Raw genomic sequence first — 72,089 nt, 5'->3', positions numbered from 1 at the left:
ACTGCCCCCCTCTCCGTCACACACACAGTGGCCTGCAGCACTCCGTGAACTTCCTTAAAGATAAATTCTCTCAAGTTCATGAAAGGGTGAGACAATATATATGGGGTGGGGATAGCTGCACTTCTGTTAAATGAGAAGGAAAATGCAGGTTTAAACAGCAGCAGAGGTTTGAGTAATGTAGGCAGTGTTAGAAATGCAGGTTTATAAGCTACTGGTAGGTGCCAAATAGCTCCTTAAAGCAAGGTATCAGTCACCAAAACGGAATATCTGTTTGCCATTTTTGGGCAAGACGGCTCTAAAGTCTTATTTTTCAAATGATGGACTGACTGTGATTGATTCTTAGTTAAATATCTGTCTAGTTCAGATGACAACCTTGAGCTAGGTTAAGAGTTTGAGAAGTTAAGGAACAGTTGTTCGATCCAAGGACAGTCCCATATACCATATTGGCCTATTCTGACCTCTTCTTAACGGTGACTGCTCCTGCTCAGGCTGCACAGAAAAAGCAATTCGGTTCCAGAAATTCATTCCAATTCATTCCAAATATAATGGATAGCATTCTACAGGATGGGGTATTAGTGTGTGAAAACAGTCCAGATCCAATGATTCCCAGGCATACACCTCCAGATGATTGCAAAACAGAGTGATGATCAGTTGGGAATGTAAGGCTTAGACAGTCTTTTAGGTATCCTAGTTCCCAGCTTCAAGCTGAATAGGGCTTTGTATATCAATGCACCTTTGTATATCAATACCTTGCACCTAATTTAGTTGCTAATTGAGAGCTATTGCAATTCTTTCAGCAGTGATGTAACATGACGTCGATATTCCACCCCTGTGAGCTGTTAAGCCACCTTACTTTGTACTAGCTGCAACTTTAAGCAACATTATAATCTGCACATTGAACTACATTATAAAGATATCTGAGCCTAGCATTTCCTTTTCCACCCTTCCCTCTCTTTTGTGCTGGAGCACACATTTATTTACACTTTAAAATTGGGGGGGGGGGCAGAAGGTTGCAGTGAGGATAGCCCAGCCCCTGCAAGAAGCTTCCTCTGCTGCAAGGCTTCTTCTCATCCTTACCCAGGGGGAAGCAATGTGGTGCTACTATAATACAGGAGTATTTCACAGAGGTTGAAATGTGGTTGTGGTCGGTATTCCTTAGTTGTACAGAAAGGCCCTGACTCTCTCTGGTATTATAGAACTATTTTTTAAAAAAATTAAAAACCTTAGCATCTGTGTAGCGCTTCAGTGTATGGAACATGCGCTAATTTTCACGAAAACTCTAGGGTAGATCAGTGTCGTCATCCCCGTACTGCAGATTGAGGTGGGGAACATGCCTGACAGCACAAATTTTACAAATGTAGAGGTAAAGGTAAAGGGACCCCTGACCATTAGGTCCAGTCGTGACCGACTCTGGGGTTGCGGTGCTCATCTCGCTTTATTGGCTGAGGGAGCCGGCGTACAGCTTCCAGGTCATGTGGCCAGCATGAGTAAGCCGCTTCTGGCGAACCAGAGCAGTGCACCGAAACACCATTTACCTTCCCGCCGGAGCAGTACCTATTTATCTACTTGCACTTTGACGTGCTTTCGAACTGCTAGGTTGGCAGGAGCAGGGACCGAGCAACGGGAGCTCACCCCGTCGCAGGGATTCGAACCGCCAACCTTCTGATCGGCAAGTCCTAGGCTCTGTGGTTTAACCCACAGCGCCACCCGCGTTGTTCCATGTACATGGAAGTAAATCCCACTGTGTCCAGTGGAGCTTACTCTCTGGTACGTGCATTGAGAATTTCAGCTTGAAAGATATTGCCTTACCTATGGCCACCTAGAGAGTTCAGGGGAGGGGATCAAGCAAAGGCTGGCGTCAGGGTCCGCACTGATGGGGGGCTCCGAAGATCCACTCCCCACCCCCATTGTGTGGTGTCTTTCCCTCCCCCTCAGCGACCACTCTTTTTCTGACAAGTGAGCAGATTGTGACAGTGGCAGGAGAGAACAGGTGGTCCCATTGGTGGATAAAGGCCCACGGAGGATGTTTTGCCCAAGCTGTCCAAAATCTGGACACAGCACTGATTGTGAACAGAGGACTTCCTCGTTCAGAGTTTGATTTCAACACTTCACTAACCAACCACCCCTTGCTTCAGCTCTCGTTTCCAGCCTCCTTTCTTCCTTCTTTTCTTCCCGGTGTGTGGGGTGGGGAGGCTGAACACATGATTCAGTTTGTGTCCTTTACCCATCTCTGTTCCCTGTTGATTCTGGAAGTATACCTTGGCTGCACCTGACGTACACTAGAGCACCTGACTTTCCTGTACCCAAGGCGTCTCCAATGTGATACCTTCCAAATATTACTGGATTCCCAACTCCCATATTTCCTGGCCATTGGCTGTGCTGATGGGCATCGACGTCCAAAACATCATGGGTGGAGGCGGCACATGCCAGATTGGGAAAGGTTGGCTTACTGTGCCGTTTCCTCTGGCACGTACAGTGCTCCCATACCTCTGAGTATAAGCCCAGAATAAAAGCCAGGGACGCTCTCTCTGTATTGCAGTCCTTTGAGCGTTTTGTGCTGCTTCCTCTTCCAGAATATCTTGACTCCTCTGCTGTCATTGGCTGGGGAATCTCATCCGTCTCCCATCTGCGCAAACCCTGACACGCCACATCTTCTCGTGTTTTCCTTTACCTGTCCTGGTTTACCTTGTGGCTTGTCCGTCAGCCCTGCTTTCTGCAGGGGGGGCGGGGGGACTTGCATGCCTGGCTACTTTGCAGCAGTCCACTTCAACCTTCGGTACTGGTGGACTGCACAGTGGAGAGGGCAACACGGATGGCCTTAGCAACCTGTTTCTGCTGATTCACAGTGAGCCGGCTTTTCTCCCGCCCACGTTCCTGCTGTCTCTGACCTATCAGTCCTCCTCAAAGGACTCTCCCTCCCTCCCTCCCTCTCTTATGTATTTACATGGATAGCCAAGCCCGTCTGAAGGGCTTGGGGCAGATAATGATTGGCTAAAGAAGAAGAAAATACCATTCCTCTTCTGTCTTAATTAACTGTGCAAGTTGAGCCCAAAGAGGACTTTTAACGCTTCTGCAAGATTCTCCATATAGAGGGGTTGTAGGAGTTAAGTTCCTGTGGGACAGCCACCAAAAAACCTCCTCTCTGTCTGCAAAGATGGTATTGTTGTTAAAAGTGTGTCCTTAGTTTCAGATGGGATGGGATGCTGGGGAGGAGACTGGCTGTATGCTTCTTTGGGGCTTGTTCATAATTCTAAGGCTACATTCACAGACAAATGTTGGTTGGTTTCCTTTTAAAACCACTGTGTTAGCAGCACCCAAGTGGGGTGCAAGCCTGGGCAGTGTGTATGGAGGTCCTAAATGGTGGGTTTATTTATTTATTCGCTTATACCCCATTTATGCACCAGCCAAGATGAGGTTCCAAAGCGACTTAAAATTGAATTCGCCCTCAAATGGGTAATAGAAATATTAGAAGTAACTTTACATGCAGATGGGCATTCTCAAACTTTGTCGTAGTGACATTCCCTGTTTCAGGGTAAGAAAGGTCCTGGATGAGGCAAATAGAAGGCTGAGCTTTCATTATTAACTCTTGCTGAGCTTTCAGTGTTAACCCTTGCTTTTACCAAAGCAGCAAGATGTTCAGAGGGGATACATTACATGCATTTAAGCAGCGGAGGGGGAAAGCTTTGCAAAAATGCGATGGTTCATCCCCAGCATTGACAATCAACACAGTGATTGACACACATTTCCATGTGTTTATTGAAATGGGTAGAGGCAAATTTAGAAATAAGTGGTGTAATTTAAATAGAAATTTTTAAAAATGAACTTCACTGTAGTGGGGAAGACTGTTACTGAGGCGACCTGTGTGCCTGCTCAGTCTACAGTCCAGGTGCTGCCAACTGTTGAGGGGCAACTTTCAAGACCCCTGCTCTGTTGTTCTCCTTTTCATAGCTTCATAGAGTTGGAAGGGACCACGGGGGTCATCTAGTCCAACCCCCTGCAAGAATGAATCTTTTGCCCAATGGGGCTTGAGCCTATGGCCCTGAGATTAAGAGTCTCGTGCTCTACTGACTGAGCTATCTAGTGTTCTTTATCGTTTAAACTGGACTTGGGCCACGCAGCCTTTGAAAGAAAGCACTGTCCTCTCTAAAGTAGGGCACATGGCCACCCTGATCACGTTTTTTTTGTGGGAGGGAAACCCTGGGGTGCCTTGCTAACTATTTCTGTGGCCTGCTTGCCAGTTAATATTGCTCAATCCAGAGCAGTGAATCCAGAGGATTAAAGAAAATGCACCTAAGCTATAGATTGCCTCCCGAGAGAGGTCCACTTAGCTCAGTGGCGCTTGGCCTTCTGTGGAGTGGCAAAAAGTTGATTTATTTTGGCAGGGCTGTGCTTAAAGTGGGAGTGGGGTTTTCCTGTCTGTCCTTTCTTGTTCATTTTATAGAGCGAGGCCCCGATGGGTCCTGGAAAGGAAGAATCCAAAGCAAACTGCCATATCTAAAGGCCTGCTACATTGGTGTAGCCAGGGTGGGGCAACTGCCCCCTAAAGAAAAATAGGTACCAAACTGACGTTCTGCCCGCCCCCCAACAAAATTCCTGGCTACGCTCATGGCCTGCTGGGCTGTTGCTAGTGGGGTGGGTTTCATTCAATTTTTTTCAGGTTCCCCTCCTCCACTTCAGTTTTCTTCCTTCCAGGGAAAATAAATATCCCAGCTCCATAGCTGACATACATTTCAGGCCCCATTTCAGGGTGTGTTGGTGGAATGAGAGGGCTTTGGATGCAGCAGAACTCCTTCTCCACTGGTGGAGAGGAAAACCTGGTTTTCCTTTTAGCCTGTGGGACACTCTTCTCAGAACAACAGGATTGCACCCTGATTTTCTGTTGTTGGTACAGTGGTACCTCAGGTTACAGACGCTTCAGGTTACAGACTCCACTAACCCATAAAGTGTACCTTGGGTTAAGAACTTTGCTTCAGGATGAGAACAGAAATTGCGCGGCGGCAGCAGGAGGCCCCATTAGCTAAAGTGTTACCTCAGGTTAAGAACAGTTTCAGGTTAAGAACGGACCTCCAGAACAAATTAAGTTCTTAACTCGAGGTACCACTGTATTCTTTTATTTTTGCTGTGAACAGCTTTGAGAGACCCTGGGCTGGAAGGCATGGTAAAGATGCCTTTTGATTTCTCTTACAGCTGTACTCCCAGTGGAACTACTTCAACACAAAGATATAATCATAGATAAATGGAATTGTAGAGTTGAAAGGGACTCTAGTCCAGGGTTTCCCAAACTTGGGTCTCCTGTTGTTGTTGGACTACAACTCTCATCATCCCTAGCCAGCAGGACCAGTGCTCAGGGATGATGGGAACTGTAGTCCAAAAACACCTGGAAACCCTGATCTAGTCCAGCCTCCTACAATACAGGAATCTCAGCTATAGCATCCATGACAGAAAGCCATCCAACCTCTCCTTACAGACCTCCAATGAAGGAGAGTCCACCACCTTCTGAGGGAGTCCGTTCCACGGTTGAACAGCTCTTACCATCAGAAAGTTCTTTCTGATGTTTACTTGGAATCTCCTTTCTTGTAACTTGAATTCATTGGTTTGGGTCCTACACTCTGGAGCAGGAGAAAACAAGCTTGCTGCATCTTAGTGTGATGTTTTGCCCCCCACAGGTTGCTACTGAGTGGTGCAGATCCATAGTCTTGTTTTTGTTTTCTTTTAAGGTGTGTTGTGGCCTGGTTTGCATGTAGTGTTAAGCCACAAGTTTCCCCACAAACAAACAAACCAGCCTCCTTTGTAGTTTGGCAAGTGTCTGGGGTGAGATGGTGAAACGAACTCTAGTTAGGGAAGGGTGCTGGTTTCACACCTGACACCATCCCATAGTTAAAACAAACCAAGGTTCGTAATGTATGTGGGATGTATGTATATGTACTGGAGAGGATAGCTGTATTTAACAAAGGAAATTAAGTAAGAGGCTTGCAGAATGCCTGGGACTCATAGGAAGGAAGAATATTCTTCAGTATGCATGCAGCTGACTGGCACAAGAAGGGGAATGTCCAGCCCCTAAAGCGTTAAAGATGAAAAATATTTAAAGTATGACATTAGCAAGGGAGTTGTGTCACGGGGCACAAGCACCGTCCAGAAAAGGGGAAAGGTGCCTGGGACTCCAACAACAAATGAGTTACAATGTGCGATGGTTAGATGAAATGATTGCCCAAGAAGGTCTTTATAGAGTCACTTCTTTTTCGATATGCTTTTTTGAACCAGCAGCATAATCGGGCCTATTTAGCTATACCTGGATAGCTTCGTGCCTGCTGCGTGCTGGGGATACTGGCAGGAAATGTATTAGCTCATGGTTCCCCTCTGCCTCCCATCTTGAATGTCATTTGACTGTACAGACAGGTACTGTTTGTCCTTCCATGGAAACACGGCTGCCCTGAGGGTTGAAAATGGTGACTGACTAAGCTGCGGCAACAGAAGCCAAACAAAATGAGTGTATTTTCTGCTCACTGAGCTGAAGCTGCTGAGTGCATGTGTGGCTAGGTTTCTATTCCTAGAAGAAACTCTGGCCTGGTTCTGGAGGGGCAGGTTAGCAGTGCCCCAATCCAAGCTGGCATTGTGGGGCTCTTCTGCCTTCCTCAAACAGGCAGTCCTGTTTGTTCTCCAAGACTTGGGAACCTTGTTTCTCTAGCTGCTGGGCCTGTGCCCATCGCCATTGCATCTGTCCCCAGTCTCCTGTCTAGGCATGTCTCAGTATGAGCAAAACAAACAGACTTGAGTAACTTTTTCCCTCCCTTACCTCCTCCTCTCATTCTAAGGGGAATATACATCTGGCTGTTTCTCCGGCCAGGGATCTTCCACAAATACATTTGGGCCCTAACCGTGTGTGTGTGTTTGTGTGTCTGTTTTGTGTGGTGAACATGACTCTTAGGAAAATTACTGCGGATTTGAAAGAACGCCACGCCTGAACTTCTGCCTCAGGTTTCATTCCTGGGGCTTTGATGCTCCTGTGAGGGAATGTGTATAAAAATCCTGCAAAAATAAATTGCTGACCTCAGGTGCCGAAGCTGACATGACTAAATTTGACCTGACTGAATTTGCCCTTTCTTTGGGATCAAAGAAGTAGAGCTCCCATTAAGTTTTAGAAAGAGAGGCAAGGCGGATCTTACTTTGTGCTTTTCTCTTTCCACACAAACACCCAAATTATGCGCTTAGAATAAATTCAGGCTTCATTGGTCTGTTTCTGGAGTCCCCTTCCCTTTAGAAGGGAATCAACAGTACTCAGCCAGCATGTTGGAAATTGCTTGATTTTCATAGGCTTCTGGAGCAGTAGGATAAATGGGAATTTTTTTGTGGTGCCTGTTTGGATCTAATTGTCCCTATCCCCAAAGGCTCAAAATGCATGACAGTTAAAAAAGAAAATAGCCTGCTCTTAAATGAAGTCCTTGCTGATCTCTGGCACCTTTAAAAAAAATGCTTTTATTCTCTCCTCTTCAAAAAAATAGTTCAGGGCCCTGGGCATGGTTTCCTTCCATTTACCTTCCCAACAACCCTGTGAGGTTAGGTTTGCCATATAAATGTGAGGTTAGGCTGAAATATTAACTGGCCCTAGGTGAGCGAGGGCTAAGCAAAGATTATGAACTCTGGCTTCCCCAGTCCAGCATTTGTACATAGCAAGGTTTGGGCTCACATGCCTGATGGGGATAGCTTTCCAGTCTTCTGCATTGAGAATGGGAAATCTGTAGCCCCACAGATGCTTTGAACAGGCACCTTGTACCCACAGATAGCTGCTGGTGCTGTGGTACCTCGGGGCAGTGCTGAAACGTATGATCTGGCCATGCCCTATAGTGGCGCTGATTTGGATGGAAGTTGTTGTCAGTATAAACTTGGACCTGGGAAAATCCCTAAAATTCTCAGGTGCCCATGGTACACTTAGTTATATTCCAACATTGTGCGCCTTGACAGAAGGGCAGTATAGTTGGACTTTGCACGTCCTGTCGGTGGCCAAAAGGCTAGTTAGTGTTGCAGTGCTGGGAGGGAATTGCGTTTCCTCCCCTGATTGCCCAGTGGTTGGAAGACTTATCTGCTCTTGCAGCATATGCGAAAGCTACCCTCAGCAAGTGGCGCAAAGAGGAATAAACACTCCAGCATTTGGGGTCTGTACTGCTGCAGCCTGTTCCTCGCCCACCAAACTCCCTTTTAGTTTTGCTCTGGTGGCATAAACTTTTAATTGTATGATACTGCAGTACAAATTGCTATTATCCTTTTATTGTTTCTCTTGGTTGATTGTCTTGTTAAGGGGAAACAAGAACCAATAAAATATTAACAGGTGTTTTTGCTTTGCTTTTAAGGGTGAATAGATCCAGCCAATGGGCACTGCTGAGGGAGCTGGGTCTAATAATAATAATAATAATAATAATAATAATAATAATAATAATAATGGGGTCCAGGACAGACAGCAGCAGCGGGGCCTTGCCAGGGTTGTCATGGTAGCTGGTGAAGGGTGCCAACCGCCCTTTTTGCTACAAAATCTTTTAACAAGAAATTCTTCAGGCTACCGGTGCCAACGCAAAGGCGTCTGCCAGTGGATATAACTGAGATAGTCCTTTTGCCTAGTGAAACAGCTGGTCCCAAAAATGCACAGACACCTGATTGCAGGCAGAGCTGCTTAATGCCTGTTCCCCTAAGGAGAGCAGATCTGTACTTGGGGGATGTGGGGATTCTTGCTTATTAGGTACCGGCCGCCAAGCGGCCTGAATTCCTCTGCTGTGCACATAAAAAGATATTGTGTTGATTCTCTCTCCCTGGTGGCTTTCTAGGCACTGTGGCATGTCAGAGACACACCCGCCAGCTGGCTCCCCACCGTTCTGTTTCCTCCCTCTCAGGAAATGTTTGCCCTTGTGCAGTTTCCGGTAGCTGCAGGACATGCCCAGTGTAGAGACGCTATTGCGGGGTGTGTGTGTGTGTGTGTGTGTGTAGCTTTTTGGGTAGGTAGGTGGGCTAGTGTGTGAGCATCAGAAAACCAGAACAGATTTTTTAAAACACACAAACACACACACCAACAAGCATGACTCATTCTGGCACTGGGTCAGCAATCTGGTATCTCTCCTTTGCTCTACTGGACCAAAGAATTGTGGAACATTAGAAGAATCCTTCCACCCACCCACAAGGATGGTTTTCTTAGGGAAGAATCCAAGTGTCTGTTCTGTGCCTGTGCATTTGGCACGGCGGCTAGTGGAGGATGGGGTTGGGAGACCCAAGCAGGGCAAAAAGGAAGGGGTACGTTTGTGTGGCAGATGTTGCCTCTCTCCACCCACCAGAGAGCACAAAATGCAGAGGTGGATAGAGATCACAGGCTTATTTTTATTTTATTTTTCTGTTCTGCTCAATTACAGACTCTTTTCCCGGGGATCGGTGGGAGCACGACGTAAAATGTCATCTGACAGCTTGTCGAGCAAAGCCCTAAAGGTAAGAGTCACTCTGCACCGAAGAACATGCTTCTCCCAGCCCTTGTTTTCATAGATCTCTAGATCAGGACAAAGTCAGGCCTGGATGGGAGGGTGAGAGAGGCTGATCTATCCCATAACTGTGGGCCAGTGTGGGAGACTGGTCATTATGCAGGTGAGCAACTGTCCATATGTTTAAATGGAAAACCTGGCCCCATTTGGAACAATTCAGAAATATGCAAAAGCACCTTTGCCCAGCATTTCTGCTGTGTATTTTCTGTAGCTTTCCCCCACCTCCTCCTTTACTCTCCCCTGCCTTCCACTTTCCCTCTTTTCTCTGGGCCCTCCATTTCTTATTTCACAACTCTGCTTCCTCCCTCTATTATTGCCCACTTTTTCCTGTCCTACTCCCCGAATGTTCGGAGCCAGTAAATATACGTGCAGAAGTTAGTGTGTGGAATTAGACTTTCTCCCCTCCCACCAGCAAACAGGCACAGGAGGATCCTGAGAATCTGGACTTCCTTAAGCTTTTTGAGAAACGCGAGTTTCTAATCCTCATGGTGGGCAAAAATATGTTTTGGAAAGTGGCAGCAGACAGTGTCTGCAAAAGATTCCAGTCTGGGTGGAGCCGAAAGGGGAAGGATATTCTGTGCTCTTCCTCTGGTACTTTTCCTCTGAGGGTGTGATCGCACTACATTTTGTTTTGTTCAACACGATCTGCCTTTTACTACCAGTTTGTGCTGCACCTGCCTTTTACATGCAGTTTGTGCTGCATGTGCTCACCTTGCCTGTTGTATCGGAGTCCCTCTGTATTTTCTTTCTTGGTAACATCGGTCTGATGTGACACCTTGGCCCCATGTTCCTTAAACCGTGCCAGGGCCTTCCCCACCCCAGCCCCATATATAGAGTTAAAGGGCTTCCCCTTGCACACAACTTGACCCAAGTTGTACAAGAAGTTAGCTTAGGAACAGGAAGGAAAAGGAATGTCTTAACTGGAAATTATAACACTTGTTTTCCCACTTGCCGGGACTATAATGGAAGGGGAAGCTGAGCAAGCCGGTTTCCTGAGAGATTTCTCGCGAAACAGCCTGTAGGGGTGTGTGGTAGGTGAGCACACCCGTGATGTTTGAGGAAACGAAACAATAATAATAAAGCAGTGTTGAGCAATTGGTGTTATTTGTCAAGAGGCCTTGAGGCTGGCAGGTATTGAAAATAGAGACACCTGATTCCTTATCTTGTCCAGGTGTCCCTTCCTAATGGTAGCCATCAGTGGCCTGAGTTTTACTGCTTCTTGTTTTGGTACACCACTTCTCTATTCAAAACAACACTACTATAAATCTTTTTTTGGTTCACTGTAATTGCCTTGAGGTTTCGTGTGGTTTCAAGGGGTGCGGAACTGAAGCTTGTAGGTTAAGGCAGCCAGGGAGTGGGGGGCACTCTACAAGGTGATGTTCCTGTTTTAATTGTCTCACACCTCAAAGTGTGCTGGATATCAGATTATAGAAAGCCTCTGCTACACCTGTTGCACCAGTTACTGATTTGTTATGCTAATCATTTCAAAGTCACTGAGTTGAATCCAGACTAAGTTAGTCATACTTTCAATCTCATTGACTAGTCCCGCTGAAAGCAATGGGATAAATTAGTCATGAGTCACTTGTAAGTCCTATGGACTTTGATGGAACTAAAGAATAGATGTGCAGAGTCAGATCTGGACCAAGTTCAGTACTTTGAGTTAATTTTAAAAACACACCCATATTTTAGACATAATTTGTGAGCACTCTTGATTATCTGTTGGAAGTACAGTGGTGCCTCGGGTTACAGATGCATCAGGTTACAGATGCTTCAGGTTACAGACACTGCTAACCCAGAAATAAGAACTTTGCTTCAGGATGAGAATAGAAATTGTGTGGCAGCAGCGGGAGGCCCCATTAGCTAAAATGGTACCTCAGGTTAAGAACAGTTTCAGGTTAAGAATGGACCTCCAGAACGAATTAAGTTTTTAACCTGAGGTACCCACTGTATGTGTAAATTACCACAGAGCTGTGGAACCTGTGGTCCTGTCGAGGTGTGGTAGTTAAAAACGACACCTCCCATCATCCCTGACCATTGGCCATTCTGCCCGGTGCTGATGGGAGCTGTAGTCCAACAACATCTGGAGGGCCACAGGTTCGACATGCCCAAATAAACATAATGTATGCATTTTATAAAATGGGACGCGGGTGGCACTATGGACTAAACCACAGAGCCTAGGACTTGCCGATCAGAAGGTCGGCGGTTTGAATCCCCGCAATGGGGTGAGCTCCTGTTGTTTGGTCCCTGCTCCTGCTAACCTAGCAGTTCGAAAGCACGTCAAAGTGCAATTAGATAAATAGGTACCCCTCCAGCAGGAAGGTAAACAGCGTTTCCATGCACTGCTCTGGTTCACCAGAAGCGGCTTAGTCATGCTGGCCACATGACCCGGAAGCTGTACACCGGCTCCCTCGGCCAGTAAAGCGAGATGAGCGCCGCAACCCCAGAGTCGGTCACGACTGGACCTAATGTCAGGGGTCTCTTTACCTTTACCTTATGCATTTTATAATGTGCATCATGACTGTCAGAGCATTTGGGTTTCCTTGGTGCAGAACGTTACCAGACCTGCTCAGCTTCCTCCTTGGCTTCTTGCCTTTCTGAGCTGCTCTCCCTCACCTCACGTCCCTTTTTCCTGAGCTTTTCTGATGCTCGATACTCACCTGCTCCTTCTGCTCACCAACAGATCAAACGGGAAATGGGCGAGAACACGCCACACCTTTCCGACGAAGAACTAATGGGTTTGTCGGTGCGAGAACTGAACCACCACCTGCGGGGCCTGTCCAAGGAGGAGGTAGCGCGGCTGAAGCAGCGCCGGCGCACGCTGAAGAACCGTGGCTACGCGGCCAGCTGCCGGGTCAAGCGGGTGTGTCAGAAGGAGGAGCTGCAGAAGCAGAAGACGGAGCTGGAGAGGGAGGTGGATAAGCTAGCGAGGGAGAACGCCGCCATGCGCCTTGAGCTCGACGCCTTGCGCGGCAAATACGAGGCGCTGCAGGGCTTCGCCCGCACGGTCACCGCACACGGCACTACTGGCAAGGTGGCCACTGCCAGCGTCATCACCATCGTCAAATCTGGCTCCAACCAGGCCACATACTCCTAGTGTCCGTAAGCCCGTGTTGCGAACTGAGTCCTGTTGCCATGCCTCTGCCCAGCTCTCACCTAGAATGGCTGTAGCTGCACTGGCCCCTCCCCCTTCTTCCACTTTTCTTCTGCCATCCAAAGGAGACAGAATCAACTTGAAGACGAAACGGCTGAATGTTGAACTTCCTCCTCTGTCCCTTAACCTTCATGAGGAGAGGCTGGGAAGGTGGTGTCCGACTTGCGTAATTAACTGTTGATGTTTATCCGTGGATTGAAATGCAGTGGCCAGTTATCCCCTTTTTCCTCTCTCCCCCTCCCCGTTTTATGTTTGCCAGGTTTTTCTCCTCTTGCCTTTCTGCGTACCCTTGCCCCCAGCTGATGCAATGGGGTGGGCCTAGAGAGGGCTTCCCTGCTATAAGCTGGGAACACAGACTCGGAGAACCTTTCGGTTGCAAGGGTTAACAAAAGGGAAATAACCTTCCTGTGAGAGGGCAAACTAGCTAGAAGCCGCCATGTTGTCGGTGAGAGCTGCCGCTGCAGGAACCATCCAGGTTGAAGCAAGGTTCTGGAACCCTTGTCAACTCACCTTTCTCATCCTGGCCCTGTGTTTGTCTGTGTTGTCACTCTGCCTTTCCTCTTCATTGTATCTCACAGCCATGCACCCTTTGGCTCAGATCTCTTCAATTTGTGGGTGTGGTTTGAACTGGCTGTAGCAAGAGCAGCCCTAATTAGACCTGGGCCTTTGGTAAGTGGGCAGGCTCAATAACAATAAAGAGGGAACTAATTGCAGCAAGGGACAAGGAAGGAAATTATTGCCGTACGGTCGTACGAACGATCTGAGGAAGGGGTCACTGAGGTACATGCCGAGAAGACTAGGTCAGTTGCTGGTATCCCACTCTAGCATAGCATGCTAGAATACAGCGCACCGCAGTGATTTGAAAAGGCATCCACTGTCTCCAGCTGTGCAGGTGTGCGTGACGCTAGTTCATGGGACACTACGTTGTAACGGTGCTCTTGGGCTGAGGTTGCAAGATCTCTGACGTAGAGTGGAAGCAACGTCCTAAAGAGAGGGAGAGCAAGCTAGGAGAAAGTGAGGAGGGGAGTGATGGGGCGAGGCAGGAGAATGAAGGGTAAAGCACGTGAAATAGTTGAGATGGGGAAGGGGAAACAGGATTATAACTGAAATCCTGGGAAAGCCATTTGGTTCTAGTGTGAATAGTTTGCAGAGGCATCGCTTTGGTGGCCTGTTGCCCAATTTTGCGGTATTCCTGCTGAGTGAGGGGTATGATAATTAGGGGACAAAGAGGAGGCAGTCAGAAAGAAACCCCAGCATGATCTGCAAAGTGTGTCTTTATTATACTAAATCAACCTGTGTGAAAATAAATAGCAGATGAGGTATTGCGAGGAGAGAAACTTCCATATTTACTCTCCATCTTCCCTGTGTAGTGTGAAAAACTAGGCCCAGAGCATCAGGAAATAATTAAACATCATCGTTACAAAAGTTGAAAAGCATCTACTTTCAGGAGAATTTAATTATGCAGAGGACTGGCCCAGCCCCAAAGTCAGGAGGATTCTGCAGCAGGGATGGGGAACCTGTGGCCCTTCATCTCTTGTTGGGTTGCAACTCCCATTGTCCTTGCCCTTTGCTCATGTTGGCTGAAGTTGGTGGGAGAAGCAGCCGAACAACAGCTGGAGAGGCGTCAGTTCCACTTCCCCAACCTAGACTAAAAGAAAACCCTATGAACCCCTTTGTGCTCTCTGTAAACAAGTGGGGAAATGTCCATTCACTCTGGTGGAGGAAGGAGAAGAAACTGCACGTAGGAACACTCATCAAACAGGAATGAGTGTTCTCTGGCCTGCATCCCCCTTCTCTTTGCTCCATTCAGTTGTATGGAAGAGGGGAGGGGGCACTGCAACTGGTGCAGGGAGGGGAGGGTGCAGAAGAAACACAATTTCCTCAGCCCTGTGCAAGCCAGTAAATGTATATGGAAAGATTAATTTGCACACAGGGCAGTTTAAAATAGCTTAAAGCAATCCTGGCTACACAAACCAAAACTGAGAGCTCCACACCAAGAGCAATTTCTGCCCTAATAAACTACCCAGATAAAGGTTGGTTGGAGAAACTGAGGTGAAGGGGAAGCTGAGCTTTGCTCGGAGGAATTAAGAGCTGCTCAAATATTTATCCCAGCATCCTTTTAAGGGTGCAATCCTGGGGGTTGATGGGAGTTTGATTCCAAGGTTTATTTGGAGGGCATGACATTGGTTAGCCTGATACTAGATGCCCAATTCACCCGGGAGAATAAGCCCCACCAAACTCAGTAGGACTTCCTTCTGAATGGACACACATAAGGTGGCACTGTAAATAAGGCTGATTAGCAAAAGTTATGCATTGCTGACCAGTCAGCATTTGAGTGAGTTTAAATGTCCCTCTAGATTACTGCTCTTCCACTGGGAATGAGCAGTGGTGCCATAAGAAGCCCAGCAGAGGCTCAGTTTAAATGTGATGCTAAGTGGGTTTTAAAAATACATGCTGAGCCAGGCTTCAATAAAGCTGCTGTTCCCTTTAAACCAGGTTTGGGATGGAATTCGTGGGCCAGATGCGGCACAGAGATGTGCTAATGGTGCATGCAGGAACCAGCACCCGATTAAAGCATAATATTCACCTCTAATCCACCGGAGGAAATCGGTTTTGGTCCATCACCATCAACTTTATAATCGGACTAGAATTTTGGCCCAAGCTGGGAGCGTAAGAGGGGGGGAAAGGAAACGTACACCACCTACAATCTCACCAGCCCTGGAATGCTAGGTTCACCACCTCGTTGATAATGTTAAGATGTTGGCAAGGAAACAAGTCAGGGTTGGCTTGAGTGCAGGTAGCCATGAAAGGACATGGAGGGTTAGATTAGATGAGTCTTGAAGGTACCTTCCACCCTTAAATATATATGCTAATATAGGAACCAGTGAGTATTTGTGGGCAGTCACTTCCAGGCATGTACCACAGTGACTTATTTATATGGCAAACAATTGACCCTTTGATTTCTTTAGACATATGGTTGGGTTCACCCATCCTGCAGCTTACAGTGACATCACATCCCCCTCCATGATGGAATCAGCTTCCAAACCAGTGTTGTCTGTCTATCCGTCCGTCCATCCTCCCCCTCCACCCTGTGATGATGCTTATGGGGGTTCCCTATTTAGCATTTCCCCTACCCCTGTTTCCTTTTGTTCCTACCTGTGATTTATTTATTGCACGAATATAAGTTATTTTTCACGTCCTTTATGCCATTCCGCCTTGTGGCACGGCCAGGATGTTGGTACAGAGCCGTACTTTATATTTTATATATGCAAATCACATTTTATCTTCTATAGAGCAAGAAAAGTACTTATTTATTTTCTGACTTACAGTAAGTGTCCTGCCAGACTCCTCTGTATTTTGTAGACTTTACAAATAAAGCCAGATTTTTTTTTCAAAACGGAGAAACTAAAAACAAGATGTTTGTGTTTTTCTCAAAACTCTCTTCACAGCAGGGAGAGGTGCCAGGTTGAAGCTATAGGAGGCAGTTTTCGGGATCTTTTGCACTACTGAAAAATATGAACTCCAATCTTTGAGTGACAGTAACACACACCCTTGAAAGACAATAATGTGGGTGCATTTCACACCAGTTTAGAGGGAAATTGTATGCATGAGAACACACAGATGACCTCATAGAGCTAAAAAGAATTAAAAGTGAGGTCAGTGATAGGGAACCTATAATTGCTAGACTCCATCACTCATCAACCCCAGCCAGCATAGAAGGAATGATTCAAGTCCAACAGCTGGAAGACCTCAGGTTCCCCATCTTCCAGCTCACTGATGTTCTGAACATTCCTGCACTAGAGAGGTAGAGTAGAAGGAAAGTGCTCCCCCTCTATACCACGATGGGGATTGGGTAAGAGGAGCACAAAATGAAGGGGGGATGGGAGCTGGGACTGGGGCCACTCATTGCTACTCACATGACAGGCAAATAACCCATTTGGTGTCAGTGGCACCCTTACAACCACTTCATGTCAACGGTAACAACAGATATGTTGCCTGGAGTTCCCATGTGGAAGAGGCACGGGAAGCACGAGTCACTGCAATAGATTTACAACTGTAAATGGAGGTGGGGGGGGAGCAGGCTAGCAATGTTTCAACAAAACCAAGACACATTGGCCTGCTGAAAAGTATGGATTGAAGGCTACTTTAGCCAGAATTTGGCAATGTCAAGGATGCAAAGGAACTGCAAATGTAAGCGTAAGTTGTTAGACGACTATGGGTCTGGCTGAACTGTGCTGAAGACCCTTCAATTGCAAGGGGAATTATTTACGCTCATGCTTAACTCTTCTACAGTGGAGTACTAAACAACTGGCTTAGCACTCCCTTGGTACTCCAACTTTTATAGATTATAGGTTGCTGCAAGAAGCATACACATCACGATGAATTTAAAACACACTCCGGTTTCAATTGGTCTGCTCAGAGTATGACTTGGTGTGATATCACCCTAAGCTTGAGTCACGGTTTCTTATGTGTCTTATAGCTGCATATTCTTTATTAGCCTTCCATTGTTCAATTATGTTGCAAAAATTGTGGGAGTGGGGTGGCTCAGAGGAAGGGTATATGCTTTGCATGTTCCATCTCAGGCAGGGCTGGAAAAAACTTTCATCCAAAGCCGTGGAGAGCCATCAGCAATCACAGTGTTGTAGATAAGAGTTAGCTAGATGGACAAATGGTCTGACTCTGTAGAAAGCACTTCTTAAATCGATTTGTGCAGTGAAGCAATTATACAACTGCTTCATCAGGTGGCACAACTTGCACCAAGCCAACTTTGGGAAGCCTTGCAGTCACCTGATTAAAAACAAGAGCTCTGAGCTGAATTGGTGGGGAAGCAGGTACATGACCCCTTTAGCACATACTTTAAATTATTGCATATTGCACCTGTATGGATCAGGCTATAACACTTTAAAAATCTCACAAGCCACTTCAGCTACAGCATTTCCACTTATCAGCTCCTCTCTGCTGTGTGTATGTTTTCTGAATGTGAAGACTTTGGAATCCTTTCCTGATCTACAAATCTAGTTTCACTGACACAGAGCGCAGGTTGTTTTAACAGAGAGTAGACTGCTTATATACACCAACCTAAGTTCTTTAACCCCGGAGGGGGGGGGAATACAATAGCAGCTTCTCCCATCATCCCCAACACACCCTTTAGGGTCATAGGAGCAATGCTAATGGCAACGGCCATTTCCACACACATGAGGAATCCTACAATCACAACAGGGACTTTTGCCTGTAAAAGGCCAGAGAAAAACTCTCTTAAAATGAGAGTAAAATGCCAAGCAGGGCAGCTGAAGCAAGCATGTGAAAGAATCCCTGGAATGCTACCTGGAGGTCAGAGAGTTTGGCAAGTAGCCTCACCCATTCCACATTCCAGAGCATTGCCATCACTGTAACGCCAGAATTCTCTTCACACTAGAAAACAAGCAGCCATGTCAGTTACTAGGAGACTAGAGGAAAGGGGAAATTAGGTAGCAGTTCAGGATCACTAGGTCTGAAGGCAGTGCTCCATGAAAACTGATGCCATAATACATTTGTTGTCCCCAAGTCACTTTGTTGTTTATCCACTAAGACTAACACAGTCTACCTGACCACCAGCCCACTGCAAAAAGGTTTCCAAGTTAACTGAGCTTGTCCCATTTAGTTGCAACATGCCTACACTGGGGACAGGCTGCTGCCTGAAATTGGGAGCATCTTCTATCAGGGATGGGGAAACTTGTGGCTCTCCAGATGATGTTGGACTCCAATTCCCATCACTCCTACCAGCATGCCCAATAGCCAGGGATGATGGGAGCTGAAGTACCGCAACACCTGGAGGGCCACAGCTTCACCAGCCCTTGCCTAGAAAAATCTACTGTTTTGTTTTCTCTCAAAAAGCATTAGGTATTAGCTGCATTGTTGCCACTTCTTCCAACACTGGTCTGACAACATGGTTATCTTTTGCTCATGTGGTTAGGGCAAATTGCCTGGGAATATACCAAAGAAACAAAAACACAAACATACAAATCATGAGATCAAAGCCTAACTCTGCCCAAGTTTCTGCAGAGTAAGCTAGATCTTGATATTTCAAACACGTGAGTTAAACCACACAACAAAGGCAAAAGAAACATATTCAAAAATGCAGTGCCAGAATCTAAGCAATGTTATATCTAAATGTCATGCTGTTTGCTGCCAATTTTGGGAAAATCCAGAATGCACAATCTACACACAAGGTTTAAATGTAATCCTCCTCTGACATCCAGCAGTCGAGCACAAGTTAACTGCTGACACCAGGCTTTCAGGGAAGTGAAAGTGTAGTCTCACCATGAGCTGGCAGTCTCCAGAAATAGCTGTCAACCTTCTAGGACATGGGGAAGTTTATACAAAATCACTCCATTAATGTTATTGCACAGCAGGGAGGGGTACTGACTCTACCACTCCGAGGTTATGAGACATAGGATCTGGGTCTGTGCCAAAGGAGTACAGTAAAGGAGACAAGGGTCCAAGTTGAGGGGTGAGCCATGGAGGCAACAGGTGGCCCTATCTTCCTGGCAGCCAAGCTTGAAACGGAGGAGCCCAAGGCTACAGACACTGCATCCTAAAAGGCTACCTGAGCCAGGAGCAGAGACCAGTAACAAGGGCAGCTATGTTGTGGCCCTCCAAGATGTTGTTGGACTCCAGTTTTCATCCATCTTAAGCCAACATGGCCAATGATCGGGGGGCGGGGCGGGTGGCAGGAGTTGAGAGTCCTCTGACATATGGAAGGGCCACCAGTTTACCACTCTGGACTATAGCACGTCAGTATAAAGACTTTGTATAAGCAAAAGGCTTCCTGAGTATGTGAAAGTAAAGATTGAACAGGAAACAGCTGCAGCTTGGAGTGCTGCCTTTAAGAGTCAGGGGAGGGTAAAGAAGGCTGGCTCTCCTGAGGTTCCCTCCAACTCAAAGGAAGCACTCATGGCAGACTAGATGAGACGTCATAATATGCAACTAGCAATCACATGAAGGGCTCTTTGAAGTAAATTTCAGCTACATCCAGACAGGGATCCTGACATGATTAGCAAGGCGCCCCACCTGCAGAGCCAACAGCCTCCTCCTTTCCTTCCTCTTGCCCCTAACTAATTGGTCCAATCAGGAAGGAGTCCAAGAGTCCCATGGGGCAAGGTGTGCTGAAGCTCAACAACTCTCCCTTACACATGCACTTAGCCACTCTTTTCATGCAGGCCATGGCTGGTATACACAAGTATTTACAGCAGGCTTCCCCAACATGGTGGCCTCCAGATGTTTTGTACTACAACTCCCATTAGCCCCAGTCTACATGGCCAATGATCACGGATGATGCAAGTTGTAGTCCAACAACATGCAGAGGACACCTGGTTGGAAAAGGCTGATCTACATCATTTTCTGGGGGGAAATATCCCACTACTTCCAGCAAGAAAACTACTTCAGACATTAGACATATCAAAGTACACAATGGGCAGTAGTTCAATCCTACAAAATGGATACATGCCAAGTTACAATTCTACTCTCCAAGACAATTGTGCTAAACCAGTATCTCTCTCGCTAATGCTCATTTGAGCCAGTGTTATTTGCCACTGATATTACATAGCCACAGCAACCTCCTAAGCAATTATTTCCACCGCTAGAAATAATGATAAGATCAGCCTCTGTCTCAGGCCCAAGAGAAATGTGGGAGTGTGTGGAATGGAGAAATACAATTTCCTAGAATAGGAAAGGAGATAAAGATTGTTACCTATGCTCCTTGTGACTTGGATGTTGAAAGATGACACCCACAATAGAATAGACAAAGGGTGAGCAGAGTGTTATGCCAGAGAGAGAGGTGTCAATTTGAGTTTGCACTGAAAAGTTTCCATGTCCTGGTTCCATGGTAGTAAATTAGGCTTCAATGCTCCACACTATGTGGGCATTTTCATACTTACCTGTAACAAATGAGAACATTGTAGCGGGAATCACTGTGTGAGATGGAAATTGAATTCATGGCTATGGGCACCTACCCACTCTATGGTTCCCCCGTTTTTGCTCTCTATGCTCCATGGAATTCTTACTCCACCATCAAAATATATAACTGGAACATGTGTAAAATACAGAATTATACATTAACTGCATTTTATTTTAAAGCAGAGAATTCTAGACTATGAGAAGTGAAGCGGAGAATATCCATAAATCAGTAACCAGAGACACATTAAGTACAATCTAGATTATCTCTATATTTTTATTTGTCGGATTTGCTTTTTTTCCGCAAAGCAGTATAACATCACAAAGATCAAAATAGAGACAATATCTTGTCTCTGAGCTCACATCAGTTATTACACAATAGGTACAAAACTAGGTAACTCTGTCTTATCATACAGCATATATTTCCCCAGTCATTTATATACAAATAACTAAGCTACATGGAAAAATAGTAAAAACAAAATTCCAGAGGGTATGTTACTTGGTAAAAAAACAAAGTTGGGGGAGGAAAGAGAAGGCAAGGAAGGGAGCAGCACTTAGAGTATTCTGGTGGGGTTGATGTATAAGAATGCATATTAAATGATTAGCCTCTAAGAATCCCTAATCAAGGGCCTACCCAACATAGCAGCTTCCAGGAGCAGTAGTTGGTGTTGTAGGGCTGCCCTGACCTGCCAGCTTTTGAGTAGCTGCAGTTTATTGGGAGGCAGCAGGAGGGATAAGGCAGCAGCAAGATCAGCATGGTGCAAATGCACCGGCAGAAGCACCAGATTGTCTCCACTGGTGTGTTTGCACTGTGCTGACCTCACTTCTGCCTTGTCCTTCCCCCTCCCAGTAAATTGGAGGCCAGGTAAGTAGCACAGCCCCACTCTGCCAACTGTTACTGTCCCCCCAAAAGATGTTGCTAGACTTCTCAATCATCCTTGACCACTGGCCATGCTAGCTGGAGCTGTAGTCCAGCAACATCTGGAGGGGGTGATGTTGGCTACCCCGGCCCTGATGGAATGCAGGATCACTGCTGCACTGAGGGTCAAGTTCTTTGGGCCTATCACTTTCCAGTCTTGTGGGAGAGCAAAAACACCTTCCCTCTATTAACACCTTAGCACTGATGCCTTTCCATGTCTCCACTTTGAAAAAAGCCACATAGCCTGAGACCTTTTGCTATTACTGGACCTTGTACATAGCTACTTGAAACTGCTACTCATAAGAAGCTCCAAGAAAAACCAACTTCTATGCACAATATGTATTTATATATAGCTTATGTTAAAAATTATTTTTTAAAAATATAGAATTTTTCCCAACACGGAAATACCGGCAAGTCAGCAGCACAGACTTCAGCCACATCCTTCACCCAACCCATACAAAAAGGGAACTGGCCGTGAAGATTCGTTACAAATATGTGTAAATGTGTGTTGGAAGTGGTTGGAGAGTTGGGAAGTAAATGAGTCCCATAAAAACAGGCAAGAGTAAACTATTATCTCCTTCTCCAAAATTAGAAGTAAAAAACAACAAAACAAAAAAGGGTAAAAGGTCATTTCAAAGGGCTCTTTGAAATCCATTATGTTTCATGAGGAGGTATGTCATACTTCTGGATGAAGAAGTCCTACTGCAGGCACAAAGGGACAACTATTTTCTGGTGCAGGGACCTGACGCCAAATTCACAGCTGGTACAAGAGCAGCCCGTTAGTCTTTTTTGCAATAAGAGCTGCATCACTGTGAAAGTGTGGTTGTGCTGCACTGGAAAGGGGAGAAACCAGAGCCCTCTCCTGTGTTCCAGTTCTGCAAAGGTGGCGCACAGCAGCTCAACAACTGGCTACATCTAGCTCAAAAGAGGGTCAGAACGAGGGCTTACGAGCATGCTTCAGCTACGGTGGCACAACTCACTGCTACGGCTCAGTAATTGGAGTGCCATTTACAAAGAACAGCTATGTGGGTCTGAGGGTTCCTTTTAAAGCAGCAACAGGATTTTAAAAGCCAACCCACAATAATATATTGCACACGTCTAACTGCAAAGAGAGGGATGGTTTTTTTATTTACAGAAACACGTTGCTTTTAAATATCTTCTCTTCTACTTCCTTCATCAATCCCTCAGGCTATTTCAAGCAGGGGATATGAATGGAGCTGTTGTGCTCCAGCATCCCACCTCCTGTCCGGTTTCTTCTGGAACATACAGTGTGAGTGCAAACCGCAGCAGCACAACCGTCCCTCTTCCTCCAAGAAGAGTAACCACAAGTTTTAGAAAACCTGCCTAGCCCCACACAAACACTCTTGTCCAACCAAGCACAGCTTGGATGAAGGATGCTGCTGCTGTCCTTGAGCTCTGCATTAACTACGATGTGATGCATGGGTGAGATAGAATATTAAGGCACAGAGAAAAGGAACAAAAGAGTCAAACCCCAGAGATCCTCATTTCAAGACTCTTCACAGGAGGGGTTAAAATCACCGTAAAAGAGCAGGTGTCCATTAACCACAGCAAGCTGTGGGAGAGACACATATAGCAGCGTAGACCAGAACAAGCCTTACTGGTAGTGAATGGGGAAGAGGAATCGAGAGAGGTGTCAGGAAAGGAAGAAGTCTAATGTTATTCCCCTTTTTTTGCGGGCAGTATTAATGCAGGCACAATTAACCACAACGGCAGCAGAGAAGTACAACACACTGCAATTAATTCTATTGCCCTTTCCAGCTTTAAATCATCAAGCAAACCAAGGTGTCTGGTAAATTCAGTGACCGATAGGCTTTTCAGCTTGTAAAAGGGGCCTTGTGATTCTCACTTAGTGAACTTGTGCAAGTACAGGTCAGGCCTAGAGAGGTTAATGGAAAACCAATGCATTTTTTAAATCACGTGGACTGAAGGGAATGTAGTGGCAAGGTAACAAATGCGCATCACAGATATGTTTACATCTGCTGGCGAAACTGCAGCCAGGCCAGTACAAAAGCAAGGGAAGAGAAGGTGGAATGCTCACCATCCCAGGCAAGCTGTATCCCACTGGCACTTAAAATTAACTATTAACAAAAGTAAAATATTGATAACAGCAAGAAGAACTGGTAATTTACAACACATGTTCTGGAATTTTAAAACACACCAGGATGTAAATGCCTAAGGAGGAGGATAGATGTGATAAAGACATTTTAGTATTAGGAGTTGCAGAACTACTCCTCCACAAGAGAAGTTACAAAAGAGAATGAAAAGAATGATGTGTTCTGCCTCTTCAAGTGAGTGCAACTAGACATCACCCAACAGGTGGTTCCCAAGCGCCCACTCGAGAATCAGCCAGTGTGGTCCCCCACCCACAATGGATGAGGATGTGCAGCTTGACTCAACAACCTGACTGGAATGTACATCCTTATCCTATGTCCTGAACAATTGTGTGTGACTCTCTGAACGGTGGGCATTAGCTTCTAGCAAAAATGTTTCCAAAGATGGGGCAAATCCTATTTTCAGAAAATGCATTATATTCTCTTCAAGTGTTGGGCAAGGAACCCATCAGAAAAGCTACCTTCTTCCTCAACAAGCATATTTCACTTAGGCTCACTGTTTCAATCCAGAAGGTGTTTTTCTTCTTTTCCCTCTATCATACTTTTCCTACTCTAAAGCAGAAAACCAATCCCTTCTGAAGCACCCAATGCTGATCGTTAGCAGAGGCAGAACATAAATGTGACTGTATTACTATGGAATATACTGTGCCTAAGGGAATTCTGGTCACAAGCCAAAAGTTGGTCAAAAGTTAATACTGGGGCAACAATTAGAGACAGGGTTCAACCTATATACCAAATTAGGTCTAACAGGTGTCTAGAAGTGCATTTTAGTAGTGCAGTTGGGGGGGATTGTTTCTGCTACTTTCAGCCAGCCATATTTGAGACAACTTAGGTAAATGGGTAAAGATACAGCCTCATTTTTTCAAGCTTCCCTTGTCTGACCCTTCTTCCATCTGCCTTCCCCATTAACAACAGCAGAAACCCAGCATACAGAAAGTGTGGTCCCAGATCATTGTTGTATTCTATGCCAGGTGAATTTAGTGTTCCTTATTAAGTGAAATCTGCTCCAGGTTAAGCCTTTCAAGAAGAAACTAGGAAAAGACAGTCCAAACCACCTGCATTAGTCACAATGGTCCATGCTCACAATTGGCAACAGGAAGTGCCCATTCCTGACTTGAGCACCATATTAAAAAAAGGGATATGACCTGTGTTTCTGGTTCAATAAATAAAGGGAAAGTTCCAGGCTGGGCCATGCTTCACCATCTGCTTAGAACTCATCATCTGAGCTCAGGAGTAGGGTCTTCTCATTATCACGAGCACCAGAGCTGCTGTGGGAGTGGGAGATCATGTGACTGCCATTACGCCAAGGTGGTCCATGTTCTAGGGTTGACTGCTGAGTGTACTGCTGGTAGGCAGGGGAGAAATTGTGGATGGCATCCTGCACAATGTCATGGGGGTTCATGGTCTCCTTAAGGCTGCTAGAGATGCTCTTCATAGGGGCACAGCGGCCTAGAGAGAGAGAAATTAAGAATGATTGAGGATAGAAGTCTTCCTCTCCCCACCCCCACCCCCAAATATCCCATTAATGTGAGCAAAAGCTGCTTGTGGTGCAATTTTTGGCAGTTAACGGACTGCTTACACCAGCCTGGAGGCATGCTAAAGCAAAATGTGTGACATAAAACATGGTGGCAACTCTGGGGAGGCAGCAGGAGCAAGAGATCATCACCTAGGCTGCAATGGGCTGCTTTCAAGGATCAGGAAAGGTTACACAACAGAAAGGTATAACTAGAGGGACAGAAAATCCGCTCAGGAGGAAAGGTAACTTATACTAAGTGGCTTGAGCAGCTCGTGGTCTGAAACAAGGGTAGGAGAAAGATAGCAAGAGAAAGGGAAAGAGGGACTTATGTCCAAAGTAGATGTTCAGTTTCTGCTGGCAATAGGAAGCAAAGATGGAAGTCAGATCCAAGTGGAAGTCACACTTTAGGGTAGGGAATGCAGAAGATGAGCCATTGCATACACCACATACCAGTGCAGAAACTGCTTCCAGATGTTACTAACTCTGTCCCAGGAAGCAATCTGATTGTAACTGGTACCTACTTACTCCAATACTTTTACTTTTAAATTACTATAAAACATGCAGTTTGGACAATGTAATGTGGATAACTTTTCTTTTAGCAGATTGGGGGTGGATGGGGGACAAAACACAAGTATACTAATGGCCTAGTCAACAGATTGAAGACAATGAGTCAAATAACCCCCCCCCACACACACACATACACTTGAGACCCTCATGTGCAGCTGGAGGCTTCTTTAAAGTTTCTATCACAGCAATTTCCCTCTGCTGAAGAGGCAAGTCCCTTCTGCTTTAAAACCAACTGGGCTCTTTAGTAACCAGAGCAGCTGAGACAAAAACTTCAAAGCCACCTCCCCTTTCATTCATGCTTCTCCTGAAGTACACATACGTGCATTTGTTATACCTAGTGGGATGCACACAGGACAGATAATGCAGGGAGGTGAAAAGAGTCACAGTAGCAAATAGCGTCTCAACAAAGAGACAGAGAAACAAATGAAGAGAGAGCATGTCACCTACCATATGGCCCATATGATGGAACAGCTGTGCCCGACACCAGAGCCCAAAGCAAGGGAAAGAGGAAAGAGGGGGGGAAACAAGAGAGGAAGATATGGGAAACAACAGTCTGAAAAGGCATGTTATTCTCAGGCTCTCCACCAGGAAATTACCACAATATTCATCTCTATAGCAAACCAAGTACAATTACTATTAAATACAAAATTTCAGAGGAGACTGCCTGTAAAACTCTACTTGGTTCTCCCCTGCTAAATATCTACAAGTGGGTTTCCTAGTCTATTCCATCTCAACTATGCTCTGGACCTAGTCCCCTTCCCCTAGTCCAGACAGACAGAACTGATACAGTAAACTTTGTTTACCATATCTAAGAAATGGCTCACCATCCCAAATTTTAGCATTAAGAGGGGGAGAAATGTATAGGAGCATAATCATAGACTTTGTGTGCAGAAGGTCCCAGATTCAATCCCTCTAGATAGGGCTGGGAAAGAGCACAAACTCAAACTCTGGAGAGCTGCTGCCAGTCAGTGTAGGCAGCACAGAGCTAGGTAGAAGAACAATCTGACTTGGTATAAGCCAGCCTCCTGTGTTCTAAAACCATTATTTCCAAAGGGAAAACTTTTTATGCAGAAATTACTTCTATTCTTGCGTGCAGGGAAGCTCATAATAAATGCAGGGGAGTTCCTGTATAGCCATGGGAAGGACTCTCAAGAGAGTGTCTCCAATAATTCAACAGAAGATCGTCTTTCAGCCTGTACAGCTAGGGAAAACCAAATCAGAAGACGACCAGTGTGCAAATGTGGCCGATGGGAAAATGGTGTTCAGTTGCCCAGCTGAGGAATTTATACTGTGAACAAGCTCAGCTGGGAAATCTCCCTTCTTTCACCACAGGCCCAGTAGTAAGTACCCTGCCTCCATACCTTGCGCATCAAGACGCTTGTCTGCATAGACCTTGTATGTGAACGCATGGCGCAGAGCAATGGCTGCAAAGAACATTTCCACGCAGATGATGAAATCCTGGTAGCCAGCAGCCACGGTCCCCTTACCCACAGATACATTGGCTGAGTTGATCTTTGGGATTGCACCACACCTCTCCAAAATGGCCAACAGCATCCCTGAGCAAAGCAGAATCAAATTGTAAGACTTAAGGGAACCTCAGAACACTTCACAGAACAACGTACTGCAAAAAGGCCCAGAGATCAGATTGGATAAGAAGCTCTCTGTTGCCACCTCCTTGTTTTAATCTTTGTTTGTTGCAACATTTTATCATTTTACTCAGATTTTGTTTGTATTTTTCTTTCTTACTGTAACCTGTTTGGAGAATATTTGTTGAAAAGCAGGTTACAAATTGCCCGTCCAAATGATAATAATAAGTCTACACACAGGACACTTGCCTAACTAACAGTGTAATACTTTAAGACAAAAGGAGAATGGCTAAGTATGGGTATTTCAGAATACACAATATAAATAATTTTCATTTCTCGTACAAGGCAGAATCTGCATTTCACCTACAGTGAAAAGACAACACTGATGAAAAGAATCCTAAACCAAATAGAAGAAAAATGTGTCACGTATCATTAGGTTTTAATTGTCTCTCAGGCATTCCCAGTTACATCTACTTGTGGATTAAAGGCATGTGTGCTTGTCTCACCTTGCCAGAATGACAGGAAAATGACAGACTTGACCATGAAGAATTTCAAGACAGGGCTGTAGGGACTGAGAAGTTCACGTGTGGCAAAGTAAAAGAGGAAGAGGGCATAGAGGGCCAGGCTGACAGAAATATTGTAAATTATCGTCACATAGAGATACCCATTGGTGACACTGTAAGGGAAGAAAATATGAATGTTCAGTTTCTCACATACAGTGTTTCTTAGCTCATGCAGTACTATAAAGACTTCTCCCTGCTCCCAGCTCCATCACTAAACAATGACCCAATGCCAACAGGGAGATTATACCACCATTACAACCAATTACAGCAACCTCCATTTCATACAACATACAGAGCTTTTCTACATTGAGAAAACAGGGTAGTTACAGGGGAAATGTATGCAAGCCGGCACATTTGTGGAAATCAACATGCACATGCTTTACCAAAGCTTTTCCTGTGACTGCAGAGGTCAGGGGGCCATGTTAATAGGCTCTTATTTGTATTTTGTTTCCAACTTCCTCCTCCAGTGTTTTGTGGCAGCATACCATTTATTTTGAATTTATACTCACAGCAATTCTGTGAAGGTGGCCCAAAGCAACTAGCTCAAGGTTTACCCCGGGAACTTTATAGACTCTGATTTCAAGGTTCTGAAGCCAAATCAATCCACCTTTTTGCAGCCATGACATTACTGCATTCTCCCAGTTCTTATGATAGGTAAGTCCTTCCTTTTCAGTTAGACTCCTAGTCCCTCATAGGACTGTCAGATAAGTGTTTCGTGACAAAGAAAACTCTATAATTCAGAAATAAACTATTTACTTACTCAAAGTCCCCATCCTGGTACTTGCCAAATGCCTGGAGGATGACTGTAATAATTGCCATGAGGGGTTTTACCACACAGAACTGCAAGGTGGCCTGGAAGAGAGTAAAAGAAGGAGGAAAGCAAGATGGGTATTGAGAAGAACAAATGACCATAACCTTCAGGCTTTGATCTCTAACCAGTCAGTCCCATTCAACTAACGGACCAAAAAAAGCAGCACTTTCAATTTGGAATTATGACTGTCATTCTGCTTCTTGAACAGAGATGATAATCTGTTCATTAATTAGCCATGTTCAGAGTAAAAATATGTTTAAACATGGTTTCTTCTGTGTCTAAAAGCTGTCCAAGAGGCCACCCAACCAAAGGCTGGGTGAATGGACATCTGTATGCAGACTGGACACAACTCTTATTTCTCCTTTTCGTATAGTACTAAGGAAGCTGTTGGGGTTTTGAACTGATGCCTGGAAGCGGTAAAAACTGTAGGACACCTAAGCATATTGAAGCACAATCCAGTCAAGACATACGTGCTCCTGGTTGGGAGTGAGAGGGACTCAGGGTGAAGCCATGGATAATGGTAACAAGAGCGGGGGTCACCTCAGTGGCTGCAGCAATATTGTGGCACACAGCACAAGAATTGTGGTGACCCTATTTCTGGTGGGTCAGTAAAGACTTTTTTAATTCCAGGAGACTTTTCCCTAAGTATCTGCTGTTGAGAGAGAGAGAGAGAGAGAGAGAGAGAGAGAGAGAGAGAGTATTCTGCAGTCTGTGCCTTTCTTACATATTTATTGTAGCATTTTAATGTATTTTTACTGGGTTGTGCCCAATTAAGTCCTACTCAGAGTAGATCCATTGAAATCAGTGTACTTAAGTTAGTAAAGTCCACTGATTCCAATGGGTCTACTCTGAGTATGAGTTAGATACAACCTACTGTATTTTAAGCATATATTCATTGTCTTGATGATTGTGATATTATACTTTTGTAAGCCACCCTGAACAGTATACAGTCACTAAAAATATGGGATAGAAATCTCTAAATAAATAAATAAATAAATAAATAAATAAATAAATAAATAAATGTGTAATTGAAGCTCCCTCTTGGCAAAGGAAATGGCACATTTGCTTTCATAGACAGATTGTGAACTAGGCATCATGTTCAGAGGAGGAAAAGCTAGTGGAAGATTCTGGGATTTCAGCAGGAATCTCCTGCTTTGTAAAAAGCACTCAAGCAGGAAGAACCAGCCTTGCGGCCATATGAAAGAGAAAGCCAAAAGAGGGGGAAAGATTGCTTGTGATAAGATGCTCTTGGGTGGTGACCATAAAACTTCAATGAGATTAAAAAATCCCAGCACAATCCAGTTGATGAGTCACTGCCATGATGTGAACTGGAAAAGGTCAAGCTAATTGTTAAACTTGCTTCTAAGCTTCCTCTTCTCCATTCTGGGGGTTGTTTAATCATTTTCCTGCAGCCCAATCCCACAAACTTTTATTTTTAGACACTTCCTGGTGAAGAAAGTGTTAAGACATTACAGGGACAGCATGTGGGTGATGTGACCCAGACAGTTACTCTGTCACTGGGCAGAAGTCTAGGGGAGGACAAACAAATCATCAAAATGTGGTATGGCGCTAGCCCTCTTCTGAATCATATCTCAGACACATTTAAGCTCCTGTCCAGAGGCCTAAGAATGTCACATTTGCCCCAGGCAAACAGAATGCTAGGAGTAGGAAATGTAGCTCCTTCTTCACTGGGGTGGAACATTGGGGAGAAGGGGAGAAAGTGTTCTCTGACCCAGTCAACCCTGTTGTTTCAACTGCAATTTTCTGAGAAACATCATGTTGTGCAGATGATGATGATGATTGAATTTATATACCGCCCTATACCCGAAAGTTTCAGGGCAGCTCACAGAAAATATTAGCAATCCCGATACACTTCTTTACTATCACCTCCACAGCATTCAGAAGAGACAGCCTCCTCTGTTGTAAATATGGACAAAAGAATTCCAAAACACTTGCTCTTGGATCTCTCAAGGACATACAGCTGTACATACACAAGCACTCTAACATCGACAGTGAAATTGCTCATGCTAAACGAAGTTCCAAAGTTAACATATTTTCACCATGCACTCCCAATCCTAGGCCTGGAACCAGAAATATGATGGCCGTGGCAGAGACACCATTTACAAATCCTTCAAAATCTAAAATTCAGGCAGTCAACAACCATTTATGGTATCTAGACAGTGCTCTGTTTAATATATTTCGTACTGCTTCCATTTAAAACATTATTTGATCTTTAATATAATTTTAATAAAAATAGGAATTCATACTAAAAATAAAATGAAATTGAAAATAGCAAATATCCAAGAGGTTGTCAGGTAGCACAATGCATTAGCATTCACTGGCCAGGCTTCTGGAAGGGAGGAGAAGCTTTAATTCTTACTAAGGAATAGAGAATACACAGCCTGCTCATTTCCCCCTTACATCTCCATGGGTAAGCAAGACTAGACTAGACTAGACTAGACTAGACTAGACATTCATTCATTAATTCATTTATCTGAAAATTCAAGGAAGAGGCCCTGGACTATCCTAGTGGGAATGAACTATTCTTTGGTAATGGACATTCATTCTGATGCCAAATTTCCATGTGGAATAGATGGACCCGAGAAACAGTAGTGTCTTGAGAGAAGACCTGTCTTCTGTGAGTCCTACTGCACTACTACTATTAAGGGAAGGGGAGGGGAAAGAGGAACTTTATCAATAGGATTGTGTAGTAAAAATGTATCAAGAACCATTTTCACTTCCTCCCGACAGTTTACACAGAGCTGGCTGCAGCATATCAGGTAATTTATTCTCTACAATTAAACTGGGAGAGGTTCCCTTGGTGAAGAGTTGTGGCTCATCCTTGACTGCTTCCTCTGCAAGACCCAAGGAGGAGGACTCATATGAGGAGCATGTGACATTTAATCACTTACAAGAACCTGTTGCAACTAATGATCATCATGAGGTACAAACAAATTATCAGGACAACTGAGTCAGATATTTACACGTCTTGATGCAAACAAAAAAAAATTTGCTCATTGCCTAACACCATACAGAGACTAAAAATAACCCAGGTAGTATCAGAGTCACACCCCTACTTCCAAAAGCATTAGATCACACAATGTTCCCTCACACGAGCCAAATTTGAACCCTTGGCCACATCACCTCTTTTTCTACACTCAACTATTTCTAGACTCAGCATGAACTGAAGGAACATTCACCAGCTTTTTCTAATCTGACCCTAAGGTTATATTCTCCCTATGCCTTTTACTGAGTTTCCTTCTATAGCTTGCCATTTGTGTCACAATAACACAATTGCACACCAGTCTTCACTCACAATCTCCTTTATCATTTTTTTAAAAAGAGGTTATCAATATTTGTACAGATGAGTTTTTTCTATTGCATCTGGGTGACAATGTGCTTTAGGTGTTAACGCTGCCTTTGCTCTCAAATGAAGTTTTATAAAAATGGAATAAATCTGCCAGGGGGGAAGTAGTGGGAGAAGACAATCAGTGCATAGCTCAAAATGTGCTGGTGCCGATTTACAGGGACGTGAAGCAGAAAGGGCTTCAGTTACACAAAAAATGATGGGTACATACCTGAGGTATATAAAACCATATAAAGAACGAGACACTACAGATCACAAGGTCAGATAAACAGGTATATCCATGACAGAGCAATGCAACGTGGTTGAAATAGCCCAAATTAATAATGTAGTAAAAGTTACGAAATGTGAACAAACCATGCATACTTTCTACACTCCCAGTTAAACTGACATTGCAGCAGAGTCAATAATGCAGCTAGCTACTGATACTTTATTTGATGCTAGCATTCTTGTTGTTACTGAAACAATTCTCTCTAAATATTTTTAAACTCATACAGGTTCTTTTACTGCAGAGCTGGGCCTTGGCAGAAAAGTGAAGTGGCAAGTTACGTAAGAAGGGCAAGTGAGATTTCAGTTCAATGTTTCCTGTTCCATAGCTCACACAAAACTTCCCCAAGGCTACAAGGCTAAGTGGAACTAAATTCTTCTTTACTTCTGTCTCCAATTTTCTAAAGGTTGGCAGAACTGACAGACCTAGAAGTGATTTGTGTGTTCTGTATAGATAAATTAAAGAGAACAAGCAAAGGTTGGGGGGTGGCAGGGGGCACATACTCATCTTAACTGACATCCTCACTCACACTTTCAGCAGTGTCCTAAAACTAGTTTAAGGGAGTCCCTGCAGATTCTACTTCTGAATAATCCTATGGAGAGAAGCATCATGTGGCAGCATCTAACTCTCCAATCAAGTCCTGTCCTTCCATACCTGCTTACAAAATCTCAGAAATCCAATGGAATACGTCTTTCCCCATAAGCAACAGGTTCCATACATACAGCTGGACCTAAAAGCAAGATAGCAAAACAGCTGATCAGAAAATAATTAGACTTCATCTTTAACTTTATTATTATTATTATTATTGGGTTTTATAAACAAGAATAATGTTATACAAATAAGTATACCAAGTTTTCTCATGTCATTTGTATATCACAAAAATAGCATAATAAATGTGGAAAAATATTTACAACATATGCTTCATTATTAGTGGTCAATGTATAAATAGATTTCATTTAAGATTATTTTATCAAGGTGTATAAGTATTTATGATGTTTGACGGCAGTTTAACTGTTTTCTCATGCTGGTGTCTAGAATGGATATATAATATTAAACACTTTTTAAAAGAAAAGGATCAGACAGAGCACCTCAGGGTATGACAATATCTCTTTTAGTCTTCAGAGAAAGTGGAGTTAAACAACCCACTGACAAACAAGCAAGGAAGCAAACAAACAAACAAACAAACAAGCAGGCACACAATTTGTTCCCCACATTTTCTTCCCAAATTGCTTTCTCCACGCATTTATGTGAAATTACAGCTGCAAGATTCAACCCACCTCCCACTGATGTTAATAGGTGCTGTTGCTTCCCAAGTACTGCAGATTTCACAATGTCTTGTTGTGTGAAGAACAACTGTGGTTAATTTGAAATTAGGACAGAAATGCCTTAGGGCAACAACAAAACTATTGCCAGTATGACTAAAAGGAGCTTGGAGGAGAACAAGGAAAATAAGGCTGGAAGTGCAATTCACGTGTGACCAAATGGTCTCAATCAGACTGGTGTGGAAATTGGTAAACTAGATGAAGGGGCCTTATTCAATGTTAAGGCATACTCATCTCACTGAAGAGTTTCCAGTGGCAGAGGCAGAACAAGTGCTATGATAGATGCCAGCCTGCACTCAAGTCTTTCCCACCAAAGAGATAAAGAAGATGATAGATAGATAGATGATAGATAGATAGATAGATGATAGATAGATAGGACACACAGCATACTCACTCAATGGACTTCCCTCTAATCTCAGACATGATGGAGCTCTCTCCGCCAAGGTACTCATAGCAGAGGCTAAGGAAGTTATAGATTACAAAAGCTGCAAAAAGAGATGAAACCAGCAAAATTCACTAAATATACTCCAAGGGTTTCAAAGGATGTTGTTTAAAAGGAACCACGGGGGGTGGGTGGTTCTAGCTCAGCAATTCAAAAAGAAACCCACAATGTACTACCAGATCTGTCATTTGATTAAAGACATTTTTATTGATCGACTATTTGAGATTATTTGAATCAATTAAAATCTGCATATGAATACAACAGCAAAAAAGGGGGGACCCCACTGTTTTTAGAATGTACACAAATATGTCACAGTCAAAACCACCTCAGAAGAGGTCTTTTGTCCTATACGAGAGGAAGAATGCTGCTTCTAAGATATTCTCTGCTATCCACGATTTTTGTAAGTATCTTATCTTATCTTGAAGTACTTATTTTTGTAAGTACTTTATCTTATTTATTTTATTTAAAAAATCTGCTCCAATTCACTGGGCATAATTTTTTATTTATCAAAAGGTTCTCAGTTGAGAGAGGAATGATGGGCTGTGCCAGGATGCAGGCAAGATAATTTGCTTCATACACATAACAGGAATATTATGCAATAAATTACTTATAGTGCAATCCACTTGCAATGCTTCCACTCCAGACCACAAATATTCTTTTTACCATTCCACCTGCAAGCCATTCCGCCATGCTTATCTATGGAAGTTGTTCAGAGCATTTTATATGTCATTTCTAGACTCACAGTGCTCCCTAGTGTCATTCTGGGACATTGATAGTGTACTAGATGGGGAAGTTCCCATGACAATTCAGTCATGCAACTTGCTTGTGCTATTTCTGTTTACTTTGAAGGTCTCACATGCAAATACTGACCAGGTGCCAAACTGCTAAGCTTGACCAAGGCGATGACAAACACACACTCCCTAGTATAAACCAATGGGTTTCCAGCTCTGTAATCACATTTTTAAAAACTGAATGATAAGCTTGGTACTCAAAAGCTCTGTTCATGTGAGGATCATTACCAGATTCTTCTTGCCTACAATATCACGAACTGTGGCTGAACCTCACCCATGAGAATACACCAGGACAGCTGTGAGCGGAGTTCTTCCTGGTTCAAAATCTCAATGCAGCTGTGAATTTTAACAGCACTTGTGGAAATGAGATGACTTCATTAGGACTACAGCAGGAATCCTTTTTACTTTGAAGGTCTCCAATTCAAATACTGCCCAGGCATTAAGATCACCTAGTCCAGTTGAAAATTAAAGCCTGTGCTATTAATTTTGGTTTTTTAAAAACCCAGCATGGTTACTAAATACACATTTAGTGTCACATCTACTTTGTTACTACGAGTTACAAAGGTTCTGTTTTGGTGAGAGTAAGAGTCTTGCCTTTTGTGAACTGCTCTTCTGTTGTCCTGTGGAGGTATTCAAGATCCAAGTCAAGTGTATTCCTTTTCCCCCCCTTCTGCACTGCTTTTTGACTTTGATAAAAGTCAAATATCCTAATTCTAACCTAATTTTTTGTCTAGAATTCCATTTGGGTATTATTTACTCCCATGTTCAATGGCACAGAAGCACGCAGCAAGGCCATACAGAGTACTCCCACTCCCCAACACCCCACGCTCTTCTTTTGACATCCACATATGCAGGGAAAACACTTTCACACATACAGTTGTACATACAAAGGCTTCACTAGAATTTTGAATCCAAATTGTTCCAGATCCCAAGGATGGCTTCATACAATTACATCTGTAAGGAGGTGGTCCTTACAGATGTCTATGCAGTGTATGTGGACTCCAGGGAAGAGTGTGGCCTGCTTCTTGCTCTCATGTTGTTGAACACAAAAGTTAATAAAATCTAAACAGGGTGTTGTCGGGATTCAAGCGAGCAGAGCCTCCAGCTCTTAGGAATTTGGCCACCCTCCAGGTGCCCGGCTTGAATCCTTGACCTCCCCTGCCAGCGTCTGCCGGCAAGATCAAAGGAGGTCTCCAATCGGTGATTCTCCTCAACGTGAAGGAGAACACACCACTCCTCCCCCAGGGAGGGGGGAAAGAGACAGACAGAAATATATTTACATGTCTTTATTTCTGTCTTTCACCAGTACAGAGAAAACATGTCTGCACACTCTGATTCCCAGTGCAGAGAGAGAATAAACTCCACCCATGTACTTCCAGTACAGGGTCATGTGTCACTCTGAGGTAACATCCGGCTCTCAGAGCACTTTACAAACTGTTCCTGGTTCCCACGGTAAAATCCAATAACACCCACATCCTGTTTACCATTCCAGCCACCTGGTGCTTGCTTCTGCATTGCTCCTTTTTCGTAACAGGTATATCATGTCCCAAAAAATGGTTACTGGCATACCATTCCACTCCAGGTCACCAAAATGAAACTTGGTATGGCATAATGGTTAAAGAAGAAGCACTAACTAAGCTCATTGGGTGATCTCCAGCCAGTCACTATCTCTCAGCCTATCCTCAACCCAAACTCAGTGCCACAATCATAAGGGTTTATTTGGATAAAAGGTTCCAGAAAATATTAATTCAGTAAAAATTAGCAGACAGCTTCTTGTATCCAATTCCGTTCACAGAATTCTATAGGAACCAATCACTTATACAGTGGTGCCCCGCAAGACAAATGCCTCGCAAGACGGAAAACTTGCTAGACGAAAGGGTTTTCCGTTTTTTGAGCTGCTTCGCAAGACGAATTTCCCTATGGGCTTGCTTCGCAAGTCGAAAACGTCTTGCAAGTTTGTTTCCTTTTTCTTAACACCGTTAATACAGTTGCGACTTGACTTCGAGGAGCAACTCATAGAACGCAGTGTACATAGTAGCCTTTTTTGAGGTTTTTAAAGACTTTGGTGATTTTTGAAGCTTTTCCAAAACTTCTTTTGCAGCCATTTGGTAAGTTAAGCTTTTAAAACTTTTTTGGGGGGTTTTGGATTTTGGGTTGGGGTGTTTGGAATTCAAGGACTTGGTGTTGGGGAGGGGTTTGCAAGAATCTGGAAGCTTGTGGTTTTTTTTCTGCATTTTTCTGATTTTCTGTGACCATTGGGCCACTCTGCTGTTTTTTAAAAAAAATTCTGGGTTTGAATTTTGAAATGCTCTTTACAGTATGTGTGACTTTAAAGAACACTTAATAAACTCTTGTTGTACCAAATTTGGCTTTGTTTGGACTTTTTTTGACCATAGGAACGCATTAATTGATTTTCAATGCATTCCTATGGGATTTCGTGTTTCGCAAGATGAAAAATTCGCTAGATGAAAAAATTCGGGGAACGAATTAATTTCGTCTTGCGAGGCACCACTGTATAATGAATGTCTTATTACACAGAGTGAAGTCTTGCTCCAGTCAACAATCTTCCTGCATCTCCAGATGTCTACAAAACAAGTTCAGTGCTTTTGTGGGAGGAATAACCAAAAGCACACTGCTGTTCAAGAGGTTTCCGCCCTGCCCTCTGATACAGGAAAGGCTCATTATAGTAGGAGCTGCCTATTCTGGGACCTTGTTTAGGAGAAGATGAAATTAGGTGGAAGAGAACAAAAGCGTTTCCAACATTCCTCAAGCTCCTCATGGAAGTACATTTAGGTTGCACACGCACACCTATGCAAATTTATCTTGGAATAAATCCCATTTAACATGCAATAGCACTTTCTTCAAAGGAGACATGCATAAGATTGTGCTGAAGTCTCTGGCTAGTGCTCTACTGCCAACATTTCCAGTTGAAGATGTTATTTAAATTCTCAAATAAGACTACCAACTAAAAAAAATAATCAAACACTAAATGCCACAGATTCCAGCTGTGTATTTTCTTTAACGTTTTCCAAGGGCAGACTTTCCCAAGGGAAAAATCTCTTTTGAAATGAAAGGAGATTCCCACCCCCTCCTGTTTTCTGATTTTCCTAGACATAGTTTTAACTATAGAAAGTATGAAAGCAGGGAGGGGGACCCAAACCTATTTGCATACAGGCCATCAAGCTGGCAAACGTTAGAATGTGGGCTGACCCTCTGAGCAGATGTTGTCATGTTTGCAAACTCCCTAGGTGAGGCAAAGGGGATAATAGCTGTTGCTAGGAGATGAATTTCACAGAGCAGCAGGCTTCCTGCTACGCAGCTACGCCTTTATATACACACTCAGCAAAGGCAGAGGAAAGGGAAAGCCAGGCCAAACAAAGATGGCCTCTGGATTGTGTATGTGTGCATCTGCCATCTGTTAACACATCCCAATGTATTGTCATAGGTGTGAAAAGCCCAGTGATCCCCTAACCACAGTTGTTCATTGGCAAATATTGCACTAGTATCATATAAAGCATATTTTCATATGAAACTCAGCAGGAGACTCTCTTAGTATGGCTTGCTCAAAAAAAAAAAAATCTCACAAGATCCACAGACTAAAACATTTTAAAGTACAGCAAGTGCTGCAGTGTAATTTTTTTTCTTCATCCAAATCAGTGTGTTCTACCCAAGTAACCAGAAAAAGAATATTTTCAACTTATTTAAATAGGAATTTTGTTGAAGGTTGTTTTTCAGTTAAAGATAAAGAAACTCTGCAATGAATGTACCATGATCAGTTTAAATTTGTCACATGCTCTCTAGCATTGGAGCAGGAAATCTAGTCATGAGATCATTCACATATTTGTCCTTCTGAACAATTTCAGGAGATTGTATTAAATAAGTCATAACTGCCCTAATTTAAAAACAAAACAAAACTGTATTTACATGTTTTTATGAAAACCAGAGGAATGTAAAAGTCTTTTTTCACATGATTCCTAGAAAGCATCTTTCAGGTATCTGGGATCAGTAGCTGGACAGCTGCAGAATTCTACCAGTAGTCCAAAACTTTTGGTGGTCCCAAGTTGGCAAAGGCTATCCTAGAGCAACTGCTCAGGTTGATTTAGTAGAGAGAACTCACTCATACATTCTCTTTTCTTCTTTGATGGAAAATTACTGGCATAATCTATTGAGTGAATCACCAGAACCAAAGGAGTCATACCTATTTGCATGGTTTCTTGAGTTCTTGTATCTGGGCTTCTGAATTCTGTGCCAATATTATTTTTCATCATCTGAACCTTCTTATATGATGGGAGAATGTCCACAGATTCTAACAACATATTGCATTTATTCCATCCCTATGTATTAGTTCATATTCAAATCCCTTTTCTGCTGTAGTGAGCAATATCTATAGTCAGCAGCTTGGCCTATCATTCCATCATTGCCATTCCTGCCACTTCCCCATATTTAGGACACAACCCCATATTTAACTAAGACCCTCGTGTACGGGTACTTCCTTCAGGCTCACATACAAAGCACCACCTTCTCTCTAGCCTGTTTCCATGCCTTCCAGCACCTTACCTTCATAGCAATCCCGCACTGTGCCAAAGTAAACATAGTACTGGTCATTGGTGAAGAAAAGGAGGCTGAGCCATGAGTCGACAGCATAAATGGGCACAATGAAGAGGATCCGGACAATATAGCGTTGCTCATTGGGGCAACTGTAGCAACGAAGGTGCATATAGATCTGGATGAAAAAGATGGTGAAGAGGATAATGTCAAATTAGAACAAAAGTAAGCTAAGAGGAAGAGGAGTGATAATGGGAATTTAAGAATGCAATGCCATACACAACATATAAGCACTTTTTTGCTCTCATAAGGCTTTCTTACTGTGTTTATAGCTTAGTAGGATATATTTACTTGGTTTTTGCACTGTAAGGTCTATGTTTACCCTACATCTGCTCTTTATCCTTAAACAAGACCAAGGGATAAAATTCATTTACAAAGTAAGGTAGCTTATGAATATAAAAATTGCTATAAAATGTAATGAAATGAACATTCTGTACTATATTTACTGTAAGATAAAAAGCAATTGTCCCACAGTATTTTTTCTATCCAAATGATAAGAATAATCTTAGTTTTTTTAAAAAGTACTAGGCATCTGAATGATATACTTTTCACTTGAGATTTACTTATTTTAATTACAAACTGATTTGGTTTCTAAATGTAATGTGCTGAAGCCGTGAAATGGCTACAATACTGAAGTTATCCTATGCTATCGTTCACATTCATTATCCAGATGTCTACATTTCACAGCTTCAATATATTACTTTTAGAAACCAGATTTAAGCACAAACACATGACATATATGGCTCGTAAGTTTTCAGTGCAGTACAGTAGCAGAGCCTTCTGTAATGTCATGATCCCACACAAAAATAAAGTTTTTGGATCTATAAATATAAGACAACCAAAGTGAGGACCAGCCAAAAACACAACTTTAATCTGCAAAGACATATAAGACGTCTCTCAAATATAAACTCTATTGTGCTTTCTAATAACAGAAGTGTACACCAATAAGTTTTGCAAATGAATCAAATCTCATCTTTAAAATGTTTTGTTTTATATGGTAGCCTGCCTCTCTTACAAGTTAAAATCTTTACTGACTAGAAACAGACAGGATGGAGAGTGTATTAGAATGTTGGTTATGAACAGTAATTTTGAAATAGTGCTTTTCTTGGCCCACAGGGTGTTTCCAGATAGCAGCAACATCAGGAGTGCAAACACAGGAAATTCTTCAAAAAAGGAGGCATTTCCTAAGGTTTTTTTCTTTTGCAGAGGGAAAAGTTTTGTATGATTATGACTAGTGGGCTTCAATAGTACACCCTAGCTGCTCTTTGCCTTATAATCTAGTTTTACACAGCCAATCATATATAATTCAGCGCAAAGATATTGAGCATTTTTAGTCAGCTTCGTAACAGAGCTCAACTGATCTTTGCAAGCAGAGGATTCACTTAGCTATCGATTCTAACAGCATTTTGATAGAGTCATCCTCCATGGATTTCTCTCCTTTAAATCCATCTACACTAGTGCTCATGACTACGTTCTGTGTCCATGAATTCCATAACATCACAGATTGTAAGACTAGAACTCTCCCTTTGTACACTCTGGGGGCCAACTGTTTACACACCATGATCAGATGGCGCTATTCCTAGAGACATGCAGCAAATGACCAATTAATGTTCTAAAGAAGAAGAACTAATAAGATTCATTGTTGCTGCCCAAGTAAATGTCAGGTAAGCTGTTATTCTGATTCATAAAGTAGCTAATCCCCTTTTGAATCTCACACAGCCAGTTTCAAGAATGCTCTGTAGCTCTCCAATGGATAGTCACTTATCTATTCATTAACCCACAGGTGTTAAACACAGGTTGATGAAATTGTAGGGTTTGAATGTGTTACTCATCATACAAGGACACTATTAGACAGCATTACAAAGAGGATGCTAAATTTGGTTTGTACCGTCACCCACCAACCTGATGAAATACAGCAGCCAAGTCTTACAGCAGAAAAGCTGGCGGCAGGAGGAGAGGAAAATGCCTCTGCCGCCTCCTCCTCACCGTGCAACCAGGTTTGCTGAAATCATTTGTACAGCGTGTTCATCATCATGACAGACATTTTGGGCAGAAATTTAAAATGATAAATGGCTGTTTATTCCTTGTGCTAAGAACAGGCAGAGCTATGAAATTGGAAGATAACGCCAAAGGGTTATTAAACCCCATGAATCATGGCAGATCATCATTACATAGCCTTCTCCCACCCCCACCCCAATAAAACACACTTAATTAAATGTACATCATTCCTAAGCCAATCAACTGCATTACTATGAGGGAAGTGTGTTGTCTGCATACCTCTGAAGTTGACGGACTAATTACTACTTAGGATTCTGGAATAAAGGCCCCAGGGCCTATCACAGCAATCCACCCCATAGTATTAGCAGTCTGACAGGAAAGATGCTTGATCTTCTATATTTGACATTGCCCTGCTTTTCCCTACAAGTTACTGCCTAGATTTATTGTTAGGCAAGACATGGGCACCATGAACTTAATGGCGAGCTGAAGAGACTAATTTGTAGACAGCTTCCTGGCAGCTGCAGCCTTATGTACATGCTGGCACTGTCTGAACGGCTCTGAGGTTTGCTTCTCTCACACACAATGGGATGGGACAGCAAAGTCCTGCATTCCCCCCACCCTCCATACTCTAGCTGTTTTTAGCCACATCATTTCCACTCTCACGACTCTATGAGAACAGACTCATCGCACCACAGCTAATACCTGACAAACATATATTCTACCTGATAAACATCTGTATCACAACTAAAGACGCACTCTCCTCTCCTTCAAGTTACATGGGGGCTTGTTCAATGGTGTTAATCCATAGGTGCACCTGTATACATTGTGCAAATGGAGTTGGAGATTGCTCATGTATGCTACAGGCCATAATATTGCATAAAGTGATCTGTAGCTTAAAAGGGAAGTAGCAGTAACCACTTTGGGCAACAAGCGCCATCTACTCTACATGATCTAATGATGGCAGAGAGTAGAGCAGGTAAGGCTACAGCAAGCTTAACTGTAGTCAGCACAGTAAATTTAACAGCTCTCTCTCTCTCTCGCGCGCTCTCTCTCTCTCTCTCTCTCTGGCTGCAGTAGAAAAGGTGCCTTTACAAAGTACCATTCAAAATGCTATAAGTATTTTATTTTGCTTACCTGATGGCAAGTAATAAGCAAAGCAGTCCACACGAAGAAACCTGAGATGGCCTGGGCAGCTGTAGTCATTAGGAATATTGGTTGCTCCACAGCAGTGGGAGTGCCAACCTCAGACATCCAGGATAAGTTGGGGGCTGCAGCAGGAGTGCTGGCTGGGGAGCCCAGCTCAGGCACAGACATGACTCCAGTCACTACGATCATCATGTCCTCAGAGTTGTGGGTCCTTCAGACCTAAAGAGGAATTATAGAGAGAGAGAGAGAGAGACAGAAAAGTTTCAAAATAGCAGAAACAACCTATCATAGCCAGAACACCTCACAGGTATCCCAGAGTTTTGCTAAACATTTCTGTCAAGTGTAAAGGCCTTCAGTAGCAAAGGTAAACAGGAATAATTTGGGAGAAATTGCTCATGTTCCTATGGTATCAAACACAGCTACTCTTTAGTCACTGAACAGTCAGAAAGAAGGTCAGACATGTGAAAAGCAGTTCTAAATTTAAATTGCAGAGAATTCTAGAACACTGCCTAAAATAATCGTGCATTTTTGATACTCTATTAATACATTCAATTTTATTCCTTTCTTAAGTGATTATACAAAGAGTTGCAATAAGTTTTTTCAAAAACATGGGGCACAACATTTTAAGGTGACTGTTTTGAGACCACAGGAAGAAGCTGGCTGTTTGTGCATTTAGTGATCTCTTCTCTCAAGTCACCCCATGAAGAAAAACTTCATACAGAACAGAAGGTAGTAAAAAGCACCAATACTTGATTGAAATGTATTGGATTTACATGGTGTATGTGTGCCCAACCAATATATAGATGTGCTAGCCTGGTACTGACTTAAAACCTCCCGTCTGACTCTGACTGTTCTGACAGAATCAGAAGTACAGCTGAGCAGAAAAAATCCAAACATTTATGGATTAAATGTTCATTATCATTAGCTACACTCGTTATACAAATTCAAAAACTGACAAAGTGTCAGCAGTGAAGAAGATCAAGTAGTCTGGAAATGAGATCATAAGCAAGTACTCTTGTCTCTAAGAAATGGGGGGATGAACTGAAAAGCCAATAGGTAAATTATCTAAGTTGTTAAACTGAAATTATGAAGCACAACTATGCATGAATTACAAAAGTGATACACACAGCAGGAAAATTTTTGGAGAACAAAGTATTTCTATATGAAGTCTTTTCATTTATCACAACCAGACCAGTAGACTATAAAAAGAATCAACATGTGATTTTGTTTTCCTCTGGCCTTACAAGAAAAGAGCAAATAAGGTAAGCACGTGGAGAGTCCCCTTTCAACATAGATCTTTTGATTGTTCTAGCTGGGCCAGCCACCATTCTAGTTACATAACAATTCCTACTTCAGTTTGTTTTAATACATCATTCTCATTGCTGAAATATCCACCCAGTCTGAATATATGATAAAAATACCCAATGGTAAAAATACTTTACATTCTGCAGGGAACACAAAGCTATTTTGAAAAGAATGGAGACTGACAAACCCCCATAGTGCACAAAGAAGAAGGAGATGGTATATAGACCAGTGGTTCCCAAATTCGGGTCTGCGGAACACACCCAGGGGGTCCGCGGTCCCAATCCTTGCCTCCCCCCCACTAAATTTTTGCCATTTTTGCACTGCTAATATCACAAATCTTATGGTCTGTTTTAGCACGGTGTGATTTTTCAATATACTGGCCAAAACCAGTTTTGAAATTCCACTGTGATAACGATTTTGACCTGGCAATATGCAGCAATATGTTGCTTCTTGTGCAAGGGAGAGCAGGGCAGCTGATTTCAAGGCACCGCCAATATGCTGCTGATCTGAGCTGCCTTCCCTCAGGAGGGAAAACAGGACAGCAGATTGCAAGGTGCTGCCTTCCCCTCACACTGATGGAGAGCAGGGCAGCTGATGGCCCTCACTTCAGGGCACTGTGGCACTACCTTCCCCTGGCACTGAGGCAAAGCAGCTTTTCTCAGTCAGCAGGAAAGCAACAGCAGCCACAGTGGATGTGCATCTTCGCTGGCTCAGTGGCTTGATGAACACCCCATCTCCATCCCCTCCCACTCAAACCATGCAGTGGAGGTGATTCTGCTTCCTCTCCTCCCTGCACCCATCCAATCTCCATGACTGCTTCTTCCTTCATCTACAGGCACCCTACCCACCCAACCTCTGTTGCTGCTCCTTCCCTCATCCCCACGCCTGATCTCCAATTTCAGACGTTGTGATATATCGGAATATCGTGATGTTTAACTGCTGATATATCACGATGTTGAAAACCAGATATTGCTCAGCCCTAGTGTGTTTTTTAATATACCTTAAATCCTTTGCTTATTAGGGGCTACCCCACATTTTGTTCAAAAAATTGCTCTGCAGAGGTAACTACCATAGAGTTATCAAAATTTTCAAAAGTAGGGGGGGGTGGCTTGGCTTTTGAAAAATAGGGGGCCCTCAGTAATTAGCTAATTGGGAACCACTGGTATAGACCACTGTTACCAAACTTGGTGCCCTCCAGATGTGGTTGGATTCCCAACTCCCATAAACCTCAGCCACATGGCCAATGGTCAGGGATTATTGCAGTCAAAAGCAAACTCAAAAGGTCTGCATTTGCATGAGAAGTGGGGTTTGAGGGGAGATAATATGACGACTGCACTTGGAAAGAGAAAAACCCCAGATGTGCTTGAAGCAGAGGAAGGAAGGAAGGAAGGAAGGAAGGAAGGAAGGAAGGGAAAGAAAGAAAGAAAGAAAGAAAGAAAGAAAGAAAGAAAGAAAGTTCTATAGAAAAAGATGACACTCAGGAAACTGAAAACAGGGTGGAGTTTGAGACGCCTTTGCTGCTGAGTCTGGAGGAAATTGGTTTCCATCTGACAACATTCTACACACCACAGGGCACAAGTAAGAGGTTTTTGCTAAGCTTATGAAATACACATGTAGGAAGGATTTACCACAGATGTATGCCTAGCCAATTAAGCTTGAATGAAAAGGTGAAAGAAATTATCAGGTATCTGTGAGGCTGAGGAGAGAGGAATATCCAATCCTATTACAATGTAAAAAGAGATATTGTAAATCACAGCAATGCCTACAATAAACGAGGATAGTTTAAAAAACAACAACACACCAACCCTAGTCTACACAAACACTCCCCTTTATGACCAATTCACATGACTGCTAGATATAAATACCAAAGCAGGGGATTTGTCTGCAATTTATAACAGACGCTTTATTAAAAACCTTCTTATAATAGAGCCTTTCTATCAAGAAGCCCAAAAGAATGAACTGGACTTTCCATTCTTAGTGCTAAAGTGGTAGTTAAAGGATGCAATCCTATGCCTACTTAGTAAAGGTAAAGGGACCCCTGACCATTAGGTCCAGTCGTGACCCAATCTGGGGTTGCGGTGGTCATCTCGCTTTACTGGCCAGGGAGCCGGCGTATAGCTTCCGGGTCATGTGGCCAGCATGACTAAGCCGCTTCTGGCGAACCAGAGCAGCGCACAGAAACGCCCTTTACCTTCCCACCGGAGCGGTATCTATTTATCTACTTGCACTTCGTGCTTTTGAACTGCTAGGTTGGTAGGAGCAGGGACCGAGCAATAGAAGCTCACCCCGTCGCGGGATTCGAACCGCCAACCTTCTGATAGGCAAGCCCTAGGCTCTGTGGTTTAACCCACAGCGCCACCCGCATCCCATGCCTACTAACTTGGCAGTCCTGATTTTTTCAAATAGGATTGCTTACTTGGCAGTAATCCTATTTGAAAAAATCAAGACTTTTGAAACATGGATAGGAAACGGCTGAAGAGACACAGCTCTGAAGTCAAACCTTTCTTCTGAAAAGTTCTGGAGGACTCAAAAGCATGTACACTATTTTATGCTGTTTAGGTTGTCCTAATAAAATCCTTGCCTTAATGTGATTTTGAAACTTAGCTTTATTAGGCAAACCACTATCTTTCAGTTTCAACTCTGTTTGCAATATGGATATGATAACATTTGCAAGGATTGTGGCAAAGATTACTGAGATAGAGAGTTCTCAGTGCTTCATATACAGTAATGTGTTGTTATTATTTAAACAGATTACAGAACCTATAAATCTACATACCCTCTTCTAAGTGCAAGCCAAGATTTTAGAAGAAAGCAAAACAAACCCAACGGTGCCATCAGAAAATAATATTCAGGCAATGGTCCAGGGCCCGACTCAAGAGAATGAGCGGGAACACCTCTAAACATAGCATGGCTGGCTTAACACATTTTTAAATAAACAAAAGATTACACATGAAAACCAGAGTGTGAAATTACCTAACTGCACCAGTGGACAAATCACTCCCCCCGCCCTCTCGCCAAGCCTAGCCCTGGCCCCACCAAAAAAACCCCTAAGAAATGTAAGGGAAAATGCATTTTCAAATGGCAGGTGTCTAGACAGGCATTCAAAATGCAAAGAAACAACACATGAAACATACACTGCCCCCTAGTGCATGCAACCAGTGAATAATGCATCTGACTAATAAAGCAGTCAAGCATATCATTCATCCCCAAAATTTTTAGAATGTGTGGTATGTTTTCAAATAATATTTTGCTCCCCTTGCTTTGAATTATTTTAAAAAAAAGCACACACTTTCATTCCACTGAGGCATCTGATCATAGCCTGCATTTTTAATCAAGGCTTATGTTTTGATCAGATTCCTGTATTCTAAAAATGACCTTAAAGAAATATATATTTGTAAATGTTTGTATCTCTCATGCCAGGCAGAAACCATACTCTGGCAGCTGTTTATCTTCTTGATCAAGGGCCCCCTGATTTATAGCAGTGTCTCAGGGTTGTAAAAGGAAATTAAAGCCTGGGAACAAAAGGTCACACTGACCATACAAATTATAGAATACAATCAAGGTTGCAAAAATAGTAATTAATTATGATGCCTCCCATTAAACTTGAGCCACATCTTCCTAAGGTTAAAAGGGCAAGAGCTAATACAAACAGCAGCTGGCCAAGGGAAGAGGTCTCTCTCTCTCTCTGAAACTGCTTTGAATCTTTAGAATTTAGCTTAGCTTTTACTAAGTTCCCTTTCTTCTAAAAAAACTATATATGTATGAAATATATTGGCTTAAATGTAATTATGCAAAGGATTTAGAAAGTAAGAAATTATAGAATCATAGAAGAAGTTGGAATAGACCATGAGGGCCATTGAGTCCGGACCCCTGCCAGACAGAGAGACGCCATCGGAGCACTCCTGATATATGGTTGTCAAGCCTCTGCTTAATGACCTCCAAAGATAAAATTAGCCACCATCTGTTTTGGAGTGAATAGGGCAATAGGGCAAAAGATGAAATGTTAGTTAAGGCGCCTAGTCTAGGGCAAAAGGTTATTTGGTAATTAAGGTGCCTTGTAGAGGTTAATGGCTATTTATTTGCCAATTATAAATAGAAGGAAATATAGCTCTTTGTCTCCCATAAAAGGTAATAGGAAATGGGTGTATCTTTTATGATTGGTTCTAGCAAACAGCCAATAGGAATTTTAACCAGGCTGATTGGACAGAGGCAGCCAAAGGAGGAGCAAGGGGGCTGAGCTGAGGGAATATAAGTGCTGGCCATAAGGGCAGGAAGGCAGGCCAGAGCTTGGTAACCATATACCACTGTGCCTCTCATTTATTTGTCTGACAAATAAATTATTATTTTAATTTCTCTATTGCTGCGTTGAATATTTCATTCCAGCTAAGCGTTAACCACAAGCAGGGTGCTACATTTTATGGTGCCGTGACTCGGATAAGTGGTCTGCTGGAACGCAGCCCCTTCGCCTTACTGGGCAGGGTACAAGAGGGAGGACCACTAACTGCTTACCCAGCGCGCACTGGAACATTTTTTCCAGGGGAACGCAGAAGTCTCGTCTGTCTGATACCCTGCTCACCGACAGCGACGGACCGGGGGGAACCAGAGAAATAAAGAGGGATCCGCTAAGGGTAAGTGCACAAAGGGGTTTTGGCCCTCCAATTAATTGGGAGGAAGAGAAGTCTTGATCAAACTTCTGCGTCTCAGTAAGGGGAAACTGAGTACGCTACATGGCTGGGTACATCAGATGGTGATCTGGTGTAGGGAAAAGGGAAAGGTTGGGAGGTAGAGTGTGGTGAAGTATCCAGCGCATTGTATGTGTGAGAAAGTACAACCTGAGTGTGGAGTGGGTAGTACTTCGGTTCCCAGTAAGGCGACTTCACTGGGCAAGGAACCCCACGAAGCGAGTGTGTAAGTGACTGAGTGGATACTTCACAGGGCCATACAATGGGAGTTGGAGGTTCAAAGGGGGAAAATACACCTCTTGAATGTATGTTAAATAATTTTAAGAAAGCCTTCTCAGGGGCATATGGAGTCAAAATGACGCCAGAGCGCTTGAGAACGTTATGTGAATTAGAGTGGCCGAAACAAAATGCTGAATGGCCATCTCAGGGAACCTTTGATATAAATTTAGTAAGCAAACTTTGGACTAACATCGCCAAAGAAACGGGAGGATGCCCAGAACAATTTTCATATATAGATTCTTGGCTGAGCACATTAAATAAAAATCCTCCATGGATAAGGGAATGCAAAGTCCAACGATGCAAATTATTGGCTGTAAAAGCCGAAGCTAGGAAAGGAATCTTGCCAAATAAACTCAAACCCATTTTTGAGGGACCAGAGGAAGAGGTGCTTCCACCTCCACCCTATGCTCCACATCGAAGGGAGCCTAATCCAAATACTCCACCAGTTGTAACCCCAAGGCAAGAAAGTGGAACGAATAATGGGGGTGGAGTCACAGAACTTGATTCCTTGATAGATTATGATAAATATCTTCAGGAGGCCTTGGAGTCCTATAATAAAGCCCAAGCAGAAGTGGTTATTCCACCTGTGAGTCCCAGTAGAACTCCATCTACAGTCTCCTTTAGTGGAACAACCAATTGCCCACCCCAAACCCCTGTACATCCAAATCCTAGAGAACTATTACAGAAGTTACAGGAAGACCTTGATCGGTCAGCAAGCAATACAGCAAGGCGTATAAAGCTGCTAAAAGAACGCCTTGGGACAGATACCATCCCCTATGATTTGAGGCCCCTAGAGCAAAGCGAAGAGAAAGGTCACGTAGTAGCCCCTCTTAGAAGAGTATTTGATGCACTTGAGGAGCCTGTGCTGGTTAACGGGCAACCCGGACCACGGCCACCTCGAACTTCGACCCTCCAGTATATTCCATTCACAACTACGGATCTGATGAATTGGAAAACACACACCCCATCTTTCGCAGAAAAACCTCAGGCTATGATGGACTTGGTGACTTCAATAGTAAATACTCATAGTCCTACTTGGACAGATTGCCGCCAACTCCTGAATACTCTGTTCACCACTGAGGAAAGAAGAGATATAATTGAAAAGGCACAGATATATTTGCGTGAGCAGGCCAGAATGGGAAATATTTTTAATATTGACCGTCATCTCCAGGATAACTTTCCTTTGGAAGATCCTAATTGGGATCCAAACAATGCAATTCACCTGGCCAGGCTTACCACCTACCGCCAGACGCTTGTGCAAGGTATCCGCAGGGCATGCCAGAAGCCCACTAATATGTCTAAAGTCTCAGAAGTAGAACAGAAACCAAATGAGAGTCCGGGAGACTTTTTAGAGAGGCTGCAGGAAGCCTATCGTATATGGACTCCTTTTGACCCTGAAGCCCCTGAAAACAGCAGAATGATTACTGCTACATTTGTGGCCCAGTGTGCTTCTGATATTCGTAAGAAAATTCAGAAATCAGAAGGATGGGAAGGGATGCTGATGAGCCAAATCATGGCCATTGCACGTCGAGTTTATCGGAATAGGGATGAGGCTGAGAAACAAGAGAAGAAGAAGTGGCAGAAGGAAAAGATGGTGATGCTAGCCACAGCAGTGAAGCAAGACTACCGCCCTTTAAATGGAGGGAGAGGGCGGGGAAGGAATCCACCACTGGGAAGGAATCAATGTGCGAATTGCAAGAAGGAGGGTCATTGGAAGCGGGAGTGTCCTGAACCCCTGAGGTTGGAAGAAGTACGCCCAGGTCCAGGCCCAGGCTCCGGCCCAAGAAACCAGGGACGGGGACGGGGAATGATCCGAAATGGAAGATATCAGAGACCTGGACAAGGACAGAGTAGAGACAATTTCATTGGACTGGCAGAGGAGGATTTTACCCAAGACTAGGAACGACCGGACTCCATAAAGTTAGGCTTCCAGGAGCCCACGGTCACGATTCAATTAGGGAGCCATTTAATAGACTTTATGATTGATACTGGGGCTGAATACTCAGTACTCCCAGAACTATTGCAGAAAAAGGCATCCAAAAGTGTAGTCATTAAAAGTGCCACTGGTCAGTCAGCTAAGAGGTCTTTCCTCCAACCTTTGGAATGCCAGATTGGGGGACATCGTTTAACCCATCAGTTTTTGTATATACCTGAGTGTCCAATACCTCTCTTAGGTAGAGATATGCTGTCCAAATTGCAGGCCCAAATCACCTTCACTCCTCAAGGTCCAGAAATGAAACTGCCATCAAAGGCAGCAGGAATAATTACCCTCTCAGTACCTAAGGAACAATCATGGCGCCTAATGTCAGCCCTGCAAGTCCAACCCACATTGGATACAGAATTAAACAAGCTCCTCCAAACCCTACAGGTGCCACCAGGAGTATGGGCCGAAAATAGCCCACCAGGAATGGCTAAGAATATAGCTCCAATTGTAGTAACCCTAAAACCTATGGCTACCCCTGTATCTGTAAAACAATATCCTTTACCCCGGCGAGCAGCAGAGGGCATCCAGAAACATTTGGACCGCCTATTAAAATATGGTCTGCTTAAGCCCTGCCAATCAGAATGGAACACACCCCTTTTGCCTGTTCGGAAACCTGGGACAGATGAATACAGGCCAGTACAGGACTTGAGGCTCGTAAACCAGGCTATCGAGACCTTGCACCCAAATGTACCAAACCCATATACCCTGCTGAGTTTGATCCCACCAGAAGCAACATTTTTTACTGTATTGGACTTGAAAGATGCATTCTTCTGTTGCCGGCTGGCACCACAGAGCCAACCTATATTTGCCTTCCAGTGGGAAGACCCTTTGACAGGAACAAAAGGCCAGCTAACCTGGACAAGATTGCCCCAGGGATTCAAAAATTCCCCAACTTTATTTGGTACTGCCTTGGCGAAAGATTTAACAAGTTACCCCTCAATACCTGGAGAAAAGGTGGTTCTGCAATATGTAGATGACCTTATACTAGCGGCAAAGGATTTTGATACCTGTAAAGAAGGGACAGAGGAACTGCTCCACTTGCTCTGGGAAGCTGGCTACCGAGTTTCCCAGAAAAAGGCACAGTTATGTTTAGAAAAGGTCAAATATTTGGGCTTTGACATCTCACACCAACAACGAGCATTGAGACCAGAGAGGAAAGAAGCTATTTGCCTTATTAAGGAACCTACCACAAGGAAACAACTCAGAGGATTCCTGGGAACAGCAGGGTTTTGTAGACTATGGATACCTGATTTCAGCAGTCTGGCCAAGCCCTTACATGAAAGCACTCGAGGTGCAGAAAAGGACCCATTCGTATGGGGACCTGAGCAGCAACAAGCCTTTTTAGCTATCAAACAACGACTTATGGAGGCCCCAGCCCTTGGACTGCCTAATTCGGAAAAACCCTTTCAGCTGTATGTACATGAACAGAATGGGATTGCAGCGGCAGTCCTGACCCAGAGATTAGGAAGTTGGAACCGTCCAGTAGCTTATTTGTCAAAACAATTGGACTCAGTAGCAAAAGGATGGCCTCCATGCCTAAGGGCAGTAGCGGCCACTGCAAGCCTTGTCAAAGAAGCTGATAAATTTACCTTTGGCCAGACGATGTATGTGAATGTACCTCATGCTGTTCTGACACTTATGGAATATAAGGGTAGTTATTGGCTAACAAACCCAAGGATGGCTAGATACCAAGGCCTGTTGTGTGAAAATCCCAGGATTCATCTACGAGTAGTGAATATGCTCAATCCAGCAACTTTGCTGCCCCTACCAGAGGTAGATGATGAAGAATCACATGATTGTCTCCAAATAATGGATGAAGTTTATTCCAGTAGACCCGATCTGAAAGATGAACCATTGAAAAATCCAGATGTTGTATATTATACTGATGGTAGCAGTTACCTGCATGAGGGTGCCAGACGAGCAGGATATGCTGTGGTCACCAATGAGGAAGTTGTGGAAGCTGAAGCTTTGCCTGCTGGCACCTCAGCACAAAAAGCTGAACTTATAGGTTTAACTAGAGCTCTGCAATTGGCAGCCGGATGTAAGGCAAACATCTATACTGATTCTAAATATGCCTTCTTAACCCTGCATGCACATGGAGCTCTATGGAAAGAAAGAGGTCTAATAGGAGCCCACGGGAAGGCCTTGAAATATGGACCTGAAGTAGAAATCCTGTTGGAAGCAGTATGGGCTCCAGAACAGATTGCTGTAATGCACTGCAAAGGTCATGGACGTGGAAGGGATCCAATAACCAGAGGAAATCATGCTGCTGACAAAGCAGCCCGAGAGGCAGCCCAAAAGCCTGTGGGAGGATTTATAGCAGCCCTCATACCAGAGGTAGTTCCAGAAGAAGTTAAACCTCACTATACCCCAGAAGAGAGGAAGTGGGCTGAACAGGAAGGGGCGATTGTGAAGGACGGTTGGATGATCCTGCCAGACAATAGGATTTATGTACCTCATCACCTAGCAGGTACAATTGTAAGAAATTATCATGAATCTACTCACCTTGGCGGTACTGCAACCAGAGAGAGTCTCAGTCGGAAGTTGTATATTATTAACCTATCACAATTAGCAACTTGCATTTCCCAGAAATGTGTTCTTTGTGCTAAAAACAATCCCAGGCAGGGACCGGTACAACCTCCTGGAATCCAACATGTGGGATACGTCCCCATGGAAAGCCTAATTGTGGACTTCACAGAGCTGGTCCCTTCTAAGGGATTCAAGTATCTCCTTGTGTTTGTAGATACTCTTACTGGATGGGTTGAAGCTTTTCCCACCAGAACTGAAAAGGCACGAGAGGTAACTAAGAGACTCCTCACTGAATTGATCCCAAGGTTTGGATTACCTAGATGCATTGGAAGTGATAATGGGCCAGCGTTCATTGATCAAGTAGTACAAGAAGTATGTCGAGTCCTACAAGTGAAGTGGAGACTGCATGCAGCATATAGGCCTCAGAGTTCAGGGAAAACTGAAAGAATGAATCGGACTCTGAAAACCCAATTGGCAAAATTAACCCAGGAAACAGGATTGGGATGGGTAGATGTGTTACCCATAACACTGTTTCGTGTTCGGTGCGCACCCACAAAAAGACTTAAGTTGTCACCTTTTGAGCTCCTGTATGGGAGGCCGCCCTCCTTTGTTCAGGATATTCCAGCTGACCTCAAACAAATAGGAGACTATGTGACACAGGGACAAGTGCAATCTCTCTCCCGTGTTTTTGTTTCTCTTAACAGGTGGGCCCTCGAGCGCACGCCGTGCAGCATTGCCGAGCCGATTCATCAGTTCCAGGCTGGCGATAGCGTATGGGTGAAAGAGTGGAAACGCGATCCACTTGCACCTAAGTGGCGTGGACCTTACACCATCTTGCTCTCTACTCCAACAGCGGTGAAGGTAGCTGAGGTGACCCCCTGGATTCATCACTCCCGTTTGAAGAAGTCCGAAGGCAGTTGGACGTGCAAAGGTGACCCCTCTAATCCTTTAAAACTGACTCTCTCCAAAAACCCCTGTATCTAGCCCTACGGGGAACGGGCTAGGTCACGGGCAACATTAGACGACAGGCCTGCTGCAGCCACAACCTGGAAGCTGGCTGACCTGCGCACGCCTGAAGCTTGAGGAGCGTCTGAACCAGCGATTGTAAACGGGAAGATTCTCTTATACAATTGATTGACTGCCCCCCCTGTGGAACAATTATCAGAGATATTACTCATTGGGGATCCTTGGGACATATGTTTTGGTCTTGGTGGTTCCCCATTTCTGTCACTGGGGGAATTATATTGGGACTAATATTTTTTTGTTATCACAATAAGGTAATCTTTTGTGGAAGGAATGCATATACTAGACATCAACATGATTTTATTATTAATCCTGATCCCTTGGGAAGGGGAAGGGTCCTTGAATTTGAGCAAATTTGCTAAATATGGATTCCGCCATGACCACAATATGTGGGTAGGCTTAGCTGAGATGGTAGCCAATGTTACAAATAGGACCAATTGCCTTGTTTGCTCTCTTGGGCCAGATGATTCAGAGGGAGGTATGCCCTTATTACCAATACCATTAAATGCCATTGGTATGGTAAGCGAAATGCCACACCAAACAGAAGTACAGAATTTCCCCGGGTGGAACTCAACTAAACCAATACGAGTTATACCTGTACAAGGGGAATTCTGTGTACATAAATCATCAGAGGCAGCTGATTCTACCATGATAGGCTCTTCTCATTGCCACTATACTTGGGATTATATTAAGAATAGTCAAACCTGGGCAAACGGTACTACCTATCGAACTCGGAATACCTTGCCCTGTGCACCTCCTTTTATTCATGCATGGAAAATGGTGTGGAACATAACTGTGACAGAAAAAGGCAATCTAACTTACTGCACTGTGAACTCTGTACCCCTTTTGATATTTCGCCTTATGCACTCCACGTACCAAAAACCTCAGACCCGATGGTTGTGGTGGATATGTGGAGAATGGGCATACAAGAAACTCCCTTCCAAATGGAGTGGGACTTGTTTCCTGGGATGGGTATTACCACCAATGTGGATTATGCCCACTAGTTCAGCCAAGCGTACACGAAGAAACGCTGATATTTCTCATATAGCAGGAGGAAGTACCCAAAGTTGGAGCGATACTGATGATTGGCCACCAGAGCGCATTATAGCCTATTATGAACCTGCCTCCTGGAATCCTGATGAGCTCATACAAGGGGCTCGAGATCCTATTTATAATCTAAACAGAATAATTCGATTGCAAGCAGTAGTGGAACTTGTAACCAATGCAACGGCCCAGAGTTTGAGACTTATTGCACAACAGTTGGATGAAAGTAGAGCCGCCATTTTGCAGCTGAAAATGGGAATGGATTATGTACTTGCCAGGCAGGGAGGCCTATGTGGAGTCTTGAACTTGACAGGGAATGCCTGTTGCTTTAACATTTCTGATAATGGTGAGGCAATCCGTGTGTTGGCCACAAAGATGGAGAATATAGCACATGTCCCAGTACAAACATGGGAAGGATGGGATATGGGATGGCTCACCAACTGGTTACCAAATGTCGCAGGACTCAAAGGGATACTATTGTCTTGCTTGTTTTTCTTGACGGTAGTAGTAATGGTTTTGTGTATGGTGCCATGTATCATTTCATGTTTTAGAAGTACAATTAGCAAGATGATTTCAAATGAAACTCTACCTCATATCATGGCCCTATACAGAGCTTTACCTCAGGAATATGATGAAGATCAAGCTATCAAGGACACTTGGGAAGGTCCTTGAGCTTGAAAGGGGGGAATGAGGCATCTGATCATAGCCTGCATTTTTAATCAAGGCTTATGTTTTGATCAGATTCCTGTATTCTAAAAATGACCTTAAAGAAATATATATTTGTAAATGTTTGTATCTCTCATGCCAGGCAGAAACCATACTCTGGCAGCTGTTTATCTTCTTGATCAAGGGCCCCCTGATTTATAGCAGTGTCTCAGGGTTGTAAAAGGAAATTAAAGCCTGGGAACAAAAGGTCACACTGACCATACAAATTATAGAATACAATCAAGGTTGCAAAAATAGTAATTAATTATGATGCCTCCCATTAAACTTGAGCCACATCTTCCTAAGGTTAAAAGGGCAAGAGCTAATACAAACAGCAGCTGGCCAAGGGAAGAGGTCTCTCTCTCTCTCTGAAACTGCTTTGAATCTTTAGAATTTAGCTTAGCTTTTACTAAGTTCCCTTTCTTCTAAAAAAACTATATATGTATGAAATATATTGGCTTAAATGTAATTATGCAAAGGATTTAGAAAGTAAGAAATTATAGAATCATAGAAGAAGTTGGAATAGACCATGAGGGCCATTGAGTCCGGACCCCTGCCAGACAGAGAGACGCCATCGGAGCACTCCTGATATATGGTTGTCAAGCCTCTGCTTAATGACCTCCAAAGATAAAATTAGCCACCATCTGTTTTGGAGTGAATAGGGCAATAGGGCAAAAGATGAAATGTTAGTTAAGGCGCCTAGTCTAGGGCAAAAGGTTATTTGGTAATTAAGGTGCCTTGTAGAGGTTAATGGCTATTTATTTGCCAATTATAAATAGAAGGAAATATAGCTCTTTGTCTCCCATAAAAGGTAATAGGAAATGGGTGTATCTTTTATGATTGGTTCTAGCAAACAGCCAATAGGAATTTTAACCAGGCTGATTGGACAGAGGCAGCCAAAGGAGGAGCAAGGGGGCTGAGCTGAGGGAATATAAGTGCTGGCCATAAGGGCAGGAAGGCAGGCCAGAGCTTGGTAACCATATACCACTGTGCCTCTCATTTATTTGTCTGACAAATAAATTATTATTTTAATTTCTCTATTGCTGCGTTGAATATTTCATTCCAGCTAAGCGTTAACCACAAGCAGGGTGCTACACCACCAGAGATATACCAACAATCTCTACATAGCAACAGGTCAATTTTTATGTAAACTGCTTTGAGTTTTGTGTGTGTGTTTACAATCAAGCAGTGTATAAATTTTATGAAATAAATAAACAGGTCACCATATATTTCAGGTTTGTGACCTATCTGTCTACCTCTTCAAGGAACTGTCGCTCTACTAACATAAGAGTGGGGAACTGTTTCCAGCCAGCAGTCCGCATCTCTGTGCACCTCTGCAGGTCACAGTGATGTCAGGTGTTTCATTTTTGCCTGCATGGTTTGAAATTAAACTGTGTGGGCAACAGAATGTATGTGCAGCAATCAGCTGGTTGTAGATACTTGGGAAGTACTGAGCAAAAGCCAGTGTTTAGGAAACACTGTGCAAGGGGGTTTCCAAGCACCTCCATCCAGAACACCTTTTGTCAAAGCTCTGCCTTTACCTGAACTTCAACTGACACTATATATGGCATCAGGTTTTGGGCAGGTGGGTGAGGCTTGGCCAAAACAGGCCTCACGGTCCAAATGGGAAGGTCTGGTGGGCCTAATTAGGCTCACAGACTAGAGGTCTAAAGGTTGTTGTTGTGGCTAGGGATGCCTTTTTTATTCAATGCACTGCTACTACTCACCATTCTGAAACTGTTATCTTGACACCATTAATTCATGCATCTCTAAATGGACTGGAGTAACTGAATATTCTTTGCAAGTACTGAAAACTGGCGCAGGGGCAAATCTTGAGTTTGAATATGAATGGCATAATTGTGTTTTAAACGTGTGCACCAACTTTCATTCTGATCTATCAGTCTTCAAAAGAGACATTACAATTTGTTTTGCACCTCCCCCCCCTTTAAAAATACATGTGTGGACTGAGTTGGTTTTTAAATTGTAGGATTGTGCCCTGAACTTGTGTACTGAATTTGGACACTTCAATATTTAGAGTTATCATATAGGTGACAGATTTATAACTGAAATGCTGAAGTGTCAAATTAGACCAAAGGCCTCATTTGCTCTATCAATCAAGTGCTGAATGGAAATAGACACAATATTTTCCAGTAGCTGCTCCATCTATATACTTCTGGAGGCAATTCAAGGTGCTGGTTTCCACTTTCTGAGCAGTGCTCTCTGTAGACAGAGAGGGCACTAAGCAAATCACTTTTGAAGACCAAGGTCAGAATGAAAAGGAATCATGCCACAGGTTCCATGTTTGACTGACACGCATAGATTCAAGAGATTCGAAGTTGTAGACTTTCTTTTGGTTTGTATTAAATGTGAATTTCATTTAAAGCCAAATTACAATTTTAAAAGAGTCTTAATACTGTATAACTGTGTTTAACAACAACAACAACAACAACAACAACAACAACAACAACAACAGCTTTATATCCATCTGCTAGTCTATACCAGGGTCATTACAGGGCCATTTACCGTTTTTAGAAGAAGAAGAAGAAGAAGAAGAAGAAGAAGAAGAAGAAGAAGAAGAAGAAGAAGAAGGCGGCAACACAAAAAGCAGTAGTTGCACCAGCCCCTGCTGCTAGTGTCACCTCTTCCTCAACTTTGGTACAGTGCCGAAATGCTAAAATGCCTTGCTGAAGTGCCTTGGGCGAAGCTCTCCTTTAGTACAGTGCTGAAGTGCACTAAGGGAAGCTCTCCTTAAGAGAAGCCTCATGTGCATTCAAGCACCATGTTAGGCGAAAAGATTCCTGCATTGCAGGGAATCTATGATTTCAGGTTGCTTTCTATAATTCTATGTCGCTCATGTCCTGATTTAAGATGGGTCTGAAAAGCAACATCATCACTGCATCTCATTCTTTATTCTGAGAAGCGGGGGAGAAGGAAAGTCAAACATATAAAGTAATATACAGGAGCTTCATGTTTAAGTTGGGACTAATGATAGGTCCTGCATCTGACACAATGTTGTAGAATGATATACTGCCTCAAGGGCTGTTGTGTCATATGTCATGACATCATGGCACATGGAACAGAAGTCCAATAACCAAGCAGATGGCAAGGTTGTACTTACTTTGGTTACTGAACCAAAGAATGCTCAGTATAATGAGCTGTTGTGTCAACGTGAAGGGAATCCAAGTTTACCTTAAAATTCTGTTAATTTACTGTATACCTTAAGTTTTGCGTTCACTGGTGGTTAATGTGTTACTGCCTCTTTAGGTAAAAACAAAGTGAAGTCTCAGGAAAGAGAGAGGAGTAAGGTCCCTGAACTAGAACATCAGCAGGTACTCTTTACCTGCCCCATATATTTTGAGATCTCATTCCATGCTAGTTTACTTTGCTTCTGGTACGCATATAAGAATTTTGTTCACCCACACTGAAGAAGGCTGCTTATTAGTGATATAATTAAGCTATCAGTACAACAAAGCATCATCCAAACACAGCTTTTGTAGTTGTACTGTGGGGGACTGAATAGCCCAAATCCTCATGAGATTTTTGCCTATTCATCATTTTTTATCCAAACAGCTGGCTGTATGCTCAGTGAGACAAAAGACAGAAAACGCCACTCAAGCTGTCTTTCTTTTTATCAAAACAAAAAGTTCTCCACTGTAAATGGTAAAAACAAATGACTATGAATAACTTTTTTTAGTAAATGATAAGTTCTAAACAGTTACAATATTTTAATTAAATATATATTGAAAAGTTCTGTAAAATTTAGATCGGAGACAACATTTATTTCCAGATTTTAAGTTTCTCGGTTTATTCTAGAATGGGAAAGTGCAACTCTCCTTACCTTACTTTCACAGAAAACAGCCCCTTCTTCTCATCCCTGTAGCTGCACCTTTAGTCTATTCCTTCCTTTGCCTTGTTCTTAAATATTGTTCTATACCAGGTCAACCAATTCACTTGCAAACACCCATAATCCACCCTAAATCAGATGTGCAGATCAACAATGAAACCCTTTTACTATGAACAACTATCTTTCTCCAAGAGAGTTTTTCTGCTCTATTAATTTCTGCAGTTTTCTTCTCCATCTTTTGTGTGTGTGTGTGCGTGTGTGTGGACTGACCCACATTATAATAGGTCAGCATACCACAGCGAGACTCTTTTTTTGGAATGAGACAGGAAACAAGAGGAAAGGGAGGAGGCTTTTCCAGCATACCACTGTTCCTTTGAAAAATAGGATCAAACACTGCAGTTCTAGGATGGGTCACCTTCCCAGAATTGGTACCAGAATTAGTCTATGCACACTATGTGCCTCATACCCATGATCTCACTACTGCTTGCCATGCAGCTCTTCAGGGAAAGGGAGGCACATATCGCCCTGAAGTAGCATTTCTTGAACGTTGAAGTTTTGAAAAGACAGAGGTGAGAGATGAGTTTAAAAGGGATTTATTTGAAATAGCAATAGAAAGTTGCAAGTGAAAAATTATTTTCATACACTAATGTACTAGGAAAGTAGATAAAGCTTCACTTGTATCCTATTCATTCAGAGTATTTCCCATTTTGTTTCTGAGACAACCCACCAGAAAGCCATCTAATGCATCTGTGACTGAGCTGAGATTTGAACCAGTGACTTCACCAGCTTTCAACTACATAGGTGCACAGGGATTGCTCTGTTAGCTGTGGCAGCAAACACGGACTCCTTTAACATATTAATGGGAGGTGGGGAATCACACATCAATGATATGCCATTCAATCACATTTTTAGTTATGAACACGCATCTCTGTGTTTAACTGGCGCACAGAGGCAGGAGAGTGGCTCTCTAGTTCTCCAACAGGTAGAGATACATTAATTCTTTCCTACCTCTCTGCAATGATACAACCCCCTCCAAAAGTACTTGCAACTGAAAGAGCAACATTTTATTTTTTTTACTCCTTCCTCTGTTGTCAAGCTTTTGTCTATTTTTAGACCTTAAGCCCTTTGAGACCAGGATCTATCCTTTCTATTATGCATATGTAGATGGTCTAGTATAAATAGTATGCAAAAAACAACAACAATCTGAATAGTGCTTGTCTCACTAGGGCTATCACTCCTTTTAGGTATATGAGGACTTATGTATGTGTGCTCCTGAGGTTCAGTTTAAGAATGAACAATCCAATGATCTTTAAGTTTCTACAACTTCAATATACCAATAAACAGTTCACAAGCATAGATATCTCTAAGAACCTTACAATAAATATTTAATATAAAGTTACCACACACAAAAAGGCTACACAAGATAAGGGAGTTGATCAGCATTGGTCAGTTAGAGATAAATCATGTCTGTAATAAAACATTAAATGTCTGTCTCAAAGGGATCACACAATGGCTTACATTGTCTTTTAAAAGCCTGTAGGCTTATGCTCTAGTGTGGATGGGTGGTAACAACATTAGTCCTAGTTTGACCAATGAGCAGTGTTGATAGATAAGGCAGATGCAGCAAAAACTGGAGAAGCCATGGAAACAACTCACTTGCAAAAGAGAGAACATATGGAACTGCTGCATGATACAGCAGCTTAGGGCATTCCACATACACCTTATGGTGCAAAAGCATAAGCCATTTCCGCATCTCATGTGCAATAGCTTTCACTAATATGACAACCATTCCTGAACAGTTTGCTGTACTGTACCACAAGGCTAAAGGGGTCTCATTCCAATTACAGTTGTTACATTTTAAAGAGCGTACTGTGCAGCAGGTGAAATGTGTTCGCTAATTCTCCCCTCCCCTCTTTGCTTCCTGTAAATTGCATCCCTCTGGGGTTGTTAAAATGATCACCACGCTGCACTACAGACTCAAGTGTTCATGTGCTACTCCCTGGACACAAGGTGATCTGTGCCTTCCCAGTCACGGTTTGCACTGAAAAACAAAGCCAACGCTCTATGAACACTCTGCAGTGAACGCTCATGCAAAAAATAATAATTAGTAAATGGAGGAGAGGAGCACATCTTCTGAGTTGAGCCAGATCACAAGTACTAGCAGTCAAGAATCACACATTAAAACAGACTACTCTTGACAAAGTGACTTCCTGTCGCTGGAAGGATCCCTCTCCCTCCCCAATTTGTAACTCATACTGGAAATGCTTTCCTAGATATTATTTTCAATATCATATTTTAAGAGCTATTGTAGCTAAAAGCTTTATGTATTCCATTTTACTACCGCGACTGCTTATAGATCAGTTTCTTTAAAGACACCCAAGGGGTTTTGGCAGGATTAATTATCTTGGCAGGAATCTACTCTTCTATTACCAAGCTACAGCTCAAGGAGTGCTGAAAAGATGATGTGGTCCTATAGCGACAGAGGAGGAAAAACAACATATGTAGGCATGGATGGGTCAGGGAAAATCAAGCCCCTGCCTTCACATCTTAGGCTCTATATAATAACTCATTATTCTCCTTAAAACCTTTTCCTCAACATCCTATGTGATAGTAGGCAGCAATTTCAAGGAGTTACTGCAACTGACAATTAAGGTTTGCTCCTAGGATTTAGGTATCAGACGATTTATAACTAAATAATACATTGAATGGATTAATTTCCATTCAATTCCATTCCATTCAATTCTCACAGAGAAATTACTCTTCAAATAACTGAAGATGCTCAACTACAATAATCATGAAAATGTTACACACTGCATGTAAAAATTATAGAACAATATATGTTTAGTACATTTCACCTATTCGGTCTACAGGGAGGCTACAAATATTAGTCTTCCTTCGTGTGTTTTGTATACTAGAGAACTCCACAGTAATGATGCCATGTTTTTAATACTACAGAACTACAAAACATCCCATAGCATTTCAAGATGGAATTGCCAACCCCATCATTTGAAGATACAAAATAATTATTTCTGCCCTCTCATAAAAAAACAAGCTATGAACCTTGTGCAAAATACATACTGTACTACCAATTCACACAACTTTTAGAATTTGGTCATAATTACACATGGAATCATTATCTATAAATGGTGCATACTTTATTTAAGAAGGTAGATTCTTACACATAGCAAAGAAGGAATCCTTTCCTGGATGCCAAGAATTACAGGAAAATATAGTCATGCATATGTGTTTGTACAATTCACAACTGATAACACCAGATGTGTGTTTAGCCAAAGTAGCAGATTTCAAAAGTGAAGTGTTACCTGGCTCTTGGAGTTAATTTCTTATTGGGAAAAATAATGCATATCAGTCTTTTAGAGTGTGATGTAAATTACAATTAAACATAGATGACTGTTTGAAATTGCCTCCTACTACTGTCTGCACATAAATTTCAGCAATAAGAAATGCTGAAAGAGAAGCAAAAAGGAAAGTGATTTAATAGTGAACACAAGTTGATGGAACATAAGGTGAAATTTATCTAATAAGTATCTAATAATTTGTATTATACAAAGACGTCCAACCATACAAATAGCTTAGGGCCTCAAACCTGCTTTGTAAACTCATAAAACCTTTGGCCAATATCACCTAGTTTTAATGCTTATAGTAAATGCTAGATTTTAACTGATATGCTACTCATCAGGCACACTTTAGCACTACACTCCTCCTCCTAAAGCTACTAAGCTCACACCATATTACAGCACTGTACCTAGTGCCACATTCAGCGTCAAAGCACCGTAAGGCCACTCAAGATGACATGCACCACACGCAAACTAAGCTCAAACTATGCTATGTGTTTCTGCTATTCAGCAAAGCATTACTGTGTTCCCTATAGTTCTTCCCATTTTCAGTGCCAGATGTGGCAGGATGAGTTGGGTTTCTACAGCACACTTGCCACGTTCAACATCTTAGCACCATCACTAGGACACTGACCGGCATCAAATGTGCCACATCTCCCACAACTGCATGCACTTACCCATTTCTGCACAACGCCCACATTCATCCTCACCCAACAAGGCTGTGTTATTTAAGCACCCTGTGGCACGACGGCGGCACCTAGGACTACTGCTATGTTATGCGCTCGAGTCACCCTGCCTACATCCAAGTAGAAAAAAGATGGTCCGTAAACTTATGTACAGTGGTACGTCGGGTTACATACGCTTCAGGTTACATATGCTTCAGGTTACATATGCTTCAGGTTACAGCCTCCGCTAACCCAGAAATGTTACCTCGGGTTAAGAACTTTGCTTCAGGATGAGAACAGAAATCGTGTGGTGGCGGCGCGGGAGGCCCCATTAGCTAAAGTGGTCTTCAGGTTAAGAACAGTTTCAGGTTAAGAACTGACCTCCAGAATGAATTAAGTACTTAACCTGAGGTACCACTGTAAATTACAGAAACAAAACACCCCCACCATCACATTCTGCACCCCACCCACTGGCTAAGGCCCAAGGACCTGATGTCATATATGATGTCAAGACAGGACGGCGTGGCAGATGCCACCCCTTGGAAGCCACATTCCAGGGGGCCACCATCTCTAGGCCATGCCACCAAAAGGCGCTGTGCACAGCTTTTGAAGACGCTGAGGTGCCACCTGGCCTGCGGGAAGGGGCGAGGGCCGTTCCCCGTTCCGCACCACACGCCTTCACGCCCCTTTCTCTCTTCGAGGGCCACCCCTGTCAGGAGCCACCCCAAGTGCCCCGTGGCTCCCTTCGCCGCGCCACTTGTGCCCTGAGGCGCCGTTCCCAGCAGTAGCCGCCCTCTCCTCTCACCGACTGGCGCTGGCGGGGTTGTCGTGCTCCCGGCTCCGTTTCTTTTTCCTCCTCCGGCGGCAGGGGCAATTCCGTCACTCGGGGGACCGGGCTGGACGAGAGGCCCTCAGGAGCACCATGGCCAGGTCGGGGGTTCCGTGGCCGCGCAGCCGCTCCGTCGCGAACACCTGGCGTGGCGGGGCCGCTTCTCAGCCCCGGACTCGGGCTTATTGCTGCTGCGGCCCCAAACAGAGGGAGGCGGGGGGGGGCAGAGAGCAGCTGAAGGGAGAGATTGGGCAGACGAAGAGTTCCGCGCAGGCGCGAAGCTCGCGGGCTAGCTGGCTGCCCCTCTCTCTCCAGCGCGCGCTCCTGCCAGAGAGGCAGGAGGAGGAGGAGCCGCGAGGCGGTGACGTAACCAGTGGCCTCAGGGACAGTGACGTCCCCGTCGCCCCGCCTTCCACAGACAGATTCTAAGCTCCGCCCGAACAGCAGCGACGGCGGCCGCTTAAAGAGACAGAATCGCTTTTCTTTCCTTCCGCCGTTCCAGCGCCGCACTTTGCTTCCAGCTCCGGACTTGCGGGTTCTGACCATTTGCACAATAGCAGCTGGTCTTTTTCTATATTAAGGGCCCTCCCTGATGATGCTGGCAAGTACCATCAGCTCCCGGGGGGGTTAGCTGACATCGACAAGCATTACACGTGTGCGTGTGAATGGGCAGAATGATTAGGATTTAGGAATTCTGAGCCATAGGCGGTTAACTGGGTGACTTTTAGCCCTGCAGGTGTCGCTGGACTACAACTTCCATCACCCCTGCATTGGCCATGTTGGCTGGGGCTGACGGGAGTCGAAGAGCATCTGGAAGGCCAAAAGTTCCCCATCCATAAAATTATATTTTATGGTTATTTTGTTATGGATGTTTTCCTCTGCTTTTTTTTTTAAAAAAAGAAAAATGTATTCTCTTTCCCCCTTTTTCTACTCTTTTTTCTTATTTAATTCACTATAATCTCAATTTTATTTTTAAAAATTATCCTTATATTTCAAAACATAATCCTTTTCTCAACTTTGGACATTTATTTGTTCAGTGAACAAAAAACTTCGGCAGCAAAAATAGACCATCAGTAGACAGGAAATGCTTGCTCTTGAAATGTTTGTCTAATAATATTTGGGGGAGGTTGTTTTCTGCCTTAACGGAGTTAGGAATTTACTGACTGCTGGAGTAATAAAGGTAGTATTGCTTGCTGTCCCTCTTTCAACAAAACGCTAGGGGGCACCGTTTGTTACTTGAATCCAAATACAACACAGTATATCAAAAGCAGGAATTTGCTTAAGATTGCCTGCTGCAGAGGCGGATGGGACTTCTCCATCTCACACACACACTCACACACCCCTTTCAACATCCTGTTGCTATGTTTACTATTATGTTTCTCCAGTTATTGTCTTCTCACTATTCATTTATTTTACATTCCACATGCTATGAGACTGCTGTGGCGCCGCATACACATAAGCAGTCAGTTGTTCCAAGAGATGGCTTACCTTCTGTGTAAATCCAATTAAGTCTTTTTAAATTGATTTTTTAATGGCAAATTAGAAAAATTAAAAAGGTGTACAGAGTGGAGCAAAACAACAACCTAACAGCTCACATTAACAACATGATAACCATCAATACAGGGATGCGGGTGGCACTGTGGGTTAAACCACAGAGCCTAGGGCTTGCTGATCAGAAGGTTGGTGGTTCGAATCCCTGCGACGGGGTGAGCTCCCATTGCTCGGTCCCTGCTCCTGCCAACCTAGCAGTTCGAAAGGAAGTCAAAGTGCAAGTAGATAAATAGGTACCGCTCCAGCGGGAAGGTAAACGGCGTTTCCGTGTGCTGCTCTGGTTTGCCAGAAGCGGCTTAGTCATGCTGGCCACATGACCCGGAAGCTGTACGCCAGCTCCCTCGGCCAATAAAGTGAGATGAGCGCCGCAACCCCAGAGTCGGTCACGACTGGACCTAATGGTCAGGGGTCCCTTTACCTTTACCTAACCATCAATACATCCATCTTTGTTTACACATATAATTTGATAAATGCCCTCCAAATGTCCAAATAGGTATCCAGACAAAGTTGGTGTTTGTAAAAAAAAAGTGTGTTCAGATGTAGCAAGAGTGTTTAGGTCTTGTGTAACAGATGCTGTGTGTTTATCCTTTCATGCTCGGAACTGAAGTCTTTTGGCGACCACAAAGTCTCACAAAACATCTCCATACTACAGGAATGTAATTTAAGAGCACATGGACATACACAAATATAAATGATTTTGCCAATACAAAATTGATACAATGGCTTCTGACCAGAAAGAAAATACCGCTGGACATGCCCACATCACATGCCTCGGTGAGGCAGTTCCAGCATTACACTTCCAGCGTCTATATTAGACTATGCCTTCCTATAAATTTATTGCAAAGTACAATATACAGGGTGGTGCTGTGGTCTAAACGACTGAGCCTCTTGGGCTTGCCGATCAGGTGGTCAACAGTTCGAATCCCCACAACGGGATCAGCTCCCATTGCTCTGTCCCAGCTCCTGCCAACCTAGCAGTTCAAAAGCACACCAGTGCAAGTAGATAAATAGGTACCACTGTGGCAGGAAGGTAAATGGCATTTCTGTGTGCTCTGGTTTCCGTCACGGTGTCCCAAAGTGGTTTAGTCATGCTGGCCACACGACCCAGAAAGCTGTTTGCGGACAAACACCAGCTCCCTCAGCCTAAAAGCGAGATGAGTGCCACACCCCATAGTCACCTTTGACTGGACTTAACTGTCCAGGGGCCCTTTACCTTTTAACCTTTTATAGTACCTAAAACAGGCTTCCTCAACCTCGGCCCTCCAGATGTTTCTAGCCTACAACTCCCATGATCCCTAGCTAGCAGGACCAGTGGTCAGGGATGATGGGAAATGTAGTCTCAAAACATCCGGAGGGCAGAGGTTGAGGAAACCTGACCTAAAACATCTATTTTAGCTGAACACACAATTAAATCTTGCTGTGTAAATTCTACGGGAATAATGTTCTTCCCCTTTTACACATAATTTATATTAACGTGCATTTTTAAAATTAGTATGATCTCTCCTTTTTCAGCAGAACAGTTGTCCACCCAAACACCTTATGCGTTCAGATTACCTAAACAGCCACTTAAAAGGTACCCACCCACCCACCCACTTGACTGTCTGCATTCAGATATCACCTCCTGCTAACTTTCAAAGGTTCCTTTAACTTCAATAGAAGCTGCTGTCTAGAATCAGTCAGCATTTATTTTGTGGCACCTCTGGAGCACGTTCCATTTTAAAAAGGCATTGCATATGTGAGTTGCCCTACTATACAATGACAGGTAGTGACAGAGCTGGCTTGCATATTGCGATCTTTTGCATTTTCAGCCAAATCCTCCACGCAGAGAGATTACAGGCGATGGTCAATTTGCATAATGGTGTTCAGTATTTAGTAATCAAAATCACACACCCATCCAGATACTTTTCTGTGGGGGGGGGGGCGGTGAGGATTCAGGAATTAGTTCACACATTCAGCTGACTACCAGTGTAACATATTGGTTGGACTGCAACCTGGGAGACCATGATACTCCTTGGGTGAGTTTGGGTCAGTCACCACCTCTCAGCCAAACCCACCTCAAAAGGTTGCCAGGATAAAAAGGGAGGTGCAGAGTTGTGTATGCCAGCTTGAGTTCTTGGAGGAAAATGGGGCATAAATCATCAAAAATCAGTGAGAAGAAAAATACACACACAAAGTGACATATATTTTATTGTAATGTAGTACTGCCCTGGCTAGATTAGCTTAGTTCTTCCTATGCTTACCTACAAGGGTTGTTATCTTCCAAAGTTTAAGGGAAAGTTTAAGTTGTGAGGATTATAACTGACTAGGTAAAAAGTTACATGGCATTCTGTAAATTCTGAGGTGTAGGTGCTCTTCCCGACAACACCCCTAGCCAGGCCCTTATCTAAGAGTACACAACTAAAATGAATTTTAGACCAATGCAGACATAGTGGGGCTTCTAGATACCAAACCTGTTTTTTCTTACTTTGGTCAAATCCAGCCTGATGAAGAATTTGGTGGACTCAAATAGACACTTCCATTTTTTTCCTTTTTTTGACATGTTGGTTAAATTTAAAATATGAACTGTCAAAAAAATTTTTTAATGCAAATTGGCAGAGCATTTTTATAGAACTTCTATCATCCTCTGCTTATTTGGTAGGCTTCTGACAAAAACCTTTGTTTGCAGATTGGCAAATAGCACCCTTGGAGATACCATTGTCTTTGCTGTGAAATAATGGTGCCCCCTCCTTTCCCATCCCTGCTCCATCACACCATGACTCTTGCAGCAGTTTGTGTTGTAATTGTAGCAACCTACCCTAGGAGTCGGGACGTGGGTGGCGCTGTGGTCTAAACCACTGAGCCTAGGGCTTGCTGATCAGAAGGTTGGCATTTCAAATCACCGCGACGGGGTGAGCTCCCGTTGCTCAGTCCCTGCTCCTGCCCACCTAGCAGTTCAAAAGCATGTCACAGTGCAAGTAGATAAATAGGTACCACTCTGTTGGGAAGGTAAACGGTATTTCCGTGCACTGCTCTGGTTTCACCAGAAGCAGCTTAGTCATGCTGGCCACATGACCCGGAAGCTGTCTGCAGACAAATGCCAGCTCCCTTGGTCTACAGAGCGAGATGAGCATCGCAACCCCAGAGTCGTCCACGACTGGACCTAACGGTCAGGGGTACCTTTACTTTTACCCTAGGAGTAATGATGAAAGGTTGGTAAATGGTAACAGCAACCTTCATCACAGCAGGTGGTATTTGGCAGCTTGATAGGTTCAGCCCTAGTCGCCTCTCCTCCCCACCCACACGTGCCCAACCAGTGACTTAATGCCAAAAGAAAGGGTCACACAGCACATAACCCTTCTGGGCTTCTAGTAATGCTCAGGCTCTTTGTTTTCAAAGTCTGGGAATTTGACCAAATCCAGCTGATCTTGATACATTCTCTATTCCTTTGAAGTGCTATTTACCTTAAATCAGTTCCTTGTTCTTTAGCTAGGCAAATATGCCTGCTTCATCTGCATTATAGAAGCTGTTAAGGCAGATCTGTGAGTGTTCACACTAATCCCTTTACATGGGATTGCTTTGGATAATGACTCCTTGAGGCTCTCTCCACTCTTTGGGACCCAATTTTTAAACACTGACTTCTGAAACAATTAGAGCAGCTTTTTGCCAAGCCATATGTGTGTGTGTGTAATATGTTTAATATATTAATACTATTATTATTATTATTATTTCATATTTTTCACCTACCCTTCCTCCCAAAGGAAGGCAAACAAAACAATATTCACATACATATATGCATTTAAAAAATCAAAATACAAATCAAATATCCTCAGAAATAATAAGTTCAAAATTGCTAGTTCAATATGCAACAAACCTGGCAGTTGTTGAAAACATTGTGATACAAAAGCATCATATACACAATCAAGTGCTCCCCCTGTTACTCAAGGGTCAACAGCATATAAAGACCTGCATTGGTACCGCCAGGCTGGGCTCCCAGACTCTGGAGCTTTCTTTAATACAAAAACCACATATCAAGCCCTCGTGGAAAGTTATGAAACAAAAAGTGCAGGCACCCTGCTAAGCTATTTCTGTGAAATGAGCCAATCTGGAAGACCTTTTCTATTAAGAAACATGTGATCTTTTATTGAAACTTTAACAACAAAACAAAAACAGAACTATTACCCTTCCCAAACTTATGAAGAGAGAAGACAGAAACAAAATTATTATTTAAAGCATCTGGTAGTTATTATAGTAAGATCTCCTCCATTGCCCAGGGCTTGGTATCTCTTAAGAGCCATACTATAAAAGTGAGATAAGAGAGTAACTTCCTGGTATAAAGAGCTGCTCACCAGATTGTACCACAGAAGAAGCTGCCCTCATAATTGCTATCTTGGCAGATCTCACAACTGATGCCATACTTAGTCACGCAGCCAGCTAACTCTTGCTGGAATGTGGGGCCTTGCTGAATCAGTTGTTCCAGCAACATCTTGCAAGAGCAAGCTCTGCACTACAGGTTTAATGGGAAACATAGAATTGAGATGATGTGTAACAGACAGCTGAGCACAAGGGTGTGGGCATAATGCCATATCAGTTTCATGATCATTGACATTGGAAAGGACTCTATAGGAAACATAGCTCAAATTGTTTACCTTGCACAGCATGTGTGATTTTAGGGAGTGAAACTTAATTTTTGCAAATTTCTTCAGTGAAGGGGGGGGTCTTAAAAATATGTTTTGGGGTGTGAGGAACTCAAACCTGCTATTCTTTAGTGACTGGACTTCATTTAGCTTGGTTAAGTCTACATTTGATGAAGCAGCACCATAAACTGTTTTTGGGGAACCAAAGAATTTTACCTTCTGAAAATGTCAGGTAATGTGCTAAATAACAATAATAAATAAAATAATATTAATATATAACTGCAAGTATTTGGTAATAATTTTTAATGATTTCTATTCAATTTTACAGTCATTTTGTTTACCAAGGACAACGAAATTATATCAATTTAGCCTAAATATCTTTTGAATTCCCAAGTCATGTTACAACTTTTTAGCACCCCTCATTTTTTGAATTTGAAAGTTGAAAAATTCAACATGCCCTACTTGCACACCTACCGTATACCAAAAACATCCTCAATGGCCTCTCTCAAATTAAGGATTTGATATCTATGGAGAACCATTCCATGGTCTCTCTTAGAAAGCCATCTGCTTTGCTGAGCTGCACTTGTATGCACCAGGAATTCTTGCCTGATATTTTAACAATGATAAAAGCACATTTCCTTTTCATTCATTTTTTAAAAATGTCTCCTCTGCCTTACACCAGAGCAGATTCCAGGTTAATGTATATATAACACAGATAAATCAACACTACAACCACCACATTAAGATTTAGTAAGCACTAGGAAATCCCCAGTCCAAATGGCACCTAAATTTAAATCATTCCCTCTAATTCCAAAGTTCAGAGGTCCTAATTTGGGGGAATCCCCAGAAACAGCCCAATGGAGGAATGAATGCACTCAATGGTCAAGAATGCTGTTTGTGGGGGAGAAAATAGGACGGATTATCGGGTGGGGGGGGGACATGGCTGACTGGAAGAGTGAGCAGGAACACTCCACCAGCATTTTGTGGCCAATCCCACTTGCTATATATATGTGTATGACCATATTCCTGACCCTCCCAATCCCTTTTTTCTCTAGGTT

General features: G+C 43.3%; 2 protein-coding genes across 4 annotated transcripts in view; one reads left to right on the top strand and one right to left on the bottom strand.

Moving 5' to 3' along the window:
• Positions 1-15,343, top strand: part of MAFF (MAF bZIP transcription factor F) — a 24,462-nt gene extending 9,119 nt beyond the window's left edge. For both annotated transcript variants that reach the window (XM_053405593.1, XM_053405592.1), the window contains exons 2-3: positions 9,390-9,462; positions 12,193-15,343. In XM_053405593.1, the coding sequence (XP_053261568.1) occupies positions 9,427-9,462; positions 12,193-12,606 (450 nt within the window). In that variant the 5' untranslated portion in view covers positions 9,390-9,426 and the 3' untranslated portion in view covers positions 12,607-15,343. The remainder of the gene's footprint in view (positions 1-9,389; positions 9,463-12,192) is intronic.
• Positions 15,344-20,847: 5,504 nt separating this feature from the next.
• On the bottom strand, positions 20,848-65,079 carry TMEM184B (transmembrane protein 184B). Of its 2 annotated transcripts, XM_053404968.1 has the most exons (10): positions 64,844-65,079; positions 42,614-42,844; positions 39,434-39,599; positions 34,038-34,128; positions 32,976-33,051; positions 28,639-28,730; positions 27,822-27,991; positions 27,091-27,285; positions 26,177-26,200; positions 20,848-25,095 (listed from the first exon to the last, which is right to left on the bottom strand). In XM_053404968.1, exons 2-10 carry the CDS (start codon positions 42,815-42,817, stop codon positions 24,854-24,856), a joined length of 1,260 nt encoding a protein of 419 aa, XP_053260943.1. In that variant the 5' UTR covers positions 42,818-42,844; positions 64,844-65,079; the 3' UTR covers positions 20,848-24,853. The 2 variants fall into 2 exon arrangements, with proteins under 2 accessions (XP_053260943.1, XP_053260944.1); XM_053404969.1 differs by lacking the exon at positions 26,177-26,200 and having other exon boundaries at positions 64,844-65,076.
• Positions 65,080-72,089: the final 7,010 nt, after the last annotated feature.

This window comes from Podarcis raffonei, chromosome 10 (assembly GCF_027172205.1).
Source record: "Podarcis raffonei isolate rPodRaf1 chromosome 10, rPodRaf1.pri, whole genome shotgun sequence".
Taxonomy (NCBI): domain Eukaryota; kingdom Metazoa; phylum Chordata; class Lepidosauria; order Squamata; family Lacertidae; genus Podarcis; species Podarcis raffonei.
Note: the sequence above shows the minus strand (reverse complement) of the source record. Positions and strands in the feature narration are given on the sequence as shown.

Excerpts from the sequence above, each read along its gene's own strand:
- TMEM184B (XM_053404968.1), bottom strand. The coding sequence starts at position 42,817 with ATGATGATCGTAGTGACTGGAGTCATGTCTGTGCCTGAGCTGGGCTCC. Across the intron at positions 33,052-34,037 it reads ATTAGAGGGAAGTCCATTGA|GTCCAGCTGTATGTATGGAA; the intron begins GTGAGTATGCTG and ends TCTTGCTTTTAG. Across the intron at positions 27,992-28,638 it reads TACCAGGATGGGGACTTTGA|TGTCACCAATGGGTATCTCT; the intron begins GTAAGTAAATAG and ends CTTCCCTTACAG.